At 46.2% G+C, this 70,530-nt stretch overlaps 2 protein-coding genes across 2 annotated transcripts in view; one reads left to right on the top strand and one right to left on the bottom strand.

The window, feature by feature from the left end:
* Positions 1 to 1,959, top strand: part of MRPL52 (mitochondrial ribosomal protein L52) — a 10,078-nt gene extending 8,119 nt beyond the window's left edge. Inside the window, exons 4-5 of the mRNA XM_070954351.1 lie at positions 1,325 to 1,389; positions 1,742 to 1,959. Of these exons, the coding sequence (XP_070810452.1) occupies positions 1,325 to 1,389; positions 1,742 to 1,888 (212 nt within the window). The 3' untranslated portion in view covers positions 1,889 to 1,959. The remainder of the gene's footprint in view (positions 1 to 1,324; positions 1,390 to 1,741) is intronic.
* A 13,807-nt stretch (positions 1,960 to 15,766) lies between these two features.
* Positions 15,767 to 43,781, bottom strand: MMP14 (matrix metallopeptidase 14). Its single transcript, XM_070954792.1, has 9 exons — positions 43,627 to 43,781; positions 31,028 to 31,150; positions 29,366 to 29,673; positions 28,425 to 28,586; positions 27,355 to 27,518; positions 26,213 to 26,351; positions 22,731 to 22,881; positions 21,624 to 21,739; positions 15,767 to 17,115 (listed from the first exon to the last, which is right to left on the bottom strand). Exons 1-9 carry the CDS (start codon positions 43,680 to 43,682, stop codon positions 16,799 to 16,801), a joined length of 1,536 nt encoding a protein of 511 aa, XP_070810893.1. The 5' UTR covers positions 43,683 to 43,781; the 3' UTR covers positions 15,767 to 16,798.
* Positions 43,782 to 70,530: the final 26,749 nt, after the last annotated feature.

Below are 70,530 nucleotides of genomic sequence, written 5' to 3'. Positions count from 1 at the left end.
TAGAATAGAATAGAATAGAATAGAATAGAATAGAATAGAATAGAATAGAATAGAATAGAATAGAATAGAAGAAGAAAAGAGAAGAGAAGAGAAGAGAAGAGAAGAGAAGAGAAGAGAAGAGAATTCAGAAGAGAATACCATAAAATATATAGAATAGAATAGAATAGAATAGAATAGAATAGAATAGAATAGAATAGAATAGAATATAGAATATAGAATATAGAATATAGAATATAGAATATAGAATAGAACAGATGGAATAGAAGGAATAGAATGGAAAATAATAGAATAAATGGAATAGAATATATGGAATGGAATGGAAAATAATTAGAATAGAATATAGAATATGGAATGGATAGAGAACAGAACAGAACAATATAGAAATCGTTATTGGCCAAGTGTGATTGGACACACAAGGAATTTGTCTTTGGTGCATAAGCTCTCATTGTACATGAAAGCTATAAGTGATAAATCATGATCATACGCTGTTTTCCCCAAAATAAGACATCCCCTGATAATAAGCCCAATCGGACTTTTGAGCGCATGGCAATAAGGCCAAGCGCTTATTTCAGGGTTCAAAAAACTATAAGACTGGGTCTTATTTTCAGGGAAACACAGTAGTCATAAAAATACATTCATCCTAAATCATAAGATATCACACTTTGTGATAGTCATAGGATACTAAATAAGCAATCAACATAAATCTTAATAGAATAGAATAGAATAGAATAGAATAGAATAGAATAGAATAGAATAGAATAGAATAGAATAGAATAGAATAGAATAGAATAGAATAGAATATTTTTATTGGCCAAGTGTGATTGGACACACAAGGAATTTGTCTTGGTGCATATGCTCTCAGTGTACATAAAAGAAAAGATACGTTATAAATAGAAACTAAATAAAATAAAATAAAATCATAAAGATACAAGCAACAAAGTTATAGTCATAAGTAGAAAAGGAGATAGGTAATAGGAAAGATGATAAGAATAATGGTAATACAGTCTAACTAAATAGTTTGACAGTGTTGTGGGAATAAGTTGTTTAGCAGAGCGATATATATATGCTCCATTTAGCAAATGTCCAAAATTCGATCATGGGACCGCAGTTTTCGGGCTGCGTTGTAACTCTGGACAGTCGCTAACCAACCGGTCGTAAGTGGAGGACTTCCCTGTCCTTCGGGATTCATTAGGGTTGTTAATTCTGCATTAAGCAAGCTTCACATCTGCCCTCCGAGAACGCCAACCTGTGTCTTCAATAACCATTGTGCCTTTCTTTTGTCCGTCTGTCATTCCCCGCCCCCCTCCCCACTCCGCCCCGGCAGATGGCAGGCCCGCTCCTCCCATGGTAGGCCACCTCCGACGCCAGGAAAAAAACCGGGAGATGGTGGTAAGTACCCTTTCTAGCCACGTGGCAAAAAAATGGGGCGTAACTTACCGTATATTTCGGACTATAAGATGCACCGGAGTATAAGATGCACGAAGATTTCAAAGAGGTAAACAAAAAAAATTTTGCCCTCCCCGGTCCCCAGGAGCACTCTGCAGGCCTCCCAAACCCTCTGCGTGCCCTGTTTTTGCAAAAAATAGGCCCATTTTCACAAAAAACGGGCCCGTTTTTGGCCTCCTAACCCTCCCCGTTTTTTCTTCACAAAAAACGTTTTAAAGGTTAAAAGGGTTGTGTGGGAAGGACATCTCCCCGGGCCTTTGTTTAACGTTCCCTTCTTTGATTTTTGGTCCTTCAGAGGCGCATAGCCCAGCTGTCTTCGGAACTGGACCACGGGATGAAAAAGTGGGAAGCGAAAATGAAAAAGCAGGAAGAAGACCAAGAAGAGAAGCGACGCAAGAGACTTCGGCCCAAAGGAGCCTTACTCCAGCAGCTTCCGAAATAATTGCTCTTTACTCCCTCTGCAATCTCGAGCTTCAACAACAACAAAAAAAAAATTCAATAAATTATGTATAATAAATCTACTGATGTATAAATCTACCTAGGAAGACCGGTTGCAGCAGTGGTGGGTTGCCTCTGGTTCGGACCGGTTCGCAAGAACCGGTAGTAAAACTGGCGGGAGGCCCCGCCCACCACCCCAGATGTCGTCATCGGCAATATGCGCAGAAGCAAGGTGCGCACACGAGCGAAGGGAGTGCTCGTGTGCCATTCTGCTGTGAGCCGGTAGTAAAGGTAAGTAGAACCCACCTCTGGGTTGTAGGTATTGGGTATGGCCAATCTAGAGAAGAGAAGGACTAGTGGGGGACATGATAGCAGTATTGTCAGCGTTTCTTGCAAAAATCAAATCCAGAAGCACACACAGATAGCTGAATCCGCTGGATTCATTAACTTCTTTATATTCCTAATAACAGATTTAGTATATTTACAATGCCAACAGTTGATTCTTCAGCTCAGATCAGCAGGCATGTTCACAAAGTACAGCAGAGAGCTTAACACACATTGGTTTCAGCTTCTCTTTCTCTGCACAGAATCAGAAGCTGCAGACTAAGACAAGCCCTGGCTCCAGCCTGTCTCAGCTCCCAATTGGCTGACTTAGTTGCTATGCCTATTCATTGGCTGACTTTGTTACCATGTCTTCCCACTCGTGAATATTCTGACAAGTATTCCGGTATTTGAGGGGCTGCCACATGACCTGGATGACTGAGAATCTCTACAGACTTTTAGCTGTACAATTTGGGATAAACACCTTTTGAACGGTGTGGGTGTAGGAATGGATTTCCAGAGAGAGAAAAATTGCAGACTACAGGAACCAGGAGCACCATTCAGGTGACCCTGAGGACACAGATAAACCGCCAAGGGCTTTACCGACCAGGGGTGGGTTCTAAATTTTTTTACTACCGGTTCTGTGGGCTTGGCTTATTTTGTGGGCGTGGTTTGATGGTCATGTGACAATTCTTTAGGATTTAGCAGAGGTACTGGTCTACCAGGTTTTTAACTGCTTGCAGAGCTGTACCAATCTACCCATTCGTTCTTGGACCGTCCTGGTCTACCCATTTTGTTTTTCGAGCATCCTGGTCTACCCATTTGTTTTTCAAGCGTCCCGATCTACCCATTTGTTTTTGGAGGCACCGGTCTACCACCACGCTGTCTTTTAACACTGATCAGCCGTAGGGCGGCCCTTTGAAGCCCCGCGGCAAGAGTTTAAACAGTTTTTTCCTTCTAGCCATCAGCTGGGACTCGGGAGGCAGCAAATAGGTTGGGGGCGGGGCCAAATAAAAGGTAACAGTAACGTGGGTGGGGCAGGAGGGCCCAGCTCCCGAACAAAGAGAACCGGTTCGGTGACGTCGTATTGTCACCGCTACCGGCTCGGCCGAACCGGGAGGAACCCACCACTGTTACTGACCCTTTAAAAGGGTGCAAATGACCAGCTGTCTGCAAGGAATATAAATCCTTCCATTCCCCACCAATCCTGTCAGAGCTGAAGAAGCTTCTTGGATGAGAAGCAAAACGTCCTCAAAGAAAAAAACAAGAAAGTCCAATTACCTCCTGAAAAAATTCTCCAACACTGGAGGTTTTTAAGAAAAGATTGGACAATTATTTGTCTGGAATTGTATAGGCCAGTGATAGCGAACCTTTTTGCCATCGCGTGCCAGGAGGAAGGGCGGTGGGGTCATGCACGTACGTGCCCATACTCATAATTTTATGCGCCCTGCCCCTTCACATGAGTGCATGACACACGCCCCCCAGGCCCCTGGCACGTGATGGCCCGGTAGGGCCGTTTTTCTCTCACCTGGCTCCAGACCCTTTCTAGGAGTCTGGGGAGGGCGAAAACACCCCCCCCCCCGGAGGTCCTCCAAAGGCCAAAAACAGGCCATTTGCCAACTTCCGGTGGGACCAGAAGGCCTGTTTTTGCTATCCCCAGCTTCCAGGGCCTCTCTAGGAGTCTGGGGAGGGTGAAAACGGACTTTCCCATTCCCCCAGAAGTCCTCTGAAGGCCGAAAATGGCCTGTTTCTGGCATCCAGAGGACCTCTGGGGGGGGGGAGGCTGTTTTCGCCCTCTCCAGACTCCTAGAGAGTCAGGTGAGAGAGAAAAATGGGCCTTCCCCACCACCACCACCCCGAGGCCGTCTGGAGGCAGGAAACAGCCTGTTTCCCTACTTCTGGTGGGCCCAGAAGGCCCAAAAATCAGCTGGCACACGCTGGAGCTGAGCTCGCGTGCCCACTGATATGGCTACGTGTGCCACCCATGGCACGCATGCCATAGGTTCGCCATCACAGGTATAGGCTCTTCTGCTTGGGCAGGGGTGGGATTCAGCCAGTTCGTACCAGTTCAGGCGAACCAGTTGTGACCTGCGGGTGGGCCTGCCCACCTGCCCCGGCGCTATGCCATCCTGTTTAGCTACGTTTTTTAAAGCTGCGGGCATGTGTGCAAGCACGCACGAGAGAAAAACACATGCGCAGGAGGTGTGCGAGCGAAGCGAGTGTGTGCGCTCACATTTTCGGTGCTGGGGAGCGAACCGGTTGTTAAAATTATATGAAGCCCACTTCTGGGCAGGGGGTTAGGCTAGAAGACCTCCAAGGTCCCTTCCTGCTCTATTCTGATTGATTGATTGATGTTTTTTATACTGGAGAGAACTGGGTGGCCACTGTTTTCTGCTCATTTTCTCCCTCTTTGTTTATAATCCAAGGGTTGGAGGGAAGGGGGGGCAGTCTGCCCTGGCATGTTATCTGCATCTGCAAATCCCTGCGTTAACGAAGGGCCTGCATAGTTTCAACACACACTCGCAACTGTCACACACCTTCCAGAGAGGGTCTTATCTCACAGAAGGCCTTGCTCTCTTGTTTACATTGTCGGGGGAAATATTTGCCCCGTTCATTCCCGAGAGTCGAGGATTGTGGATGTATGTAGGAGCCTCCGATGTTCGGCTTTCACTTTATTTTCCTCGGTGGAGTTGGGGCTCCATGTAGTCCTCGACTTAGAACAATTCATTTAGTGACCGTTCAACGATAACAACGGCACCGAAAAACGGGACTTATGGCCGTTTTTCAGACTTCCAATCATGGTTGCATCCCCAGGGTTGTGTGATCAAAATCTGGAGGCTTGGCAACTGCCTCATACTTATGACGGGTGCAGCGTCCCGGGCTCTTTGGATAAGCAAAGTCAACGGAGAAGTCGGATTTGCTGAACAATAACTGACTTCGCTTAACAACTGTGACAAGGAAAGTTGTAAAATGGAGCAAAATTCACCTGACACGCGTTTCCCCTAGCAACAGGAACGTTGGGCCTCAATTGTGGTCGTACGTCGAGGACTACCTGTACAGCTCCTTTGGGCTCCGAATTCTGGGGCTTTTGAAGTTGCTAGAACCTGTCAGTCAAAAGGCTGAGAAGGACCCAAAGAAGGGGCATTTTGGAAGATCCCCTTTATTCGATCGTAGCGTTTCTCAAAACCCTGTCAACTTTTAAGACGTGTGGACTTAGAATCAGCCAAACTTTCCAGCACAAAAGTGAGAGAATTGGTTATATTTTGATTATTTTTGAATTCCTGCCCTGGAATCCGGTCCTCGCCTTCTGCCATGGATCCTGGCTGCAAGATGAGTTGTGGGCCAGGATGTCTTACAACAACAACAACAACAACAACAACAACAACAACAACAACAACAACAACAACAACAACAACAATAATAATAATAATAATAATAATAATAATAATAATAATAATAATGATGATGATGATGTCGAGGACTTCTACAAGTAAAGCAAACTATGGAAGAAGAAAAACGCAGTTTGAATGATTACATCCAGAAAAGTGAAGAACCAATGATTAAGGAGGTAAATAAAGGAGGCCTTTTAAAGACAACTAAAACAAAAGCAGAATATAAGAAAGAAGTAATTGAGCAGCGAGTTGAAAATTGGAAAAGCAAAGCTCTGCATGGCCAATACTTGAAAAGTATTGAAGGCAAAGCTGACCAGAAACTAACTTGGAACTGGTTAAGATCAGGAGTACTGAAAAAAGAAACAGAAAGCTTTATTTTGGCAGTTCAAGAACAAGCCCTAGCCACAAACTGCATGAAGGCAAAAATTCAACATGTTACCACCAACAGCAAATGCCGCCTCTGCAATGAGAAAGATGAGACAGTCGACCACCTGATCAGTGGGCGCAGCAAAATTTCACAAACTGACTACCTACAACGCCATGACCGTGTTGCTAAGATCATTCACTGGAAATTGTGCCAGAAGTTTGGATTTGAGTACAGCAAAAACCACTGGGAACATCAGGTTGAGAAAGTTTTAGAGAATGAGAAACTCAAGATCTTGTGGGACTTTAGGATTCAGACTGACAGGCACTTGGTCCACAACACACCTGACATAACAATAGTTGAAACGAAAAAAGTATGGTTCATTGACATTGCAATACCTGGTGATGCACGAATTGAAGATAAGCAGCAAGAAAAAATCACAAAGTACCGGGACTTGCAAATTGAAGTTGAGCGACTGTGGAAAAAGAAATCGTGTGTTGTCCTGATTGTAATTGGAGCCCTTGGAGCAATACCCAAAGGGCTACCCCGCTATTTAGAAATTCTAAATTTGCCGGACTTGAACATTTTGACTCTACAAAAAACCACCTTACTCGGAACAGCTGACATCCTCCGACGATACCTTAACAGTTCCTAGGTCCTTGGTTAGGACTCGAGCTGCTGAGCTATTAACCAGCCTCAAAGGCTGGGAATCTCACTAAAGATTATAATAATAATAATAATAATAATAATAATAATAATAATAATAATAATAATAGAGTCAGCCAATTGCTTTCCCCACCAGCTTGCTTCGCCTGGGAGAATCAAAGTTTTCCACAGAAGTTTTTAAAAAGTTTAAAACTCTTTGGCCCGGTGTGGAAGAAAAATCAAGGGAGAGGCCCGAAAAAAATGGGACGCTTTGCCAGAAAAGAAAAGCATCCAGTTGGCCAAAAGGAGGACAGATTTTGGAAACGGCGAGGAGATCCCATCTTGGCTGAAAAAATCAAAATGCAGCCTCAGCCAATTTTGCAGGAATGTTGGGATTCTTTTCTTGCAAAAGACCCGCCTGAGCTCGTTCTTTCCATCCATGGGGGGTCCTTGGAAGGCTCCCACCCCCCCACCACCTCCCACTCTGGCCCTACGGGAACCTCTCCCTGCCAAAACTCAAGTCACAAGACCTTATGAAGGAAAATCGGGAAGACGTGCGCATTCTTCCCAAATCCTAAAGAATCTCTTCGGTTTCTTTTTCCTCTCCCTTCGGTGCAGAAATGACATTTTTTTTTTTCCATCCTGGCTTTCTTCTCGCTGGAAAATTATGCTTTTCACGGTGGGGTGGGGGGTGCATAAAAAAAGAGGTTTTTCTTTGCTTTCTGCAGAGGCGACGGAGAAGGGGAACGTTTGATTTAAATGAATTAAACCCAAAGTGGGTACAAAAATTTTCTGACAGCAATTCACCTAATAGAACAGAAGTTGCCTTCGGAAGTCGTGGGAGCTTCATCCCTGGAGGCTTTCAAGAAGAGATTGGGCTGCCATTTGTCAGAAATGGTTGGGGGGGTTGGACTAGATGACCTCCAAGGACCCTTCCAACTCTGTTAATCTATCTAAAGTTTCCAAGGTTTTTATTTATTTATTTATTTATTTATTTATTTATTTATTTTTCATATTTCTATGCCGCCTACTCTCCGGCTTACACTAATGTAGATAAAAGAAAGGAATCATACAGAGTCGGATATATGAGCTCTAAAGGGCCCTCTCTATTCACATTATTATAAGGGGAAGACGTGCTTAGATACATGAACTCTGAGAGACCCTCTCTATTCACATTATTATAAGAGAGGAAAGTGTTTGTTGGAGATGATATTAACAGTTAAACCTCATTAAGTGGTAATATATTTTCTGATGAGACCTAGATGTCACGAAAGGACCGCCATATGGAAAACATCTGAGTGACCTCACTGTGAATGACACAAAGACCTATATGTTACAAAGAGTTACTTAATCCAATAAACTTACCCAAGGACAGCAGTAACTCGCCCATTAGCAACTCCGAGCACTTAAGGAAAAGTTGTGTGGCTAAGATAATTTTATAAACTAAGATTAATGGTTTAAGTAATTAGATGAACATATTATTCAATGTATGTAACCATATAGGGAAAATCGGATGTATGATCTCATGTTAACCATATATGGAAAATGTATGATCTCACCGAATCCTTGGTCTTAGAAATGTATAAAAACCGTTGTATCAGAGTTCTCTCCTTGTTCAAAGCTTCAGGTACAAAACTGGCTCTGAACCTTGCGCAATAAAACTGTCTCTGGCTGACCCAGGAATGTTGTTTGGCTAACCACGGCGCCATCTCGGTTGAGAAACATCGAATGGCAGCCTAGGTAGGCCTCAAGCGTAGGAAATTCTGGGAGTTGGAAATTTGTGGGAGCTTCATTTCACTGGAGGCTTTCAAGGAGAGATCGGGCTGCCATTTGTCAGAAATGGTTGGGTGGAGGAGGGGTTGGACTAAATGACCTCCAAGGTCCCTTCCAACACTGTTAATCTAAATCTTAAATCGACTCAAAATGCCCTTTCTGCCCTAAATTTCGGCCTCACCTAGGCTGTCCCAAACGGGAGTTCTTCAGCCAGGTTGAATCAACCCTGGTGGCAGCGGCTCAGCACGATGGGCTTTGTGTTGCTCCTTCCTTTTGCAAGGCCCTCCCTGCCAGCTCCTTCCCCCTCCCAACCCTTCTATCTTTGCAATTCCCTTCCTGCCTCCACCGCTCTCAACATCTGGAGCCCCAATGGGCGTTGTTGAGCTTGTTGAATGCAGGAATTCAGGATGCCAAATCGAAGTCAACTTGGCTCCAACGGGAATTTTGCTTCGCTCGTTCTTTCCCCATCCTGCAATTTTTTTTTGGGGGGGGGGTGGAGGTAGAGGAGAGGACGATCTGCGTGGCTGCCCAGCCCTATAGGAACTTAGGGGGAGAGGGATGGTGGGGAAAAAAAAAAAACTTTGCTTTGCCCCTTCGCCGCCCCCCCTTTTGGTTCCCTTTCGATTATTCCCCGTCTTGCTAATTCCATCTGTGTTTTGAACACAATTTTTTTTTTCTCCCCCCTCCTACAGGAGGAGAAGGAGAAGCGGGGGAAAAAAAAAACTTCTGTAATTGATTCCAGATGTGACCACCGCAAGGATGAGATCAGCTCTTGGAGCCTTGGGCCAAGCGCACGAGACCCGCCTGGACGGCCAAAGCCAAGGAGGGCCGAAGTCATACCTCTCGGTGGGAAAGGGCCTCCTTGTTGAGGTTCCACACCCCCAAGGAGGGCCAGCTCAGCACTTCCAGGGGCGATTCTCTCCTTTCCTCCCCACCCCCACATCTTCTTCTCCCCCTTCCCCCCCCCAAATTTCACCCCGGTTGAGCTCCTGGCTGGTCTTGACGCAACCCTTGAGCTCATGCCCCCCCCTTCCCCCTGGCTGGATTATCCCTGAGTCAGTCAAATTGAAGGCGAAATTGTGGTTGCGTCAGCAAAGACAGTGTCTGTGTGCCATGTATCCCTCTCTGCAGATCTGCTTTTCTAAAGATTAAATGATGATGATGATGGGGGGGGGGGGGAGATAGCTAGCTAACTAGATAGAAAGATGATGGATGGATGGATGGATGGATGGATGGATGGATGGATGGATGGATGGATAGATGGATAGAGAGATGAGAGAGAAATAATGGATGGATAGACGATGGATGGACAGAAATTATAGTGGATAGATAACAGAGATGATAGATAGATAGATAGATGATAGATAGATAGATAGATAGATAGATAGATAGATAGATAGATAGATAGATAGATGATAGGTAGGTAGTAGGTAGCTAATAGAGAGATAGGTAGGGACATAGCAGATAGAGAGATAGGTAGAGAGAGAGATAGGTAGGTAGCAGATAGATAGATAGATAGATAGATAGATAGATAGATAGATAGATAGATAGATAGATACGATAGATACGGTAGGATAGGTAGATAGATGTGTAGGTAAGTAGCTGATAGATACATAGATAGATAGATAGATAGATAGATAGATAGATAGGCAGGCAGGCAGGCAGGCAGGCAGGGAGGCAGAATTTCAGACAGATATGATACAGATATATGAAAGAGATGATAGATAGATAGATAGATAGATAGATAGATAGATAGATAGATAGATAGATAGATAGATAGAAGATAGATAGATATTATAGGATAGGTAGAGAGATAGGTAAGTAGCAGATAGATAGATAGATAGATAGATAGATAGATAGATAGATAGATAGATAGATAGATAGATAGATAGATATTATAGGATGGGTAGAGAGAGGTAAGTAGCAGATAGAGAGATAGGTAAGTAGCAGATAGATAGATAGATAGATAGATAGATAGATAGATAGATAGATAGATACGATAGATACGGTAGGATAGGTAGATAGATATGTAGGTAAGTAGCTGATAGATAGATAGATAGATAGATAGATAGATAGATAGATAGATAGATGATAGATAGATAGATATTATAGGATGGGTAGAGAGATAGGTAAGTAGCAGATAGAGAGATAGGTAAGTAGCAGATAGAGAGATAGATAGATAGATAGATAGATAGATAGATAGATAGATAGATATTATAGGATGGGTAAAGAGATAGGTAAGTAGCAGATAGAGAGATAGGTAAGTAGCAGATAGATAGGTAGGTAGGTAGGGATGGATGATGGATGGATAGAGAGACAGAGAGGTAGCTAGATGTAGATGATAGTTAGATAGCAAGAGAGAGAGAGAGAGATAATGATAGCTGATAGATATAGATAGACTGATAGATATGGATGGATGATGGATGGATAGAGATAGCTAGAAAGGTAGCTAGATAGCTAGATGATGCAAGAGAGAGGAGAGAGAGAGAGAGAGAGAAAGAGCGAGAGAGAGACGAAAACACACAAACACAGAACTTCCCAGAATTGTCATGTCACGTTTTGCAAAGCAAAATACCAGGAAAGGCTATTTCAAAATAAACATTACACAATAGGATGGCGGAGGATGGCAATTAACCCATGGGACTGCCATCTCATTCTTACGGAAAAAAATAATAATAGCTTAGTAGCTGTTTGCTAGGTTAGGATCGAGAGCCTTTCAATTCTGAAGAGCAGGAAAAAGGGGAAGGAAGGAATGAGGGAGAGAGGAAGGGAGGGAGGAGGGAGGAAGGAAGCCACGGGGGGGGGGGGGAGGGAGTGAAGGGAAAGGAAGAGGAAAGAGGCAGGGAGGAAAAAAGGAAAGAAAGAGAATGGGAAAGAAGGAAGGGAAGGGAGGAAAAGGAAAGGAAGGAAGCAAGAGAACGGGAAAGAAGGAAGGAAAGGAAAGGAGAAAGGGGAGGGAGGGAAGGAAGGAAAGGAAGGAAGGAGAAAGAAAAGGGGAGAGAAGAAAGAAAGAAAGAAGAAAGGAAGAAGAAGGAAGGGAAGGGAGGAAAAGGAAAGGAAGGAAGGGAAGGAGAAAGGGGAGGGAGGGAAGGAAGGAAGGAAGGAAGGAGGAAAGGAAAGGAAGGAAGCGGAAAGAAGAGGGGAAGAAAAGAAAGAAGGAAGGAAGAAGAAGGAAGGGAAGGGAGGAAAAGGAAAGGAAAGGAGAAAGGGGAGGGAGGGAGGGAAGGAAGGAGGAAATGAAAGGAAGGAAGGGGAAATGAGGGGAAGAGAAGAAAAAGAAAGAAAGAAAAAGGAAGGAAGAGAAAGGGAAAGAAGGAAGGGAAGGGAGGAAAAGGAAAGAAAGGAAGGAAGAGAATGGGAAAGAAGGAAGGAAAGGAAAGGAGAAAGGGGAGGGAGCGAAGGAGGGAAGGAGGAAAGGAAGGAAGGGGAAAGAAGAGGGGAAGAGAAAGAAAAGAAGGAAGAAAGAAGAAGGGAGGGAAGGGAGGGAAAGGAAGGAAGGAAAGGAAAGGAGAAAGGGAGGGAGGGAGGGAAGGAGGAAATGAAAGGAAGGAAGGGGAAAGGAGGGGAAGAGAAGAAAGAGAAAGAAAGAAAGAAAAAGGAAGGAAGAGAAGGGGAAAGAAGGAAGGAAAGGAAAGGAGAAAGGAAAGGGAGGAAGGAGGAAAGGAAACGGAAGGTAAAAGAAGAAGGGAAGGGAAGAAAGAGAGCAAAAAGGAAGAAAGGAAGAGAAGGGGAAAGAAGAAGGGAGGAGGGAGGGAGGAAAAGGAAAAAAGGGAAAACTGAAGGGAAGGGAAGGGAAGGGAGGAAAAGGAAAGAAAGAAGGGAAAGGAAGGAAAGGAAAGGGAGGAGGAGGGAGGGAGGAAAAAGGAAAGGAAGTAAGGAAGAGAAGGGGAAAGGAGAAGAAAGGAAGAAAAAGGAATGAAGCAAGAAGTTCCTGTCCCCAATATAATTTTTGTTATTTTTAATGCCTCCGTCTCAACTTTGGCTCTAAGCTGTGCCAAGAATATTAGTACGCAACATACTTTGGCAAGGATAAGCGATCAGCTCATGTGTTGTTTTTGTTGGTTGTTGTTTTGTGAAATTTGTGCCAATGTATAAACACCCTGCCTCTACCACTCACACACACACACACACCCCAATGAAACACAATAACTCACGCTCTGAATTCAAGCCGGATTTCAGCTGTGTGAAAAATGGGGAAAACTTTTAACCCACAAATTGTAGCTTTGGATTAATGGAAGACACGTCACGCGTGAGACCCTCTGGATATGTCGGACTACAACACCCATCACTCTCCCTGCAGCCACCACTAAGAGGGCACCTTTGATGGCCGTGTTGTCGATTTTGGATGACGAAGGGCGGGTCGGAGGCAATGCTAAAGTATTTTGAGTCTACCATAAAACTCATAAAACTGTTTAGGGAATAATTTTCTCTGAATTCAGGTCTTACTTAATCACAGACCGAGTATAGGAGTTAGTCCTCGGCTTACGACCACAATCGAGCCCAAAATTTACGTCGCCCAGTGAGAAATTTGTGAAGTGACTCTTGCCCCGTTTTACGACTCTTTTTGCCACGTTTCTTAAGCGAATTACTACTGCAGTTATTCAAGTAACACTATTGTGAAGCAAATCCAGTTCCCCCGTTGCTCGCTAGAAGGTCGCAAAAGGGGATCACACGACCCCCGGGGTACCATGACCGTCGTAAGTGCGAGTCAGTGGTCAAGCACCCGAATGTAAATCACGTGACCATGGGAATGCTGCAATGGTCGTTAAGTGCGAAAAGTGGTCATAAGTCACTTTTTTCAGTGCCGTTGTATCTTCAAATGGTCACTAAGCGAACTGTCGTAAGTCGGGGACTGCCTGCAAATTGAATCTCTTTCGATCCTCACATTTTCAATCAAAGAAGGGTCAGCATCCCGTGGCTCCGGAGCCGAATGTGGCTCTTTCATCCGTCTGTTGCAGCTCCGTGTCACCGGTCAGCTCCACAATTGATAGGGCTTTCGGTTAGAAGATGTAGAGGAAAAAGAACGCCGAGCTAGGAGAAGACTCTATGGTGGGGGAACCAGACTTCCGGTCAGCTCCAGAATTGAACGGGGGACTTCTGGTAGGACCTTTGAGTGTTTAAGGTTGTCGACCCCTGTTATAGACAAATAAGAAGGAACCACATTCCAGACAGGGATTGAGGTTCCGTCAGAACGCTGCTTTATACAGCAAGTCCTCGACTTACGACCACAACATTTGAGCCCAATGTTTCTGTCGCTAAGTGAGACGGATGTTAAGTGAATTTTGTCCCTTTTTACGACCTTTCTGGCCATGGTTGTTCAGTGAGTCACTGCAGTTGTTAAGTTAGGAACACGGTTGTTGAGTGAATCCGGCTTCCCCATTTGACTTTGCGGGACACCGTGACCGTCTTAAATATGAATCGGATGCCAAGTGTCCAAATTCCGATTACATGACTGACGGCGATGCTGCAACGGTCATAAGTGTGAAAAAAAAATGGTCCCTTTTTTTCAGTGCCGTGGTAACTTTGAAACTCTTGTAAGTCGAGGACTCTAACTCGTACTATTTTTCCCTCCGAAAGAAAAAAAAAATAAATCACACTTTATACTACTTTTAAAAAAGAGGGGAAAATCCAGCATTTATTATTTTTCTTTTTAAAAAAAAACGTAAAAGGGGAAAAACTAACTTTGCCGTTTCTTAAAAAGTTTTTTTTTTTTTAAAGTAACAAAACAGTTCCAGACAACGTAGGCAGGGGCCAAAAGTAAAATAAATCTTTTAAAACTTCCAGCGTTTCAAGTCCATTTCCACCCAGAAATGGATTGTTTGTGTGGGTTTTTTTTTTTTAATTTATTATTGCTAACGTAAAAAAATGGAATAACAGAACGTATTGTAATGTAACAGCCTACATTACCAGCTGTCGCCATTTGACATTATACATATATATATATAATATATCCCTTTGAAAGAACGGGTGTTTATTATTAATAACAAAATAATAACAATAATAATAAAAAGTTGAACAATAAACAATATTAAGCCCCACCCCCCACCCCACCCAGAAACAATTCGATCGTTAAACACAGTTTAATTCCGTTTGGAGACCCCTTTCGAAAATATTTATATAAATCCACCACCCCCCTGCCCTTATTAAAAATGCTCTGAGCAGGAATTGGGGGTGGGTGGGTTTTAAGGCACCCAGTTCCCGGCCTGCAGGATTTCGACATTCTCCTCCTATGCCTATTCTAATTTCCCCACATCCCATTAATGTGCTATTTTTAATCCCTTGCATTTTTTTTCTTTAAAAAAAAAGGCATTTCTATATAATTAAAATTACATACTTAAAAAAAAATAATAAATCAAGACACAGGATCATAAGGCAGTTTGAGGCAGTTCTCCGGTGCAATTTATCTGTCCCGCTCGACCCTCGTTTTGCAAAAAAAAAAAAAAAAAAAATGCTGCTTTCGGTTCATTTTCGCAGAATCTGGAATGGATTTTAAATCAGGGGATCCCCGACCATGGCCACTTTAAGATGGGTGGACTTCAACTCCCAGAATTCCTCAGGCAGACATGTCCCCAACTGTGGCCATTTTAAGATGGGTGGACTTCAACTCCCAGAATTCCTCAGGCAGACATGTCCCCAACTGTGGCCACTTTAAGATGGGTGGACTTCAATTCCCAGAGTTCCTCAGGCAAACATGCTGGCTGGGGAATTCTGGGAGTTGAAGTCCATAAAGTCTTGAAATAGCTAAGGTTGGGGGCCATTTTAAATGACAATGCCAGTGGACTTCAACTCCCAGAATTCCTCAGGCAGCCACACTGGCTAGAGAATTCTGGGAGTTGAAGTCCGTAAAGTCTTAAAGTAGCTAAGGTTGGGGACCCCTGTTTTAAATTACAATGCCAGTGGACTTCAACTCCCAAAATCCCTCAGTTAGCCATGCTGGCTGGGGAATTCTGGCATTTGAAGTCCGTAAAGTCTTAAAAAGTTGCCAAGGTTGGAGAACCCCTGTTTTAAGGGACAACTGTAAACACCAGGCTAATATTGTCAGCTGGAGAAATTAACACTTCCAGAAGCGGCCCTGCCAACATCTGGATTTGGCGGGTCAACCTGATCACTAGTCAGGTGTCTTCCAGGGAAATGGAGGACTCCGTCCCCAAATTCTCGGCCAAAATGTCCAACAAGCCTTAAAAATTGAGCCCTAACTTGGGGCGGTTGAAAAAAAATCAAGATGGCGGTCAATGATGGCGGCCATCTTGAATTTTTGGATGATCCCGGATCTCAACATCTCGAAGGCACCCGGATGGGACAACTGGTCTTGGCAAACATCTCCTGTAGCCCACATAATCTTGGTCCCTCTCTCCTCCCTCCCTCCCTCCCTCTCTTTCTCTCTCAAACATGCCCCATTTTCCACTATGATCTAGGTACCAATGGTCCATTCATTACACCATGAGGAAAGCTCGGCTGACCCCCCTTCTCACCTGACCCGTTAGGCCCTTTATGATTCTTCGCTGCCCCCTCCCCAAGAAAAGTTGGCATTTGGGACCGACCCTCCAACCGTAGCATCCCACCTTTTTTCCTCCCTGCTGTTTTTGATCGGTAAGACTCCATCGCCGGTCAGCCACAGTTCCTCCTTCCCTCTCGCCCAATGGCAGGAGAAGGTCTCCTTCGGAAACACCGTACTTCCTTTCCAGATCCATGGATCTCTAGAACTGAGCTCTAATAACGCTTCGCCCACCTATGGGCCTACAACCTGCAACTTCCCTACCCATTATGGTTTCTGGTTCGGCAACGTGGATGAGATGATTTTCCATCATTTGCCCTCAGAAGGAAGGACCAGCAAGGTGGCAAGAGAGAGAGACCTAGAGACCAATTTTTAGATTTGAAATTCCAAGGGATGGTCGGGAGAACTAAAAGTGTTTGCGGTATGGACTTCGGGCCACCGGTTTTGCAAGCAAGCGGGAAGGTCATGAGGCGTGTCCGTTCTCTATGAGGTCAACAGATGGGTAGCCATGAGGTTTGGCCTGGCCATAACGCCCCGTAAAGTGGGCTCCTCAACTTTCTGCCTCATCAGATTAATTAAGGGGTGTGCTCAGCACACCCGCTTGCCCAGTGGGGTGAGAATGGATAACGGAAATGTCGTGGGAAGGAAAGAGAGGCTGAGGGAAAGACAGGAAGGAAAGAAGGAGGACCACCGTGGACAAGAAAAGCTCTTGGAGAGAGAACGTGGCTGATGGCTGGCAAGCAGGCGAGCCGGACAAGACATCCGACAGCAAACGGGACGAAGAAGCAGGGAGGAATATGGGGTGCCAGGAGAAAGATGACTCAAAAGGTGGCAACAAAGAGACCGGACCTGAATTGTGACAGGCAGGTAGACAGGGTGGAAAGCAGGTGAGACCTGTCCTCCTGAAACATCTCGAAAGGTCGGTCACACCTTGTCCAGCAGTGACCGCTGGCAATAGAGCAACCGTTTGGGCGTGCCGTAACGCTTGAAGATCAGAATGGCGACTCCCACGGCACAGATGGTGAGGAGCAGCAGGACGGGGATCGCCACTGCGGCGGCGTTCAGCCCACGTTCCTCAGCATTGTCCACCTCAATGATGATGACTTCTTCTCCCTCGCGACGGTCATCGGTGGTGCATCCCATCCAGTCTCGCAGCACTGACTTGGGGTATCCCGGTTCAACCTTGAGTTTCTCATTGTTAAACTTCCAATAACGGTCTCCCTTGTAAAAGTAGGTGAAGGCTGTCGAGGGGAAACAAGAAAGAACAGACATGGGAGCGTAAGAACATGGTGGTACATTAAATGAGAAATTGTTCTGACCCAGCTCCCCAAACACGACAAACCCTCTGAAGTTAACTCAAAGATTCCTTTATTAGAAGTGCCGGCAGCCCGGGCAAAAAGTTTCTCTCTCACCTCAGGCTAACAAGTCCGTCCGGCAGGGACATAAATAGTTGTCTGCCATATTTATTCATCTGTGCCCCCTGCCTTTTATCCCCAGAGCTAGGGTGGGGCTTCGCTAGCAGCAATGGCTCTTCCGTCCGAGGACCGGACCATAGATTTCCACTGCTCTCCTCTCCTTTCCCTTCTGCGCATCCGTGCATCAGTCACTGGACCCAGCTGTTCCTCCTCTTCCTTATCAGCCACCTCCAGACCTTGGGGCTGTTGATTCTCCATCTGAGGACAGTCCGGGCTCCGCCTATCTCTCTCTCTCTCTCTCTCTCTCTCTCTCTCTCTCTCTCTCTCTCTCTCTCTCTCTCTCTCCCAGCTCCATTCCCTCTTCCTCTCAGGTTGCCTTGATGCTGGCCCTGACTCCTATGGCTCCTCCTCCTCCTCTAATTCGGCTGTTGGAGGGGCTGGCGGCCGACAGGCCACAACGGAAATGCTAAAGGCAATTTTAATATATGGGATGGTGTGTGGTTTTTCCTTTAAATCAGACGTGGGGAGCTATGGACCTTTTATGATTTGTGGACTTCACAAGTTGAAGTTCACAAATCAGAAAGGGGCCATAGTTCCCCATTTCTACTTTAAATTTCAGGATTTGTGAGGAGAATTTTTGGGAATTAAATACAGGTAGTCCTCGATTTACAACCACCTCTCATTTAATGACCGTTCGAAGTTAACGACTTTAAAAAAAGTGGTTTAGGACCGTTTTTTCACACTTATGACCGTTGCCACATCCCCGTGGTCATGTGATCAAAATTTGGACACTACTGGTTCATATTTATGATGGTTGCAGCATCCCGGGGTCACGCGATCCCCTTTTGCGACCTTCTGACAAGTAAAGTCAATGAGGGAAACCAGATTCACTTAACAATCGTGTTCCTCACTTAACAACGGCGGTGGTTCGCTTAACACCTGCGACAAGAAAGGTCGTAAAATGGGGCAGAGCTCATTTAACAACTCTCACACTTAGGAAATTTTGGGCTCAACTTTGGTCGTAAGTCGAGGCCGACCTGTGAACGAAATCCAGAACCCAAAATTTATTTTCAGGTATCTTTTTAAAAATAAAAAAAACTATGAGAGCAATCTTACATTCTGTGGCTAAAACAAATGTTCCAAATTTGGCATTATTAGAAAAACATTTATTTTGTCGAACCGAGACAGTGTTTTGTTTTTTTTCAATGGGAATTCAATTAAATTTAAAGGAGTGGTGTGGTAGCATAGAGGTGGAGTTCTCGCCTCACAATCAGGAGGCTATGAGTTCGATCCTAAGTAGAGGCAGATATTTTTTCTCTCTGGGCACACTGAGAATATATCTGCTGAACAAAAAACTCCACGCTGGCGACAGGAAAGGCATCCGGCCATTAAAACACTCCGCTAGCTCCATTCAGTTGCCCAGACTCCACTCCGCAAGGGATTATGGTTAAAGGATGATGACGAATTCAATTAAACTTAAAAAAATCACCTTGCTTCATTCCTATCAGTTAATCTGAATGCCAAAAAAAAAAAAAAATGTGGACACCTCATTTGCATCTCATGAATGAAATCTGCAGGGATATATATTTTGGCTGGACAAAAAAGGAAGAATGGATTGTTTAATGCATATTTTAAGCAAGACTTCCGCATTTCGGTTAGGAAGAAGGACTCCGTCTTCCAAATAAGGAAAATGATTAAGATAAACATAAGTCAGCCCATGTATGAATAATCATTACTAATAAGACATCAGTGAATCGTTTTATGCAGGCGCATTAAGAGAGACACCAGAAATTTTTCGTCATGGTGGAAATGACTCTTAGCCACTCATCTGTGTTCCTTATCGGGAAATGTCAAACTGGAGAGGAATTAAATATGAGTTTGAGGTTCTTAAAAGCATCTTCACAGAAGGCTCGTTCAATTCCCCTCAGGAAAAAAAGGGAATTAATGGGAAGCCAATTGGATTTCATCGTTTGATTTAAGGCCATTCAAAGGCAAAACTGAATCCAATTGAATTGTATTTTAAATCCATTTCATTTCGATTTTTCCTCCGGGTTCTGCTCATTTCCGGAGGGGACCTTCCCCTGACCCATCACACCAGTTAGAAACAGTGGTGGGATTGAAATAACTTAACAACTGGTTCTCTGCCCTAATGACCGGCTGGGTGGGCGTGGCCAGGGAATGTGACAGGCAGCACTCGGCCTCCTGCACCCCCCCTGGGAGCAAAAACGGGCTACGTGGGGGACGCACTGCCCCCCCTCCGCATCCTGTTTCGGGCCTAGTAGGCCTCCCTGCAGCCTCCTGAGAGCAGAAATGGGCTGTGGGGTGGGGCACCGCACCCCCCATGCCCCGTTTTCGGCCTAGTAGGCCTCCCTGCACTTATCTGAGACTCAAAATGGGGTGCGTGGGGACTCCTGGGTGGGGAGGGGAGGGGCCAGCCAACAATTTAACAACCAGTTCACTCAAACCGGCCCAAACCGGCTGAATCCCACCACTGGTTAGAAACCATGTGCAGCCTTGGCTTGGAAGCAGAAATGAACTGGAACCGGTGAATTCAAACTATGAAGAAGGGAAGCCGAGGCTAAACAAATCAGAGTTTCCTGATAATACGAGCTGTTAGACAGTGGAACAGCTTGCCACCTGAAATAATGGGTTCACCATCTCTTCAAACAGAGGCAGTGAAGCTGCACCGATCAAGGATTTTGACTAGATGAATCTCTAAAGCTCCTTCTAATTCAAAGGTCCTAGGAAAAAACTATGTTGCTGTCTTAAGGCATTCTCCGAAGTCATTCGGCTTCTTAACAGGAAGGATAGGCAAGGAATACCTTCTGCAATTATGAGGAGAACTATTATTCGACTAGAAACAATGTGGATTAAAATCTTGATTTGTCACTGGCGAAATTTGGAGTAGACATTCCTTTGCAGTCAAACCTACCTCACAGGTAGGGCGGTATACAAATCAAATAAATAAAAATAAAATAAATAAAAATACAGGGGTGTTGTTGGGATTCTTCATGGCAGGCTAAATTGGTTTCTTGTGTGGAATAATCCCAGGTATTGAAACCAATCTACCCTACCCTTCAGAGCCTCGGTATTTCTCAACCTCATCGATTTTAAGATGCATGAACTTCAACTTCCAGAATTCTGACACACCCAATCAACCTTCCCCAAGTAGCCATGTTGGTTTGTCCAACACATGCTCTCATCACATTTATGGAGATGATGGTTGTCAGGTCATGGTTGTCCCAAAGGTGCTTTTTTCCAAAGGCAACCGGACTTGGTTTTTCCTTGAAGACGTTTTGCTTCTCATCCTAAGAAACTTCTTGTTGTGGTCTGCCAGCAGCCTGCGTAGCTAGTGAGGAGGCTGGGGAGGAACATGGGCCAGTCCTGGAGTCTGGGAAAGACTCGGATGAGGGCTCTGCGTCGGAGGCAGTGACGGGGCCAGGGCCATCTGGGAGTGATGCACGGACTCAGGAGCCTCCAGGGTTGGACAGCAGAGCTAGTGCGCGCATGCGCAGAGCTGCCAGAAGTCAAGAACAGCTAAAACTAAAGGGACAACTCAGGAGTAAGGCCTGGAGATAATTGGCCCCTCTCATAAGGCTTAAAAGAGAAGCAAAGGCCTATGGGCCCTTTGCAGGAAAGCAACATTGTTAATTCTGTTCCCAGTCAGCATCTCTGTTTGATTCTGGACTCCGTGTGGCTTTGCCAAGTAGGTCTTTGGCAGCGTGTCAAAGGAGATAAAAGGTTGGTGATTATCCCGAAGGACATCTCCCAAAGGACTTTTTGCAACTAATTAGGACTCAGTTGTGAATGAAAGTAATTCACAGCTGTTGCAATAAAAGAGGTTTTTGGGACTACTCGTGTGTCTTAATGATTCAGTAAGCCTAGGTCATAACACTTCTTCAGATCTGACTGAATGGTTGTTAGCGCTCTATTCTGAGAGTTGTTGAGGCTACTTGGAGGTGTATCGGGGGTATTCTACACCCATTTGCACTATTCAAGTGACCCTGAGGGCACGGATACACCTCCAAATGACCTCAACAACTCACAGCGAGAATGCTAACTACCAGATGACTGCAAGGAATATAAATCTTTCCATCCTCCACCATTCAGTCAAAAGCTTCTTGGATGAATAGAAAAAGTGCTTTTGGGACATGCTCTTATCACCCATCCAACATGGCGGATGGGAGTTTTTACTTTCAACCGTAGGGGGCCACTTTGCAAAAAAAAAAAAAAAAATAGTAGATAGTGGGAACGCTTTCGATGGTAGAAAAACAGTTTCTTTTTGAGCACTCTTGCTTAATTTTCTCCACATTCTTTCTTTTTTTGTATCTTACCTTCGTCACTGCCCATAAATGCACCTCGGGGTGAGTCAGGAATTCCCCCCCAAACATCAATGTTTTTAGGGTAATCAGCGTCGACAGATCGGGTCTCCTCATTGAAGCGGTAATACCTGCATCGCGAAAAGAGAACGTTGAGATCCATCGAACGAAAAAGAGGCCGATTTAAGGGAGGGTTGGACTAGAAGACCTCGAGGGTCCCTTCTGACTCTTACGATTCTATGATGGGAACTGGGTGTGAAGTTGACACCCAACTTCATTAAAAACCTTCAGGAAGGCTGCAATGTCAACCGTTAAATCTTGGGCGACCTTCTGACAAGCAACGTCAAATGGGGAAGGTCGATTCATTTATCCCAAAGATGCTTTTTCTAGATTCTAGATCAGAGGTGGTATTCAGCCAGTTCGGAGAAACCGGTAGCTTCGATGATCAGTTGGCCCCACCCACCCGCCCCCACTCTATCCTGTGCTTTATTTCCTGCTTTGTAGCTCATCTCAACTGTGCAGCACAGCTGATTTTCCCCCTCCTCACTGTGCTACTTACCGTTGCTGACTTGGAAGATAAGCAGCTGAGCTTCTAAATGTTCCATTTTCAGCGCTGCGCGCAAGCAACTTAAGCACACATGCGCGCCCACCGAACCGGTTGTTAAACCAGCAGTGGTGGGTTGCCCTTGGTTTGGACCGGTTCTATAGAACCGGTAGTAAAACCGGTGGGAGGCTCCGCCCATTGACCCAGATGTCATCAGAAGCGATCTGCGCTTGCGCAGAACAGCCCGCAAGTGAGCAAAGTGAGCACATGCGCGTGGGCACGATGCAAACCGGTAGTAAAGATAAGTAGAACCCACCCCTGGGCAAAATCCCACCACTGTCCTAGATTCATTCAACAACTACTAACTTAACAATTACAACGATACACAACCACCGCAAGAAAGCAAATCCATGTAAAATGGAGCAAACTGTCTTGCTTAACAACTGTCCCGCTTAGCGACAGAAATTCTAAGCTCAATTGCAGCCGTAAATCAAGGACTACATGCCTTAACACTCTGGGATATAATTCCCTTCTCCAGCTAAACAGAAGCGGAGACGATAAACATTGGGCCAACTCACTTATTTCCCCGGAAAAAGTATGTTTTTCCACTCGGCATCCAGAAAAGGGCAGCGTCGATCCGATCCGTGGGGAGCCTCCTTCCTAACTCCTTGATATGTTTCGGGTATCCCGGCTCCAAGTTGGCTTCGTTGAAAACCCAATGTTTGTCCCCTGCAAGGAGAGAGTCGGTCAACTAAGCCGTGCTAAGTATCTCCGGTCTTTGTTTGAGAAACATTCAAAACTGTTGGGTTAGTCTAGTCTAGTGAAAAGAAGGACTAGGGGACACATGATAGTAGCATTCTGGTATTTGAGGGGCTGCCACAAAGAAGGGGGGCTCAGCTTATTCTCCAAAGCATCTGAAGGTAGGCAAGAAACAATGGATGGAAGCTAATCAAGGAGAGAAGCAACCTGGAATTAAGGAGAAACTTCCCAACAGTGAGGACAATTAACCAGTGGGGAAAGAAAGAGAGAAAGAAAGAAAGAAAGAAAGAAAGAAAGAAAGAAAGAAAGAAAGAAAGAAAGAAAGAAAGAAAGAAAGAAAGAAAGAAAGAAAGAAGAAGGAAGGAACAAAGGAAGAAGGAAGGAACAAAGGAAGAAGGAAAGAAGGAAAGAAGGAAGTGGAATGAAGGAAGAGGAAAAGAAAGAAAGAGGGAGGGAGGGAGGAAGGAAGGAAAAGAGAGAAAGAAAGAAAGAAAGAGGAAGGAAGGAAGGAAGGGAGAGGGAGGATGAAGGAAGAGGGAAAGAAAGAAAGAAAGAAAGAAAGAAAGAAAGAAAGAAAGAAAGAAAGAAAGAGGAAGGAAGGAACAAAGGAAGAAGGAAGGAACAAAGGAAGAAGGAAAGAAGGAAAGAAGGAAGTGGAATGAAGGAAGAGGAAAAGAAAGAAAGAGGGAGGGAGGGAGGAAGGAAGGAAAAGAGAGAAAGAAAGAAAGAAAGAGGAAGGAAGGAAGGAAGGGAGAGGGAGGATGAAGGAAGAGGGAAAGAAAGAAAGAAAGAAAGAAAGAAAGAAAGAAAGAAAGAAAGAGGAAGGAAGGAACAAAGGAAGAAGGAAGGAACAAAGGAAGAAGGAAAGAAGGAAAGAAGGAAGTGGAATGAAGGAAGAGGAAAAGAAAGAAAGAGGGAGGGAGGGAGGAAGGAAGGAAAAGAGAGAAAGAAAGAAAGAAAGAGGAAGGAAGGAAGGAAGGGAGAGGGAGGATGAAGGAAGAGGGAAAGAAAGAAAGAAAGAAAGAAAGAAAGAAAGAAAGAAAGAAAGAAAGAAAGAAAGAAAGAAAGAAAGAAAGAAGAGAAGCAACCTGGAATTAAGGAGAAACTTCCTAACAGTGAAGACAATTAACCAGTGGAACAACTTGCCACCAAAAGTTGTGGATGCTCCCAACACTGGAGGTTTTTAAAAAGAGACTGGAAAACCACTTGTCTAGAATGATATAAGGTCTCTGTCTTCAGCAGGGGGTTGGACTAGAAGACCTCCAAGGTCCCTTCCAACTCTGTTATAATGTTCGGTTCGGTTCGATTCAGTTGATCCTCTGATTCATTTAACGCCAAATTGAAAAAATGAATAACTGAAGCCCCGTGTCCGAGTTGTATATCACTGGTGGCTTCAGGTAGTTCTGATGCAAACAGAATCATGAATGGACAGACAATTTCTTTGTTTGTGCCAATAAACTTGGGAATGAGAACTGGCTTGTTAGCTTCTCAAATCAAATAGCTTTAGTGCAGTTAAAATGTGTTTAAATATTAGTAGCTCGGGTTGGTAGTCAGGCTGTTGGTTTGAGCTCCGAGCTTGGCACTTGGGTTGCAAACGTATCGTCACCATTTGAGGAGACATCGTCAGTCTGTTCTGAATTGGGCTCGTCTGTCAATAGACGAGCCCAGCTCAAAACGCACTGACGGTGTCTCCTCGAATGGTGACAAAACGTTTGCAACCCAAATGCCAAGCTCGGAGCTCAAACCAACAGCATAACTTTATTGCAGTCATTAACCAGTAGAGTTTAGGCTTCTTGTCGTTTCTAATTTTCTCTTTGGGTTTATAAAGAATCCAGGTGGAGACTGGATTAAAATCTGAGTCACACCAATGTGGTACAAAGACACGTTACATTAAAGAACAGAGGGTTTTGAGCGATCCTGCACCATTCTGAATTTCAATGTTACTCTAACGTTGTGTTCTCCAAAGAAGTCTTCTCTAGAGGGCTTCTCTAGAGGGCTTGGATTACAGTTCCCATACTCCCCAGCTGGTGCAACCCGCAGCTACAGGAGCGGGAGGCGTGGAGATGGGATATCCAGAGACATTAGGAAGATACCAATTTGGGAATCGCTTTTTCACTGAAATGTACCAACCAAACCACAAATGTAACTTAGTCTCTCTGTACTCAATTTACAACCCATTCGTTTAGGGACCGAAGTTACAACGGCAATGAAAAAAGTGACTGATGACCGTTTTTCACACTTACGACCATTGCAGTATCCCCCACGGACACATGATCAAAATTCAGATGCTTGGCAACTGGCTCATATTTACGACGTTTGCAGAGTCCTGAAGTCACATGCTCCCCTTTTGTGACGAACCCAAGTCAATGGGGAAGCCAGATACCCTTAACAGCCACGTTGCTAACTGAACAACAGCAGGGATTCACGTAACAACTGTGGCAAGAAAGGCCATAAAATGGGGCAAAACTCACAATGCAACTGTCTCACTTAGCAGCAAAAGTCGGAGGATTAATTATGGTCATGTTGTGGCCTGCAAGCAGAGCTGCCAGCAGATTCAGACAGTAAGGAGGTTAGGGAGGAACATGGGCCAGTCCTGGAGTCTGGGGAAGGCTCTGATGAGGGCTCTGCATAGGAGGCAGAGAGGGGGCCAGGGCCGGATGCCAGTTATCAGCTGCCTTCGGAGTCAGACATCAGTGAGGCAGATGAACAGATGGAGCCTGTTCCCATTGTGCGCATGCGCAGAGTTACCAGACGAAGGGAATAGCTAAAGAACAAGGGTCGACTTGGGAGTAAAGCCATAGGTGGACGGTGAATGGCCCCTCCCAGAGGGAATAAAAGAGGAGCGAAAGGGGAGTGGAGTTTGCAGGAGACAATTACTTCGCTTAATTGGTTCGTGGCTCCTTGCCAAGTTTTGAAGATATCGGCCCGGCAGCTCTCCAAGCCAGATAAGGTCTGTGACTGTAAATTCTCCCTTGAAAGACTTTGCTGGATGTGAATGAGAAGAATTCACAGTAACTTAATAAAAAAAGGCTTTTTGTCAGAACAAGGAGTCTGCTTCATGCTCTTGGGAAGCCTAGGTCAGAACAGGTCATAAGTTGAGGACTGTCTATATGTTTTGCCGATGATTTACAACTGATAGGCAGTTCACTAAAATTCACATTTTAGGCTCGGTTTGCAAAAACCAGGAGACCATGTAGAGAACGGGAAGAGATTTAAATTTGTTCCTTCACGCTCTGTAATCTTGCTAGCTCTTCTCGATCAAAAGTCGAGCCATTCAGACCCAAAACGTAAGTCCACTAACCTTTGAAAAAGACAAATTTCCCATCTTTCCTCTCGTAGGCCGTGTTGATCGACGCAGGAAGACCGACCCAGAACTGACCAATCGGGAGGGGGTATCCGTCGATCACGCGGTTATTACGTACTCGCCAAAACCATTTATCCTGAAAAAACGTGAAATTTTTCATTCCATCAGTCATGTTATGCAAATGAATAGAAACCTCATTTCCGTGGGAAAGTCAAATCTAGGCATCTTCATGTCTAAAAATCATTAAATACAGATACCATAAATCAGGGATTAGGTGCTTGGTGGTACCATACAACATACGACCATAATTCCAGGCTCAATTATGGTCTTAAATCGAGGTCCACCTGTAATCCAGATCTAGTTGAATGTAATCTTTTCTAATTAGAGTAGGGGTCAGCAACCTTAAAAACTCAAGGAGCCACAAAGGTCCTAGCCGGAAGCCCCCGTTCAATTCTGGAGCCGACCGGAAGTCCCATTCCCCCATCATAGTCTCCTCCTAGCATGGCGTCCTTTTTCCTCTGCTGACCGGAAGTCCGGTTCCCCACCATAGAGTCTCCTCCTAGCACGGCATCCTTTTTCCTCTACCTTTCCTTACCGAAAGCCCTATCAATTGTGGAGCCAACCAGCAACAGGGAGCCGCAGCAGAGGGATGAAAGAGCCACATGCGGCTCCAGAGCCGCAGGTTGCTGACCCCTGAATTAAAGAAACATGGGGTACTCAGCAACCCATCAGTGGTTAATTTAATGGAAATGTGTGCTGAGTTTCTGGCAATATATCTATATCTATATCTATATATCTATATATCTATATCTATATCTATATCTATATCTATATCTATATCTATATATCTATATCTATATCTATATCTATATCTATATCTATATCTATATCTATATCTATATCTATATCTATATCTATATCTATATCTCTATATCTCTATATCTATATCTATATCTATATCTATATCTATATCTATATCTATATCTATATCTATATCTATATCTATCTATCTATCTATCTATCTATTCAAATGCAGGATTCAGGTTGTAGAATTCTGCCCCACGCAGAATGACAGAATTGGTCCAAAATCTAAAACGTCTGTCTCCCACCCAATTGCTAAATTTCTCCAAACATCTCACCTTGAAGACAAACATTTCACCCCGGAGTACCGCAATCGTGTCAAACCGTCCGTCGCAGATGTTGGGGCCGTAAGTCGGGTTCTTGGGGGGCCTGTGAGGGTTTCGGGGTTTTGGAGTAGTCCGAGGGATCGGGGGAGGTTTGGTGGGATGGCCGCCTTCAGATCCTGAAGAGAAGGAAGGAACAGAGTTGGTCTGAATCTTCACCTGAATTCCAAAATCTAAGATGGCCGACGGGGTAGAAGCTTCTCTAAGTGGTTTTCCTCCCCAGGGACAATCTCCCATCTCCACAACCAGCAGCTGAGGACGACGGGAGTTGAATCCAACTCAGGATGGGTTCTGGAGTGAAGAACACTTCTCCAGGAGTTGAGGAACACAACTAAGAAGAGTCAAAGCGACCTCTAGAAAGGAAGAGAATCAAACCTCCCCATTCTGGATGTATTTGAATGACCAAGAACAAAAAGCTATGTTTTAAAATGGTGTTTGGGGAAGAAGAGAGAAAAATCTATGAAGGATCTAGTCGTTATACACCAATCAAGGAGAGAAGCAACCTAGAACTAAGGAGAAATTTCCTGACAGTTACAACAATTAACCAGTGGAACAGCTTGCCACCAGAAGTTGGGAATGCTCCAACACTGGAAGTTTTTAAGAAGAGATTGGACAACCATTTGTCTGAAATGGTATAGGGCAGTGATGGTGAACCTATGACACATGTGCCATAGGTGGCACGCAGTGCCCTCTCTGTGGGCACGTGAGCTGTCGCCCCAGTTCAGCTCTGCCGCGCATGCGTGGGGGCAGGGTGGACACATGTGGGAGGGTCACGCGCGCATACGTGGGAGTGGGGCACATACAGGGGGGTCATGCACGCGTGCACGGGGGGCAGGGTGTGTGTGGGGGCCCACGCACACATGCGCGGGGGGCGAGCGTGCATTGCATTTTGTGGGTTCAGGTGCATGCTTTGGGCACTCCGTCCAGAAAAGATTAGCCATCACTGGTATAGGGTTTCCTGCCTCAGCAAGGGATTGGACTAGAAGACGTCCAAGGTCCTTCCCTACTCAGTTATTCTGTTATACCATAGAGCTGTTGTATCCCCCGCCGGTCATCTTCTGGCAGCTCGAAGTTCTCCGTGTCCATCCACTGGTAGAAAGGGGCCATGATAGCAGAAGGGTCGTTCGAGTGCTCTAACCCCAGTGCGTGACCCAACTCGTGGACGGCGACCAGGAAGATGTCATTTCCTGTAAGGCAGAAGGGCAGGAAATGAACTCAGGGCCAAGGACGCTGTCGAAAATTCCTACCTCATCCTCCAGCTGTTGCAACTTCCCTCAACCTGGAGGAACCGCAGGAAGAGAGTGATTGATTCACAGAAGACAATCCGGACTAGGTAGCTCAGCAAAAAAAAAAAATCAGCTCAAGGCAGAAATCCGTGTTTCTGAGGCGGTAGTTCCACCACAGCTGAAGGACCTCAGGTAAGAGCCGAGGTGGCGCAGTGGTTAGAGTGCAGCACTGCAGGCTACTTCAGCTGACTGCTAGCTGCAGTTCAGCAGTTCAAATCTCACCGGCTCCAGGTTGACTCAGCCTTCCATCCTTCCGAGGTCGGTAAAATGAGGACCCAGATTGTTGGAGGCAATATACTGACTCTGTGAACCGCTTAGAGAGGGCTATAAAAGCACTGTGAAGCGGTATAGAAGTCTTAAGTGCTATTGCTATTGGGGACATGGAGCATGGAGCCTCTTCTACGGGCAGCCTTCCCACTTCTGACCTCAAAAACTTCTCACCACTGTCTAGGGGGAACCGAGAACACGAACGAGGAAGTCTAGAGAAGTGGAAAAGAGAAGCAACGTTCTGCCGTGCCCCAAGCGAGTGAGTAGTAGATGGGATTAACCACAGATGGATCACCATCCGTGAGTCACTCGCATAATCACTCTGGCCTTCCGGGTTCCTCCAAGGGTCACAGTCTCCATCCCCCACCTCGGAACATCCTCCATCAAAGGTTGCCCCATAATCCCGCCCTCACCACTGAGGTCATCGTTGCGAGAGGTCCAGGGCTCAGCCGCATCGAAGTGAGTGTCGCCGCCAATGTGGGGCCCCGGGAAGTAGGCGTGGGCCAAGAAGCCGCCTTCGCCATCGAACGGGGTGCTATCCCCGTGGAAGCCGTCGGCGAAGAAGATCATGATGTCCGCCTGCGGTTCACGACCCTCCCGCACGGACGAGTAGGGCACCTCGCGGAAACGCAGCGGCGTCACCGACTGCCAGACGCGGAAGGCCCGTCGGATGGCGGCAAAGGTGGCCTGTTCGCCAACCTTGGGTGTGTAGTTCTGGATGCTGCAATAGAGGCAAAACAATGAAGACCTAGAACCCATGGTTGAATTCATACCACAGTTTTACATCTCTAACCAGGATCTACAAACTGGGTTTGCTTCACACAACACCTTAATGCAGAGGTCTTCAAACACGGCAACTTTAAGACTTGTGGACTTCAACTCCCAGAATTCTCCAGCCAGCGTAGCCAGCATAGAATTCTGGGAGTTGAAGTCCACAAGTCTTAAAGCTGCCAAGTTTGAAGACCTCTACCTTAATGGGAAGACAACTTATCTACTGCCAAGACCCTTCACAAGCCACAACATTGTGTTCCATAACCTAATGTTATCTAGGTGTCTCGGGACTTCGGCTGCCAGAATTGTCAACTAGCACCCCATAAATTCATAGAAAGGAAGCGGTTTTAGAGATCCTCTAGTCTAACCCTCTGCTCAAGGCAGAAATCCGTGTTTCCGAAATTGTGGTTCCACCATAGCTGAAGGACCTCAAGCTAGCAAAGCTGCTGTGATGTGTTGGATAGATTAACCCGTTCACTTGTCTCTCCCAACCTCAATTTTTTTCGTCTCTCAATGATAAATCAAGGGCTCCTATTCTCAGCTTTATTAATCGATATTAATCGATCTTATTTGGATATCTTTGATTGTTGCTTTTAACATCTCCAGAAGTTAATGAGGAAGGTACAGGAAATCTTCCAGGGAATTTGAGAATCTGGACTTATAACAGTAAGATTTAGTGCATTGTTTTACTTTAAGATGGGTGGACTTCAACTCCCAGAATTCCTCAGCCAGGAAGTTCAACCTCAGCAACTTTAAGATGGGTGGACTTCAACTCCCAGAATTCCCCAGTTAGAAAGTCCAACCTAGGCAACTTTAAGATGGGTGGACTTCAACTTCCAGAATTCTCCAGTCAGAAAGTCCAACCTCGGCAACTTTAAGATAGGTGGACTTCAACTCCCAGAATTCCCCAGTTAGAAAGTCCAACCTAAGCAACTTTAAGATGGGTGGACTTCAACTCCCAGAATTCCATAGCCAGGAAGTTCAACCTCAGCAAGTTTAAGATGGGGAGGACTTCAACTCCCAGAATTCCCCAGCCAGCACGGGAATTCTGGGAGTTGAAGTCCACCCATCTTAAAGTCACCCAGGGTTGAGGAACACTTTTATTTTCTTTAAAGGCTTCTAGTCCTCATGTTTGTGCCAAAATATGTTAAAAATCACCCTGGTGTTTGGGATAGGAGGGAACTGAAGTTTCCGGAGCGACAAGATTTCAAATGAATTCTAGTTCCCCACCCTGTTTTCTAGCTTCCTTCTTTCCTGGCCCTTTATGCAGAATTTAACAAAAACAACAATCGCTTGCGTCTTACCAGAAACTAAGATCCATCTGCTGCCATTTGAAACCCTGGATCGCGTAGCGCCTGCGCCTCACGTTGGCTTTAATTTCCGCTCCAAATTTATCCGGGACGCCACAACGAGGCCTCTTCATAGCCCTTAGAAGGAGAGAGAACGCAGAAAATTAAAAGTTTGCAGGGAGTGGCTTCTGGGTTCCCAAAAAGTTCTTTTGCATCCCTCCGAAAGCGGTGTTCCCCGTTTAAGAGGGGGCAGAAATTGTGGCAGTCCCCACATCTTCAGAAGGGAGAAAATGGAGGCGACGTGTCTGGTGGCAGTACATAGCCAACCTGGTCAGTTTGGTCTCGTGGTTAAGGCTAAAATCCGGGAGATGGTGAGTTCCAGTTTCCACCTTAGATACGAAAGCCTCCTGGGTGACTTTAGGCCAGTCTCCAGGGGATGGTGAATTCTAGTCTTGTCTTAGGCATGAATGCCAGCTGGTCAATCACCAGGAGACAGTGAGTTCTAGCCTCATCTTAGGTATGAATGCTGGCTGAGTGACTTTGGGCCAATCACCAGGAGACAGTGAATTCTAGTCTCCTCTTAGGCATGAACGCTGGCTGAGTGACTTTGGGCCAATCACCAGGAGACAGTGAATTCTAGTCTCCTCTAAGGCATGAACCCTGGCTGAGTGACTTTGGGCCAATCACCAGGAGACAGTGAGTTCTAGCCTCATCTGAGGTATGAACCCTGGCTGAGTGACTTTGGGCCAATCACCAGGAGACAGTGAGTTCTAGCCTCATCTTAGGCATGAACCCTGCCTGAGTGACTTTGGGCCAATCACCAGGAGACAGTGAATTCTAGTCTCCTCTTAGGCATGAATGCTGGCTGAGTGACTTTGGGCCAATCACCAGGAGACAGTGAATTCTAGTCTCCTCTTAGGCATGAACCCTGGCTGAGTGACTTTGGGCCAATCACCAGGAGATGGTAAGTTCTAGTCTCCTCTTAGACATGAACACTGGCTGAGTGACTTTGGGCCAATCACCAGGAGACAGTGAGTCCTCTTAGGCATGAATGCTGGCTGAGTGACTTTGGGCCAATCACCAGGAGACAGTGAGTTCTAGTGTCCTCTTAGACATGAACGCTGGCTGAGTGACTTTGGGCCAATCACCAGGAGATGGTGAGTTCTAGTATCTCCTTAGGTATGAGTGCCAGCTGGACGACCTTGGTCAATCACCAGGAGTATGTTGAGTTCTAGTCTCACCTTAGGCACAAACACTGTCTGGGTGATGGGCCAATCACCAGGAGACAGTGAGTTCTACCCTCATCTTAGGTATGAATGCTGGCTGAGTGACTTTGGGCCAATCACCAGGAGACAGGGAATTCTAGTCTCCTCTTAGGCATGAACCCTGGCTGAGTGACTTTGGGCCAATCACCAGGAGACAGTGAATTCTAGTCTCCTCTTAGGCATGAACCCCGGCTAAGTGACTTTGGGCCAATCACCAGAAGACAGTGAGTTCTTGTCTCCTCTTAGACATGAACGCTGGCTGAGTGACTTTGGGCCAATCACCAGAAGATGGTGAGTTCTAGTATCTCCTTAGGTATGAGTGCCAGCTGGACGACCTTGGTCAATCACCAGGAGTATGTTGAGTTCTAGTCTCACCTTAGGCACAAACACTGTCTGGGTGATGGGCCAATCACCAGGAGACAGTGAGTTCTACCCTCATCTTAGGTATGAATGCTGGCTGAGTGACTTTGGGCCAATCACCAGGAGACAGGGAATTCTAGTCTCCTCTTAGGCATGAACGCTGGCTGAGTGACTTTGGGCCAATCACCAGGAGACAGGGAATTCTAGTCTCCTCTTAGGCATGAACCCTGGCTGAGTGACTTTGGGCCAATCACCAGGAGACAGTGAATTCTAGTCTCCTCTTAGGCATGAACCCCGGCTGAGTGACTTTGGGCCAATCACCAGAAGACAGTGAGTTCTTGTCTCCTCTTAGACATGAACGCTGGCTGAGTGACTTTGGGCCAATCACCAGAAGATGGTGAGTTCTAGTATCTCCTTAGGTATGAGTGCCAGCTGGACGACCTTGGTCAATCACCAGGAGTATGTTGAGTTCTAGTCTCACCTTAGGCACAAACACTGTCTGGGTGATGGGCCAATCACCAGGAGACAGTGAGTTCTACCCTCATCTTAGGTATGAACGTTGGCTGAGTGATCTTGGGCCAATCACTAGGACACAGTGAGTTCTAGTCTCACCTTGGGCACAAACACTGTCTGGGTGACTTTGGGCCAATCACCAGGAGACGGTGAGTTCTAGTCTCCTTAGGCATGAATGCCAGCAGGGTGACTTTCGTCAATCACTAGGAGATGGTGAGTTCTAGTCTCACATGAGGCACAAACATTGTCTGGGTAACTTTGGGCCAATCACCAGGAGATGGTGAGTTCCCGTTCTACCTTAGATACGAAAGCCCACTTGGTGACTTTGGGCCAATCACCAGGTGACGGTGAGTTCTAGTCTCTCCTTAGGCATGAATGCCAGCAGGGTGACTTTGACCCAGTCCGTCTCTCTCAGCCAAACCCACCTCTCAGGAATGTCGTTGTGGGGAAAATAGGAAGAGGAAAGTATGTTGGATACTTTCGGCGCCTACTATTTGCAAAAGTAATGAAGGCGGGATACAAACAAGGGTCATATCTAAGCTGGCATTCGGTTGGGAAAGCAGCCAGGTAGATTCCCCAAGACTGAAGGCCACCTGGGCAAGTGGAACAAAAAAGATCTTGGAATATCGTTCCCGTTATCGGACGTCAGGGACAGAGGTGGTATTCAGCCGGTTCAGACCGGTTCAGGAGAACCGGTTGCGGGAATCACGGGTCGGCCCGCCCCTGCCCACTCGCCCCTGCCCACTCGCCCCTGCCCACTCGCCCTTGCCCACTCGCCCCTGCCCACTCGCCCCAGCTCTATGCCATCCTATTTAAGCACGCATTTGAGGAGGGGCTCATGCGCGGAAATTCCAAGCCAAGCACATGTGCAGAAGTCCGGTGGGGGCGAACCGGTGGGGCGAACCGGTGGTAACAAAATGTGAAACCCATCGCTGGTCAAGGAACACCATCGCTGTTGCCTCTGGAGTCATGGATGACTCTCAAACCCACAAGCTGATTAATTCCTAGCTCACCAGAAGGCTTTTAATGGATGCCTTGGCCTAAATTAAGAAACTGGAAGTACTCTGGGCTCCAACGAAACCCATGCTTTAGCTGCAGAAATACGACTCTTTTTCCTACTCATAAGCAGGGGTAAAATCCAGCAGGTTCTGACAGGTTCTGAAGAACTGGTAGCGGAAATTTTGAGCAGTTCGGAGAACTGGTAGTGGAATTTTTGAGTAGTTCAGAGAACCAGCAAATGCCACCTCTGGCTGGCCCCAGAGTGGGATGGGAATGGAGATTTTGCAATATCCTTCCCCAGGAGTGGGGAGGGAATGGGGATTTTGCAATATCCTTCCCCAGGAGTGGGGAGGGAATGGAGATTTTGCAGTATCCTTCCCCTGGAGTGGGAAGGGAATGGGGATTTTGCAGTATCCTTCCCCTGGAGCGGGGTGGGAATGGAGATTTTGCAGTATCCTTCCCCTGGAGTGAGGAGGGAATGGGGATTTTGCAGTATCCTCCCCCTGGAGTGGGGAGGGAATGGGGATTTTGCAGTATCCTTCCCCTGGAGTGGGGAGGGAATGGAGATTTTGCAGTATCCTTCCCCTGGAGAGGGGTTGGAATGGAGATTTTGCAATATCTTTCCCCAGGAGTGGGGAGGGAATCGGGATTTTGCAATATCCTTCCCCTGGAGTGGGGAGGGAATGGAGATTTTGCAATATCCTTCCCCTGGAGTGGGGAGGGAATGGGGATTTTGCAGTATCCTTCCCCTGGAGTGGGGAGGGAATGGGGATTTTGCAGTATCCTTCCCCTGGAGTGGGGAGGGAATGGGGATTTTGCAGTATCCTTCCCCAGGAGTGGGGAGGGAATGGGGATTTTGCAGTATCCTTCCCCTGGAGTGGGGTGGGAAATGGAGATTTTGCAGTATCCTTCCCCCTGCCACGCCCACCAAGTCACACCACGCCCGCCAAACCACGCCCACAGAACCGGTAGTAAAAAAAATTTGAATTTCACCACTGCCCATAAGCCAATGGTGGTCTAATTGAGACGGTAGGCTGTGGAATAGATTTTTGGGGGGGGGAGTGGGGTTAGGTCTGAAGTGGGGAACCAGGATGCAGTTACAAGCATAAGTTGGTTGATGGACAGACAGATCTATAAAGTAAGATTTCTCAGGCTTAGCAAATTTAAGAAGGAAGAAGGGAGGAGGAGAAGGAGGAGATGGATGGAAGGCGAAAGAAAAGAAAGAAGGAATGGAAGAAGAGAAGGAGGAAAGACGAAGGAAGGAAGGAAGGAAGGAAGGAAAAGAAAGAAAAGAAAGAAATAGCAATAGCACTTATATACTGCTTTATCGTGATTTTCCAGGCCTCTCTAAGCAGTTTACAGAGTCAGCCTATTGCCCCCAACAATCTGGGTCCTCATTTTACCGACCTCGGAAAGATGGAAGGCTGAGTCAACCTGGAGCCTGGCGAGATTTGAACTGCCGAACTGCAGCTAGCAGTCAGCTGAAGTAGCCTGCAGTGCTGCACTCTAAGCACTGCGCCACCTCGGGAAAGAAAAGGAGGGAGCGAGGGAGAGAGAGAGAGAGAGAGAGAGAGAAAGAGAGAGAGAGAGAGAGAAGGAAGGAAGGAAGGAAGGAAGGAAGGAAGGAAGGAAGGAAAGAAAGAAAGAAAGAAAGAAAGAAAGAAAGAAAGAAAGAAAGAAAGAAAGAAAGAAAGAAAGATAGATGAATTAATTAGAATTAGAATTAGAATTAGAATTAGAATTAGAATTAGAATTAGAATTAGAATTAGAATTAGAATTAGAATTAGAATTAGACTTTTTTATTGGCCAAGTGTGATTGGACACACAAGGAATTTGTCGGTGCATATGTTCTCAATGTACATAAAAGAAAAGAAAGAAGGAAGGGAGGAAGGAAGGAAGGAAGGAAGGAAGGAAGGGAATCACTTCCATATTGTTCCCAAAGAAAATTGCATAGATTTTCTTCAGGAACTCAGAGCAATGGGGGAAAAAAAATGCATAATTTATCCTGGATAAATTCCATTGATCGTATACCAACCCTCTCAAAATTTCTTGGTCTTTTTTTTCCTGCATCTCCTAATTCCCATTTCAGGTTTCGTCTTTTCTCTCACGCTGGAATATTTTTTTTTTATAGCGTGAAATGCCAGAAGCTGTATAAACGTAGCGACGTCTCTATTCTTCCCTGAACTCTTTGTCTCGGTCTGCGTCTATTTCTAACCTCTCGTTCTTCCTAAAGTACCATGGACGCAAATAGAACCACAGATAAATAATGACCTAACCGATTTCTAAACAGATACATAACCACAGAGTAAAGTTCCCAAATGAAGCTTTTCCAAACTACTAGGTAGAAACCTACTTACAACCTGCAGTTTGATGCTGATCGGCTCGAGGTTGACTCAGCCTTCCATCCTTCCTTCCGAGGTGGGTAAAATGAGGACCCAGATTGCTGGAGGCAATACGCTGACAGCTTAGAGAGGGCTGTGAAGCCATGTGCGGCGGTATATAAGTCTAAGACAGAGGTCTGCAGCCTTAAACACTCAAAAGAGCCATTTGGACCCGTTTCCCACAGAAAAGAAAACACCGGGAGCCACAAAACCCTTCCCGCGCCTGACGATTTCTTGAGGGGCCACAAAACGAGCGTTATGTAGTTGAATTAAACGTTCTGTTTTCTTCTGAAACTTTTCTTTTCTTGGATTTATCCCTGGTCGGCCTACCGGGAGTTGAAAAGCTCAATAAATCGTGTGCCGGTGGGTGTCGCACATTGGCGGTTGTGACGTATATTTTGAGCGACAGGGAGTTGCAGCGGAGGGGTGAAAAAGCCGCATGCGGTTCCGGAGCTGCAGGTTGCTGACCCAAGGGTGGGTTCTAAATTTTTTTACTACCGGTTCTGTGGGCGTGGCTTATTTTGTGGGTGTGGCTTGGAGGTCATGTGACTAGGTGGGCGTGGCTAGCTGGTCAGAGTCATTTCTGGAAGGTCCTCGCACTTACGACCAGTCCGCACACTTACGACCCGACTCATTTGTTTGCTTTTAACACTGATCAACTGTAGGACGGCCCTTTGAAGCCCCGCGGCAAGAGTTTAAACAGTTTTTTTTCCCTCTAGTCATCAGCTGGGACTCAGGAGGCAGGAATAGATTGGGGGTGGGACCAAATAAAAGGTAAGAATAACGTGGGTGGGGAGATGGGGGGCTGGGAGGGCGGGGGGAGGAGAACCGGTTCGGTGACATCATATCGTCACCGCTACTGGCTCGGCCGAACCGGACCGAACCGGGAGGAACCCACCACCGTGCTGACTCCTGGTCTAAGAGCTAGTGCTATTTCTAAAGGAAAAATGGTATATGTTATCAGCAATTGCCTGTTCTGACTGACTGACTGACTGACTGACTGAGAGACGGCAAAATGAAGATAGCTAGTGAGAGATATAGACAAATAGCAAAATGGAGATAGATCGACGGATGGATGGATGGATGGATGGATGGATGATAGATGGTTGGATGTGTTGTACTCCACCAGCAGCCTGCGGAGCTGGCAGCAGAATCAGACAGTGAGGAGGCTGGGGTGGACCATGGGCCAGTCTTGGAGTCAAGGGAAGGCCCAGATGAGGCTCTGAGTCAGAGGCAGAGATGGGGCGACACACGGATTCTGGAGCCTCCAGAGGCGGACAGCAGAGAGGCAGAGGAACAGGACGAGCCTGTTCCTAGTGTACGTATACGAAGAGCTGCCAGAAGGCAAGAGCAGCTAAAGCAAAAAGGACGACTTGGGAGTAAGGCCAGGAGATGATTGGCCCTTCCCATAAGCCTTAAAAGAGCAGCAACAGCTCTCAGGCTCTTTGTAGGAAAGCAACGTTGCTATATCTGTTTTGAGTCAGCGTCTCTTGTTTCTGAATTTTGTGGGGCTTTGCCAAGAAAGGCCTTTGGCAGGGTGCCAAAGAAGATAAATAGGTTTGTGATAAGTCCAAAGGACTTTTTATGAAGGACTTGTTTTGGAATTAATTTGGACTAAGCTGAGAATGAAGTAATTCTCAGCTGTTCTAATAAAACGTATTTGTTTAGGACTGATTGTGTCTGTTAAATAACTACTTGGGCCTAGGTCACAACAGGATGGATGGATGGATGGATGGATGGATGGATGGATGGATGGATGGAAAGAGAGGGGGGGTAGTAAAATGGAAATAGACAAACAGATAGCCAAATAGAAAGACAGACAGACAGACAGACAGACAGACAAATAGCAAAATGGTGAGAGAGAGATGGATAAATGGGTTGACAGATAGGTGGGTGGGTGGATGGATGGAGAGGTGAGGAGAAGGAAAGAGAGAGAGAAGGAAGGAAGGAAGGAAGGAAGGAAGGAAGGAAGGAAGGAAGGAAGGAAGGAAGGTTCAAACAGCAAAATAGAGAGATATAGATAAGTAAACTGGAAAAATAGATAGACAGAGATAGAGAAATGGAGAGAGATAGACACCAAAATGGAGAGAGGAGAGAGAGGGGGAGAGAGAGAGAGAGAGAGAACAAAATGGAGATACAGATAAGACAGACAAACAACCATACTGAATAGTACCTAACCCATAAGTTCTTCACATTGGCAACTTAACTTGTCTGGGAGTTTAAAACCCAGATATCTTTAAATTGCTAACGCCGAAAAAGATCACCTAACGTGAAAGAAGAATTCTGTGCGATCCAAAACTTTGCATCAAATGGTTTTTAAAAAAATAAATAAATAAACCGCTTTCATTCTTCATCACGGATATTTCTTTTTTCTCTTCGATTAACAAAATGGCCACCACTCTGACAGCCAGCCTACACAGCAACGAAGCTTCCCAGCGACAGTCACCTCTTCTGCCCGCCCCCCCCAACGCCGTTGAGTAATCCCAAGCCATCGTCGCCTGTCTGAAGCTGCTCCCAGATTTATTTCCAATTCCCCCTCTCTTCTTTGCCAACTTCTTGTGGTGTGGAGTCCCACTGGTCAACGCTAACCTCACCAGACACTAGTTGCTTTGTAGGCTTGCCAAGGGCCAACCTCAACACAGGATGCCCTGCAGCCACGCTGCCCACTCGCCAAGGCTGGGACTTTCGCATCTGGTTCCCCTCCCTCGACGCACACAACCGCAACCTTGTACTTCCCCCCCCAAGTGACATCATCCGAGGTGGTTTTGTAAGATCTGTTGCTGACTGCCAGCGATGTGGGAAGCCTTGGATAACGTCTTAGAAAAAAAAAAAAAAAGATGAGTTCTGGGTTTTTCCAGCAAGGACATTTCTCTAGATCGGATCTAAGCCACGATGGATCGCTGGCTTTCCGATTCACACCTCTCTCCAAACCAGCATCGGTTTTCCTTTCACAAGAGGTTCCCAAAAGTAGGCCATCTTAACTCATTCTTGAGGAAATTTAACAGTTTATTTATTTATTTATTTATTTATTTATTTATTTATTTATTTATTTGTTAGACTTCTATACTGCTTCAAAGTGCTTCACAGCCCTCTCTAAGCGGTTTACAAAGTTAGCATATAGCATATTGCCCCCAACAATCTGGGTCCTCATTTTACCCACCTCGGAAGGATGGAAGGCTGAGTCAACCTTGAGCCGGTGAGATTTGATCCGCTGATCTGCTGAACTAGCAGTCAGCTGAAGTAGCTGCAGTACTGCACTCTAACCTCGCGCCACCTCGGCTCATATTTACCATGTTTCCCTGAAAATAAGCCCTCCCCGGATAATAAGCCTTCCCTGAAAATAAGCCCTCCCCAGAGAATAAGCCCTCCCCCAAAAATAAGCCCTCCCCTGAAAACAAGCCCTCCCCGGATAATAAGCCCTCCTCTGAAAATAAGCCCTCTCCTGGATAATAAGCCCTCCCCAAAAATAAGCCCTCCCCAAAAATAAGCCCTCCCCATATAATAAGCCCTCCCCAAAAATAAGCCCTCCCCAGAGAATAAGCCCTCCCCAGATAATAAGGCCTCCCCTGAAAATAAATCCTCTCCTAGATAATAAGCCCCCCCTAAAAATAAGCGCTCCCAAGATAAGCCCTCCTCCAAAAATAAGCCCTCCCCTGGATAATAAGCCCTCCCCTGAAAATAAGCCCTCTCCTGGATAATAAACTCTCCTCTGAAAATAAGCCCTCCCCTGGATAATAAGCCCTCCCCTGAAAATAAGCCCTCCCTGGATAATAAGCCCTCCCCTGAAAATAAGCCCTCCTCGGATAATAAGCCCTCCCCTGAAAAGAAGCTCTCCCCAGATAATAAGCCCTCCTCTGAAAATAAGCCCTCCCCTGGATAATAAGCCCTCCCTGGATAATAAGCCCTCCCCTGAAAATAAGCCCTCCTCAGATAATAAGCCCTCCCCTGAAAAGAAGCCGTCCCCCGATAATAAGCCCTCCTCTGAAAATAAGCCCTCCCCCCAAAATAAGCCCTCCTCGGATAATAAGCCCCCTCCCGGATAATAAGCCCTCCCCCGAAAATAAGCCCTCCTCGGAGATAATAAACCCTCCCCCGAAAATAAACCCTCCTCAGAGACAGAGCTGGAAATCAGGTAAAACGACAAGAGGATCCCCGTCTTGCTCCACACGCCCTACAAGGCCAAGCGCTTATTTCAGGATCCAAAAAAATATAAAATATGGTCTTATTCTCGGGGAAACACAGTAACAGTTTAACAGATTAACAGAGTTGGAAGGGACCTTGCAGGTCATCTAGTCCAACCCCCTGCCCAAGCAGGAGACCCTACATCTGCCTCTACCTAGGATCGAACTCACAACCTCCTGATTGTGAGGCCAGAGCTGGAGTGGGGTTTGCGGAGTGGAGGAGGAGGAAGAAGAGGAGGAGGAGGAGGACTGATGGATCCTTGGTGTCCTCTGAGCTTGGTGGTTTTCTCACAGACGTTTCATGACCCAACTATATAACATCATCAGTGCTAGGTAACAAATTAAGTAACATCATCAGGAGCACTGATGATGTTACCTGGTTTGGATCATGAAACTTCTGCAAGAAAACAAGGAAACTCAGGGAGCACCAAAGATTCCATAGTCCTCCTCTTCCTCCTCCTCCTCCTCCTCCTCCTCTAACACTGATGATGTTACCTAACTGGGTCATGAAACGTCTGCAAGAAAATCACCAAGCTCAGAGAGCACCAAGGTCCCCACGGTCCCCCTCTTTCCTTCCCCCTCCTCTTCCCTCCTCCTCATTCTCCTCTCTCTCCTTCTAGCACTGATGATATTCCCTAGTTGGGTCACGAAACGTCCGCAAAAAAAAAAAACCTACCAAGGTCAGAGAGCACCAAGGAACTCCTCGTTTCAACCCCGAGCTACAAATAATTTTCCTTTATCGGCAACTCACTCTTGGTCACCCGACTTAAAGTCGGTGCCGTTAGTTGCCAGTTCCGAAGTTGGGGAGGCACCCATTTCTACAACCCCGAAAGATGCTTTCCTCTCTGTACTCAACACACAGAGGAAAATAATTTGCATTCGGGACCTGTGGTGGCACAGTGGTTAGAATGCAGTATTGCAGGCTACTTCCGCTGACTGCCAGCAGTTCGATTCTGACTGGCTCAAGATTGACTAAGCCTTCCATCCTTCCGAGCTCAGTAAAACGAGGACCCAGATCGTTGGGGGCAATAGGCTGACACTGTAAACCACTTAGAGAGAGCTGTAAAGCACTATATAAGTCTAAAAGCTATTGCTATTGTAGGCTAACTCTGCCTACTGCTAGCAGTTCGATCCTGACCAGCTCAAGGCTGACTCAGCTTTCCATCCTTCTGAGGTTGGTAAAACGATGACCCAGATTGTTGGGGGCAACATGCTGACTCTGTAAACTTAGAGACAGTTGTAAAACACTATATAAGTCTAAAAGCTATTGCTATTGTAGGCTAACTCTGCCTACTGCTAGGAGTTCGATCCTGACCGGCTCAAGGCTGACTCAGCTCTCCATCCTTCTGAGGTTGGTAAAACGATGACCCAGATTGTTGGGGGCAAGATGCTGACTCTGTAAACTACTTAGATAGAGCTGTAAAGCAGTATATAAGTCTAAGTGCTATTGCTATTGCAGGCTAACTCTGCCTATTGCTAGCAGTTCGATCCTGACTGGCTCAAGGTTGACTCAGCTTTCCATCCTTCTGAGGTCGGTAAAACGATGACCCAGATTGTTGGGGGCAAGATGCTGACTCTGTAAACTTAGAGACAGTTGTAAAATACTATATAAGTCTAAAAGCTATTGCTATTGTTGGCTAACTCTGCCTACTGCTAGCAGTTCGATCCTGACGGGCTCAAGGCTGACTCAGCTCTCCATCCTTCTGAGGTTGGTAAAACGATGACCCAGATTGTTGGGGGCAAGATGCTGACTCTGTAAACTACTTAGACAGAGCTGTAAAGCAGTATATAAGTCTAAGTGCTATTGCTATTGCAGGCTAACTCTGCCTATTGCTAGCAGTTCGATCCTGACTGGCTCAAGGTTGACTCAGCTTTCCATCCTTCTGAGGTCGGTAAAACGATGACCCAGATTGTTGGGGGCAAGATGCTGACTCTGTAAACTTAGAGACAGTTGTAAAATACTATATAAGTCTAAAAGCTATTGCTATTGTTGGCTAACTCTGCCTACTGCTAGCAGTTCGATCCTGACGGGCTCAAGGCTGACTCAGCTCTCCATCCTTCTGAGGTTGGTAAAACGATGACCCAGATTGTTGGGGGCAAGATGCTGACTCTGTAAACTACTTAGATAGAGCTGTAAAGCAGTATATAAGTCTAAGTGCTATTGCTATTGCAGGCTAACTCTGCCTACTGCCAGCAGTTCGATCCTAACCGGCTCAAGGTTGACTCAGCTTTCCATCCTTCTGAGGTTGGTAAAACGATGACCCAGATTGTTGGGGGCAACATGCTGACTCTGTAAACTTAGAGACAGTTGTAAAACACTATATAAGTCTAAAAGCTATTGCTATTGTAGGCTAACTCTGCCTACTGCTAGCAGTTCGATTCTGACCGGCTCAAGGCTGACTCATCTCTCCATCCTTCTGAGGTCAGTAAAACGATGACCCAGATTGTTGGGGACAAGATGCTGACTCTGTAAACTACTTAGATAGAGCTGTAAAGCAGTATATAAGTCTAAGTGTTATTGCTATTGCAGGCTAACTCTGCCTATTGCTAGCAGTTCGATCCTAACCGGCTCAAGGTTGACTCAGCTTTCCATCCTTCCGAGGTCGGTAAAACGAGGACCCGGATTGTTGGGGACAAGAGGCTGACTCTGTAAACCGCTTAGAGAGTGGTTTAAGAGAAAGATAAATTATCTTGATTTCGGTCAAGGCCTACAGCCGCGTCTACAAAATCATACAATGTTTCGGTCTTTCCTTCCTTCAGCACCCCGTGACACGTAATCCGTTAACAATCTCCCAATTCATCATGGGTTTTTTTATTTTTCCCCTCAGAGTTCAAAAAGTAAATTTTGTAAGAAGAGAAGCTGGTGAAAGGTGAATGACTCCGAGTGCAGGAAACGAAAAACAAGGCCCACTCACTTCATAGTCTCCCCGTCAGCTGTGCCTGTCACTCGAAGTCCGTAGAATCGTTGCATGGCAGCGATGGCGGCCGACACCGACTGGGGAGAACGCTGGGTATGGGTGCGAAGGTTGCCCGGGGGCAAATACCCATATTGTTGCAGCCAGGCCTGGTGGGAAAATCAAAACAGGAGCATGAAAAAAAACTGAAACTCAAAGCTGATCGAAGTGTAAAACTCAAGGATATCAAAACTGCATGTCACGAAAGCAATTTAGAAAGTCCTCGGTTTAGGACCGGCGGCTGAGCGACCATTTAAAGTTACGACGGACCCCAGAAAAGCTATGTACGAACCAGATTTGAGGTTCCGAGTTCTGTCCCCCACTCCCCCACCCCCGTTCCAGCAGTCATCTGACCCGTATTTTAAGTGCTCGGCAAATGTCCTGCAGTTACAACGGTGATCTAGGACATTTTGCAAAAAAAACAAAACAAAACACCCCACTCCATAGCCAACGATCATTTCGCTTAATGACCGGCACAAATAAAGTGTCATAAAATGGGTCACTGTCCCATGAGGGGCCCCCACTCAACGGCTGTCACAACCTATGACCCAAATCGCAGGCTCAGTTACGGTCATAAGTCGAGGACTGCTTGCAGATAAACGAAAACTATTTTGGTTCAGTAGTTAAAGGTCCAGATTAAAAAGCAGGACTTTATTGAGCTATTGAACTATGAATGGTTGGTATCACCTCTTAATTCCCATTTAATCTAATCAGTGATTGACGACAAATTAGTTTAATCTGATGAGGAACCTCTACAAAGAACTGAAATTATTTAAATCTTTCTCCCCTGCTCCCACCCTGGTTCATTTCTGCCAATGGTGGAGTGGAGTGGAGTGGAGTGGAGTGGAGTGGAGTGGAGTGGAGTAGAGTAAAGGGAGTGGAGTAGAATAGAATAGAATAGAATAGAATAGAATAGAATAGAATAGAATAGAATAGAATAGAATAGAATATTGGAGTGGAGTGGAGTGGAGTGGAGTGGAGTGGAGTAAAGGGAGTGGAGTGGAGTGGAGTGGAATGGAATGGAATGGAATGGAATGGAATGGAATGGAATAGAATAGAATAGAATAGAATAGAATAGAATAGAATAGAATAGAATAGAATAGAATAGAATATTGGAGTGGAGTGGAGTGGAGTGGAGTAGAGTAAAGGGAGTGGAGTGGAATGGAATGGAATGGAATGGAATAGAATGGAATGGAATAGAATAGAATAGAATAGAATAGAATGGAATGGAATGGAATGGAATGGAATGGAATGGAATGGAATGGAATAGAATAGAATAGAATAGAATAGAATAGAATAGAATAGAATAGAATAGAATATTGGAGTGGAGTGGAGTGGAGTGGAGTGGAGTGGAATGGAATGGAATGGAATGTAATTAGAATAGAATAGAATAGAATAGAATAGAATAGAATAGAATAGAATAGAATAGAATATTGGAGTGGAGTGGAGTGGAGTGGAGTGGAGTGGAGTGGAGTGGAGTGGAGTGGAGTGGAGTATTATATTATTGTTGTTATTATTATTATTTATACATTTTCTCTTTACATACATATTGTAAGTGCTCTGCGAACAGCGTGTTGTCTGGCTTAATTTGCTTACATAATACTATTTTTCCAGTTTCTAGTTTCTACCTTAGTACCTTAGTTTCTTTCTTACTAGAAACTTACTAGAAACTTAGTTAGCAGCCCTTTTTAACGCTGGATGTCCACAGCAGCTGTCCAGGGCTGCTGACCATCTGTGCCGACTCTGAGGGTTGGAGTCGGAGTTCAAACAGTTTAATCAGACGCGAGCCACAGAATTATAGGCTTCCAAAAAAAAAAAAAAAAAAAGTTCAGCAAAGCTTATTTTTTTTCTGCCCTCCCAAACCAAGGTCCAAAAAAAAAAAATCAATGCCCCAACTTCCCCCGACACTCACAAATGAACCGAAACTGACGGCTGCACCCAAATTGCGATTGTGTTTTTGCATGCCGGCTGGGGGAATTTGGAGAGTGGGAAGTCCACCCATCTGAAAGCCATTGAGATTGACAAACCCTGCAGCCGAAGAAGAAGGGGTGAATTCCAGGATTGTGTTAAGGGTGTGACGGGCGCGTGGCAGGGTCCGAGAACGACAACGCGAACCCTGTTTCCTGCCCTGTTACGCAAAAGTTCAGAAAATTTCTTCCCCTGTGCACTTTCGCAGGCTCCCGAGGAGGAAGCAACTGATCACACAAATCAGACTTCGACGTACACACTTGCTTCCACGCAGTACCATCACATATGCAGCTGAAGCAGGGGTCAGCAACCCGCAGCTCTGGAGCCGCATGTGGCTCTTTCATCCCTCTGCTGTGGCTCCCTGTTGCTGGTCGGCTCCACGATTGATAGGGCTTTCGGTTAGGACAAATGGAGGAGAAAGGATGCCGTGCTAGGAGGAGACTCTATGGTGGGGGAACCGGACTTCCGGTCGGCTCTAGAATTGAACGGGGCTTCCAGTTAGGACCTTTGTGGCTCTTTGAGTGTTTAACGTTGCCGACCCCTGAGCTAAAGTGTCCTTCGATTGCAACTCAACTCCTGCTAATTTTGTGACTGTATCCGTGTCGTTTTCTTGCAATCACCCAGAAGCCATTTTCCAGAAAACCTTTTTGATTTATCAGTCTTGCTTCCATCCATCTATGGATCTCCGAGTGGTCTCCCACCCAAATAGCAATCAGATCTGGCCGTGTTGAACTTCTAAACCAGTTAGATGCTACCACTTGGAAGATACAGACAAGCAGACATGCTGGGTGGAGATTTAAAAGATTTAAAAGACTAAAAAAAAAATGGATCTAAATACATACTTTGATACAGACGATTTTGAAGATCAATATTCAGACGAAGTCGGGAATTTTTCTTTTTAGGATTAAAGGGGAAAAAAAGCCACAGAAGGTTATTTGAATCTAAGATTACCGGGCGAGATTATTACATAGATGGAGATTAAAAAAAAAAAATTGACACCAGCATTACGGAGGAGCGGATGGTGAAGTTGACAATTATGCATTCATTCTTTGAAATGGATAAATTCAACTTCCCAGATCAGAAAAACAAAGACAATATCTGCATTTATGGGTGACTAGGAGCCTCTATAGGGACGCGGTGGCTCAGTGGCTAAGACGCTGAGCTTGTCGATCGAAAGGTCGGCAGTTCAGCGGTTCGAATCCCTAGTGCCGCGTAATGGGGTGAGCTCCCGTTCCTTGTCCCAACTTCTGCCAATCGAGCAGTTCGAAAGCACGTAAAAAATGCAAGTAGAAAAATAGGGACCACCTGGGAAGGTAACAGCGTTCCGTGCGCCTTTGGCGTTGAGTCATGCCAGCCACATGACCACAGAGACGACGTCGTACAGCGCTGGCTCTTTGGCTTTGAAACAGAGATGAGCACCGCCCCCTAGAGTTGAGAACGACTAGCACATATCTGCGAGGAAACCTTTACCTTTACCTTTAGAAGTGGGTTTCAGCAGGTTCTGACCAGTTCTGGAGAACCGGTAGCGGAAATTTTGAGTAGTTCGGAGAACCGGTAGTAAAAATTCTGACTGGCCCCACCCCCATCAATTCTCTGCCTCCCAAGGCCCAGCTGATTGGGAGGAAATGGGGATTTTGCAGTATCCTTCCCCTGGATTGGGGAGGGAATGGAGATTTTACAGTATCTTTCCTCTGCCACGCCCACCAAGCTATGCCACGCCCACAGAACCGGTAGTAATCAAAACCCACCACTGCCTCTAATGGACTTTTTTTGCGTAACAATAAATAAATACATGAATTTGAGATTTGATCGCTCCAAAGGACAGATTACAGACAAAAGTGTAATGCGGGTAGTCCTCAATTTATGACCATTCATTTAGTGCAGGGGTGGCATTCACTTACTTTCCCTACCAGTTCGCAAATGTGAGCGCACACGCCACTTCCGCGCATGCGCACAGCCGCCAAAATGTGTCTAAATAGGACGGCATACAACCAGGTCGGGTGGGTGGGTCCATCTGCGATTTCTACTACCGGTTCGCTTGAACCGGCCCGAACTGGCTGAATACCACCTCTGATTTCGTGACCGCTCAAATTACAACAGCACTTTAAAAAGTGACACGACAGTTTTTTCGCACTTATGACCATTTCAGGATTCCCACAGTCACGTGATCAAAAGTTGGACGCTTGGCAAGTGGCATGTATTTAGGACGGTTGCAATGTCCCAGGGTCACGTGATCTCTTTTTGCGACCTTAACAGTAACAGAGATGGATACCTGTACTAGGGATTCGAACCGCCGAACTGCCAACCTTTCTGATCGACAAGCTCAGGGCCTTAGCCACTGAGCCACCTAGTCAGGCCACCTTCTGACAAGCAAAGTCCATGGGGAAGCCCAATTCACTTAACGGCCGTGTGACTAACTTAACAACGGCAGGGATTGGCCGAACAATTACAGCAAAAAAGGTCGTAAAAAGGGGGGCAAAACTCACTTAAACAACTTGCTTAGCTGTGGATATTTTTGGGCTCGGTCGTGGTCGTAAGTCGAGGATGACCTGTTCATTGTAATTTTAGACCGAGAGAGGTTAAAATATATTTATAAATATGCTTTGAAAAAACCTGGAAGTCTGAGGTAACTTTTCTCTTTCTTTTCTCTTTTTTTTCAACTTTCTTTCTCTTCTTGCCTTCTCTGTTGTTGTTGTTTTTTCTTTTTAGTTCTGTTGTGACCCAGGCCCAAGTAGTTATTACCAGACACAATCAGTCCTAAACAAACATATTTTATTAGAACAGCTGGGAATTACTTCATTCTCAGCTTAGTCCAAATTAATTCCAAAACAAATCCTTCATAAACAGTCCTTCGGACTCATCACAAACCTCTTTATCTTCTTTGGCACCCTGCCAAAGGCCTTTCTTGACAAAGCCCCACAAAATTCAGAAACAAAAGACGCCAACTCAAAACAGATGTAGCAACGTTGCTTTCCTACAAAGAGCCCGAGAGCTGTTGCTGCTCTTTTAAGGCTTATGGGAAGGGCCAATCATCTCCTGGCCTTACTCCCAAGTCGTCCTTTTTGCTTTAACTGCTCTTGCCTTCTGGCAGCTCTTCGTATGTGTACACTAGAAACAGGCTCCTCCTGTTCCTCTGCCTCTCTGCTATCCGCCTTTGGAAGCTCCGGACTCCGCACCTTGCTCCCAGATGGCCCTGGCCCCATCTCTGCCTCCGACGCAGAGCCCTCCTCCGAGCCCTCCCCAGCCTCCAGGACTGGTCCATGTTCCTCCCCAGCCTTCTCACTGTCCGACTCCACTGCCAGCTCTGCAGGCTGCTGGCGGACCACAACAAGTTCTTTACTTTATTTATTTATTTAGATTTTAAGGTAGTCCTAGTTTTTTATCGTCTTGTTGGAAAACTTTTAAGAAAAAATTATAGAGAACAGGCAGACAGGCATGGGAGTGACATTTCTTTCTGGATACTCAAGTCTGGCATTACAGTTAATCCGCTGTCTAATCCAGCCATCTCTTCGTGTTTCCACCTCCACCTGGCTCTTGGAAACGCTGCCTTCCCTCCGTCCGCACCCATGATTATCTATCCCTGCTGATGCATCATCGCGCACAAACACACAAACACATACACACTGCCAAGTCACTTCTTCTCTCTCCCCCTCCCCCTTTTCTTAATCTCAACGGTGATTCACCTCACGTCCGTGGCAATGTTTTCCGGACTGCATGACTCTATGGAGGAGAGGCCCAAAGTGAAACCTTGGGTCTGTTTTGTTCTGTTCTGTTCTTTCTATTCTATGCTATTCTGTTATTCTATTCTATTCCGTTATTGTCTTCTATTCTGTTATTCCATTCTGTTATTCTATTCTATTGTTATTCTATTCTATTCTATTCTATTCTATTCTATTCTGTAGTTCTATATTGTTATTTTATTCTGTTCTGTTCTGTTCTTTCTATTTTATTCCATTCCATTCCATATTTTCTATTCTATTCTATTCTATTCTATTCTATTCTATTCTATTCTATTCTATTCTATTCTATTCCATTCTATTCCATTCCATTCCATTCCATTCCATATTTTCTATTCTATTCTATTCTATTCTATTCTATTCTATTCTATTCTATTCCATTCCATTCCATTCCATATTTTCTTTTCTATTCTATTCTATTCTATTCTATTCCATTCCATTCCATTCCATTCCATTCCATTCCATTCCATATTTTCTATTCTATTCTATTCTATTCTATTCTATTCTATTCTATTCTATTCTATTCTATTCTATTCCATTCCATTCCATTCCATTCCATTCCATTCCATATTTTCTATTCTATTCTATTCTATTCTATTCTATTCTATTCTATTCTATTCTATTCTATTCTATTCCATTCCATTCCATTCCATTCCATTCCATTCCATTCCATTCCATATTTTCTATTCTATTCTATTCTATTCTATTCTATTCTATTCTATTCTATTCTATTCTATTCTATTCTATTCTATTCTATTCTATTCCATTCCATTCCATATTTTCTATTCTATTCTATTCTATTCTATTCTATTCTATTCTATTCTATTCTATTCTATTCTATTCTATCCCAATGAAAAGAAGGACTTGGGGGGGGGGGGAGAACGTAGTTCCAATATTTGAGGGGCTGCCACAAAGAAGAGGGAGTCAACCTAGCAGGATTTCCTGTTTTCTAGCGAATATAAACCGCGCGGCACAGCTGTTCCCCCTGACCCTTGCTGTTCTACTTACCTAGTGAAGTCTTCTTTTTCCACGCAATGCACCGTGTATGCACATGCAGCATGCTTTTAGCATGTGCTGTGCATGCACATGTGCAGCGTGCTTTTGGCACGCACCACACATGCGTGTGCACCATTCACATTTGGCGCACACTATGCATGCACGGGCAGAGATCCGGTGGTGATCCGCGGAGGATTTCACCACCGTTCTATATTCTATATTTCTATTTTCTATATTACATGATATTCTTCTGGGAGTTGGAGTCCACACATCTTACAATGGCTAAGATTAGAGAAAACAGAGTGTCCTTGACCTTGGACCACAATTGGGCCCAAAATTTCTGTTGTGAAGTGTGACGTTGTTTTGCCCCATTTTACGACCTTCCTTACCGCCATTCTTAAGCGAATCCCTTGCGGTCGATAAGTTAGTCTCCCGGTCGTTAAGCGAATCTGGCTTCCCCGTTGTGAGAAGGTCGCAAAATGGGGATCCCGTGAACCTTGGGAGGCAGCAGCGGTCATATGTATGAACCAGTAGTGGGTTCCACTTACCTTCACTACCGGTTCAGAACGGCGAGCACACGTGTATATGTGCTTGCTTCGCTCGAGCGCAGCACTTCTGCGCGTGCGCAGAGCATCCGTGATGACGTCTGGGCGGGTGGGCAGAGCCTCCCACTGCCGCCACTACGGGTTCGCCCGAACCGGGGCGAACTGGTAGAAACCCACCACAGGTATGGACCAGTTACCAAGTAGCTGAATTTTGATCCCGTGATCACGGTGATGACGTTGTGGTCTGCCAGCAGCCTGCGGAGCTGGCTGCAGAGTCGGACAGTGAGGAGTCTGGGGAAGAACATGAGCCAGTCCTGGAGTCTGGGGAAGGCTCGGACGAGAGCTCTGGGTCGGAGGCAGAGAAAGGGCCGTCTGGGAGATACGTGCTGCCTCCGGAGCCTCCCAAGTCGGACCTCAGCGAGGCAGAAGATCAGGGGGAGCCTGTTCCCAGTGCGTGCATGAGCAGAGCTGCCAGAAGGCAAGAACAGCTAAAACAAAAGGGACGACTCGGGAGTAAGGCCTGGAGATGATTGCCCCCCCCCCCATAAGTCTTAAAAGGCAAAGGCACGTGGGCCCTTTGCAGGAAGCAACGTTTGTTCATTCGGTTCAGCTTAAAGCCTGAAGCTCTGTTTGGTTCTGGACTCTGCGTGGCTTTGCCAGTTAGGTCTTTGGCAGCGTGTCAAGGGATATCTCCCGAAGGACTCTTTACAACTAATTGAGACTCATCTGTGAATGAACAGAATTCACAGCTGTTGCAATAAATAGAGGTTTTTTGGGACTACTCGTGTGTTTTACTGACTCAGGAAGCCCAGGTCAGAACAGATGGTGCCAAGGTCGTAACTGTGGACAGCGGTCCTAAGTCACATTTTTTTCCGTGCCGTTGTGACTTGTGGTCACTAAGCGAACCGTTGTCCGTCAAAGGACTACCTTATGGTAGGTTTAGTTCGAAGCCTTTTGCTTTCTGGCTCCCTCTCAGCCTCTCCTTGCGTAATGTAGGTGATGCAAAGGGACTGATGGAGAGAAGCTGGAATCCATGAAGTCAACAGCCAGGGATTAACCGTCAAGGAGAGGGAACTGCAGAGGATTAAAGTTAATCTCTGCCCGATCCAAGGAATCCGCGTATTTCCCTATCAAACGGCCTTCTACAGGCCCCACCTGGATCCATCCCAGAGTCGAGACGCTGCCTTTTTTTTTTTTTGTCTCCTTCTGCTAATCAAAGGTAGACTGCCACTGCTGGTGGAGGCTCCGCTTCACGGAGAAATAGAATAGAATAACAGAGTTGGAAGGCACCTTGGAGGTCTTCTAGTCCAACCCTCTGCTTAGGCAGGAAACCCTACACCACTTCAGACAAATGGTTATCCAACCTCTTCTTCAAAACTTCCAGTGTTGGAGCATTCGCAACTTCTGGAGGCAAGTTGTTCCACTGGTTAATGGTTCTCACGGTCGGGAAATTTCTCCTTAGTTCGAAGTTGCTTCTCTCCTTGATTAGTTTCCACCCATTGCTTCTTGTCCTGCCCTCACGTGCTTTGGAGAATAGCTTGACTCCCTCTTCTTTGGGGCAGCCCCTCAAATATTGGAAGACTGCTATCATGTCTCCCCAGTCCTTCTTTTCATCAAAATAGACATAATCAGTTCCTGCAACCGTTCTTCATATGTTTTAGCCTCCAGTCCCCTAATCCTCTTTGTTGCTCTTCTCTGCACTCTTTCTAGAGTCTCCGCATCTTTTTTACATCGTGGCGACCAAAACTGGATGCAGGATTCCTATTGTGGCCTTACCAAGGCATCATAAAGTGGTATTAACACTTTTAACGTGATCTTGATTCTATCCTTCTGTTTATGCAGCCTAGAACTGTGTTGGCTTTTTTTGGCACATGGCTGGCTCCTATTTAAATGGTTGTCCACTAGGACTCCAAGATCCCTCTCACAGTTGCTACTATTGAGCAAGGTACCGGATCTTTTAAATTCAAGGACCGCCTTACAATCCCGACCGGCGGTAGATTATGAAAAGGGAGTAGGGAGAATGGCGCTTAAAACTTGGGGCAATTTACCCTGACTTCACACTTACCCTGTGGTTGTGGTTAAGGCGTGAAGTCCTTAAAAAATAAAAGAATTCTCATATCCAGACTGCAATGTTCCACAGGGTGGCTAGATGGCAGCACAGAGCTATCATCTTGTTTGTCTCTCTCTCTCTGCTGCCAACTTGTGGTCATTTTGAAAATTAAACCTGAGATCTGGTCATCCTATTATACGTATAGGAAGTCCTTGATTTGCAACAATTCCTTTAGTGATCGTTCGAATGGTACTAAAAAAACCCTGACCTATAACTGTTTTTCACACTTACGACCGTTGCGGCCATCCCCGTGGTCCCGTGATCAAAATTAGAACGCTTGGCACCTGGTCCATATTTACGACGGTTGTAGTGTCCATGTGGTTCCCTTTCGCGACCGTCTGACAAGCAAAGTCAAGGGGGAAGTCTGATTCACTTAATGGCCGTCTTCCTAACTTAGCAACTGCAGTGATTCATATAACAACTGTGGCAAGAAAGGTCATCCCATGGGGAAGAACCCGATTAATAGCCATCTCTCTTAGCGACAGAAGTGTTGGATTCAATCACGGTCGTAAGTTGAGGACTCCCTGTAACCGTCAAATGACTAATGTTGCCTGGAATTTCGGTCCTAAATTGTGATGGTCATAAGTTAAGGCACCACATGACCGGATTCAATTTTATGATTGTGAAGCGAGCCACTCTGATCTTTAAGTGAAACCGGCATATTCAACGGACATTTTTTTGCCCCTTTCTGCCAAAAATTCAGCAGAAAAACCATCGCAAATTTCAGTCAGATGACTGCAGGAGTCTGCAACCGGTCCTAAATCTGAGTCAGATGCCAAGCCCTGAAATGTGATCATGTGCCCGCAGGGTGTGTGTGTGTGTGTGTGTGAGAGAGAGAGAGAGAGAGAGAGACAGATAGACAGACAGACAGACAGACAGAAAGAGAAAGAGAGAAAGAGAGAGAAAAAGAGGAAGAGAGAAAGAGGAAGACAGAGAAAAAGATGAGAGAAAGAGAGAAAAAGAGCAAGGTGGAAGAGAGAATAAGAGAAAGAGAGAGAAAGAGTGGAAGAGAGAGAGAGACAGAGAGAGAAAGAGGAAGAGAGAGAAAAAGATGAGAGAAAGAGAGAAACAGAGTGAGATGGAAGAGAGAATGAGAAAGAGAGAGAAAGAGTGGAAGAGAGAGAGAGAGAGAAAGAAGAGAGAGAAAAAGATGAGAGAAAGAGAGAGAAAGAGAAACAGAGCGAGGTGAAAGAGAGAATGAGAGAGAAAGAGTGGAAGAGAGAGAAAAAAGGAAGAGAGAAAAAGATGAGGGAAAGAGAGAGAAAGAGAGAAACAGAGCGAGGTGGAAGAGAGAATGAGAGGAAGAGAGAAAGAGTGGAAGAGAGATGAGAAAGAGAAAGAGAGAGAAAGTGAAAGAGGAAGAGGGAGGGAGAGAGAGAGAGGAAGAGGACGAGAGAAAATGAAAAAGAGAGAGAGAGAAAGAAAAAGAGAGGAAGAGAGAGATTAAGAAAGAGAGAGAGAGAAAGAGAGAGAGAGAAAGAGGAGAGAGAGAGAAAATGAGAAAGAGAGAAAGAGAGAGAAAGAAAGAAAAAGAGGGGAAGAGAGATGAGAAAGAGAGAGAGAAAGAGAGAGAGAGGAAGAGGATGAGATAGAGAGAAAAAATGAGAAAGAGAGAGAGAGAAAGAGAGAGAGGAAGAGAAAGAGTGAGTGAGAGCTATAACTTGAAGGATAGGCCGTCAACTGCAAGTCACTTTTTCTGAACTCCATCCTAACGCCTAACATCCTCACAGTTGTAACCTGAGGACTACCGTAAAAGAGGGTCATCGTAAGTCCAAACAGGATCCCATCCCAGATTATTCAGACGCGCTCTGGTTTCCCCGCCTGGCACTGGGGGTGGGGGGGGGGTGGAAGGGGGAACGTAGCGGGAGCGCCAAGAATTCCTGGCCAGCGGGCATTTTCTAAAGATGCGTGGGTGCTGCCGAGGAACCAAAGTTAAATAAGAGGCCCAGCTTCCAAAAAACCTGTAAGCTTCTGAATTTCGAAGCAGAGCCAGCCCCCAGCCCCAGCCTTTCCCCCTCCCCGTTTCTTCCTTGGCTTTGAAAGAGAGCCGAACGGACACTATCCGGGATTTGGGGTTTAATCCTGGCCAATTCGTCTTCAGATTCCTTCCGTGGCCTTCAAGCTCTTGGCGAAACTCTTTATCTCTTGGCTTTCTGTCGGCAGGATTTATTGGCAATCATCCCGAATTTTTAAGCAGGCTGAATCGTGGCCTCACCTAGAAGGGGGCGGCAGCAATTTATTTGCAATTATCCGAATTTTTAAGCCCAATTTTTAAGGGGGTTTAATCTTGGCCTCATCTAAGATGGCAAGGGGGAGCGTTACATCCCAGCAGATAAGCAGCATCTGTTGTTCTTCGTGAACCAAAAATCAAAACTTATCGATAGGTCAACGATGAACCGGTGGAACAGCCTGCCACCAGAAAGTCATGGGTGCTCCATAACTGGAGTTTTCTTTAAGAAGAGACTGGACCGTCACTGGTCTGAAATGGTGTAGGGTCTCCTGTTTGAGCAGCGGGGTGGACTAGAGGTCTCTGAGAGAGAGGGAGAGGAATAGAAAGAGAAAGAGAGAGGGGGAGAGAAAGAAAGAGAGAGGAAGAGGAAGGGAGGCAGATGAGAAAGAGAGAGGGAGAAAGAGAGAGAAAGAAAGAGGGAGAGGAAGAGGAAGAGAGAGAGAGAGATGAGAGAGGGAGAGAGAGGAAGAGGAAGAGAGAAAGATAAGGAAGAGAGGGAGAGGAAGAGAGGAAGAAGAAGAGGGAGAAAGGTGAGAAAGAGAGCGAGGGAGAGAAAGAGAGAGGGAGTGGGAGAGGAAGAGAAAGGTGAGAAAGAGAGAGGGGGAGAGAGAGAGGGGGGGGGAAGAGAGAAAGATAAGGAAGAGAGGGAGTGAAAGAGAGGAAGAAGAAGAGGGAGAAAGGTGAGAAAGAGAGCGAGGGAGAGAAAGAGAGAGGAAGAGGGAGAGGAAGAGAAAGGGGAGAAAGAGAGAGGGGAGAGGGAGAGGGAGAGGAAGAGAGAAAGATAAGAAAGAGTGGGAGAGGAAGAGAGAGGAAGAGGGAGAGAAAGAGAGAGAAAGATGAGAAAAAGAGAGAAAGGAAGAGAGAGAAAGGAAGAGCGAGAGAGAGAGAGAGATGAGAAAGAGAGAGAACAAGTCGTAAAATGGGGCAAAACTCCCTTAACAAACTGTCTCGCTTAGCGAACGGAAACTTTGGGCTCAGTTATGGCTCTACGTCACAGGCCCTTCCAGCTCTATTTTTGATCGATCAATATTTTTAGGTCAGCGGTAAGCTGTACGTGTGTGGGGTTTATTAAAAGCCAAAATATATTTTGGGGTTGTTGTTTTTTTTTTTTTTTTTTTTTAGGAAAAACAACCCTTTGTGGAGACTCTGGAAAGAGTGCGGAGAAGAGCAACGAAGATGATGAGGGGACGGGAGGCTAAAACATACGACGAACGGTTGCAGGAACTGATTACGTCGATTTTGATGAAAAGAAGGATTGGGGGAGACATGATAGCAGTCTTCCAATATTTGAGGGGCTGCCCCAAAGAAGAGGGAGTCAAGCTATTCTCCAAAGCACCTGAGGGTAGAACAAGAAGCAATGGGTGGAAACTAATCGAGGAGAGAAGCAACGTAGAACTAAGGAGAAACTTCCTAACAGTGAGACAATTAACCAGTGGAACTGCTTGCCACCAGAAGTTCTTAAATGCTCCATCACTGGAGGTTTTTAAGAAGAGATTGGACAGCCAAATGTCTGGAAAGGTACTATAGGATCACTTGCTTCTGCAGGGGGTTGGACTAGAAGACCTCCGAGGTCCCTTCCCATACTGTGGTTCTTTTTCTATCTCGGTTTCGGTTCCCAGCTTCCCAAAGTACGAGACGAGATTTTTCTCACTCTGCAACCAACGCCTTTACCTTTTGGAATAGAAGTTGCGTCCCTTTCTAGATCGGGACTCCCTACACACGGTCACTCATGCCCTCGTCACCTCTCGTCTGGACTATTGTAACGCTCTCTACATGGGGCTCCCCTTGAGGTGCACGCGGAGGCTCCAACTGGCGCAGAGTGCGGCCGCGCGGGTGGTGATGGGAGCAACGTGGAGCTCCCATGTAACACCTCTCCTGCGCGAGCTGCACTGGCTTCCGGTGGTCTTCCGGGTGCGCTTCAAGGTTTTGGTTACCACCTTTAAAGCGCTTCATGGCTTAGGACCTGGTTATCTACGGGACCGCCTGCTACCACCAATAGCCTCCCACCGACCAGTACGCTCCCATAGAGAGGGGCTCCTCCGGGTGCCATCGGCCAAACAATGTCGACTGGCGGCCCCCAGGGGGAGAGCCTTCTCTGTGGGGGCACCTACGATCTGGAACGAGCTCCCCCCGGAGATACGGAGGATCCCGGATCTTCGCACCTTCCGTCGCGCGCTTAAAACGTTTTTATTTCATCAAGCGGGCCTGGCCTAAATCTTCTCCTTTTTTAAATTTAAATTTTAGACACAAATTTTAATCTGTTTAAATTATGGGGTATTTTAAAATTCAGCCTAAATTATTTAATTTGTTTTAATCTATTTTAAATTTCATATCTCCGTGTTTTATCCTCTGGCTGTTCACCGCCCTGAGTCCTTCGGGAGAAGGACGGTATAGAAATTTAATAAAATAAAAAATAAATAAAGAGAATAACAGAGTGGGAAGGGACCTTGGAGGTCATCTAGTCCGACCCCCTGCTCAGGCAGGAAACCCTACACCACTTCAGACAAGTGGTTAGCCAACATCTTCTTCAAAACTTCCAGTGTTGGAGCATTCGCAACTTCTGGAGGCACGGAACAATTTTACGGAGCGTGGTTTCAAAAGACACCTTGCTGTACAGGTAATCCTCCAGTTACGACCGTTCGTTTAGTGACCGTTCCAATTTACAATAGCCCTGGAAAAAAGGGAACCGTTTTTCCACACTTAAGACCGTTGCAGCATCCCGATGGTCACGGGATCGTAATTTGGATTGCTTTAAGCAAATGACTCATATTTATGACGGTTGCAGCGTCCCAGGGTTACGGTACGTGATCCCATGGGGTGACCTTCTGACAGGCAAAGTCAGTAGGGAAACCGGCTTCCCTTAACGGCCGTGTTCCTAACTTAATAACCGCAGCGACTCACTTAAGAACGGTGGCCAGAAAAGTCGTAAAACGGGGGCAAAACTCCCTTAACGACTGTCTCCCTTAGCAAGAGAAATCTTTGGGCTCCGTTGTGGCTGTAAGTGGAGGACTTCCTGTATTGGATGGCACCTACCGGGAGTCCTCAACTTACGACAGTTCGTTTAGTGACCGAATTTTATCACAGCACTGAAAAAAGTGACTTATGACCATTATTCACACTTAACAACTATTGCAGCATCCCCACGGTCCCATGATCAAAATCCGGATGCTTGGCAACCAACCGCCTCGTATTTATGACCGTTGCCATGTCTCCCCTTTCGCGACCTTCTCTGCCGAGCCAAGACAACGGGGAAAGCCGGATTCGCTGAACGACCGTGTTCCCAACTGAACGACCGCAGCGATTCGCTTAGGAATGGCAGCAAGAGCAGGGGCCCCAAGCTCACTCAGCGACTGCCTCGTTCAGTGACAAGGAACGTCGGGCTCCTTTGTGGTCGTAAGTCGAGGACTACGTCTATGGGACTAATCAAACTCTCTGACCCAGAAAAAACACACAAAAATGCAGAGGGAACGAAGGATTCAAACAACCCCAAGAGGTCGGCAGGGTTTCAGCAGCCTCAGTGGTGTGTGTGTGTGTGTGTTTGTGCGTGTCACACACAATGACATCATTCTTCCGTTTTTTGTGCTCTGGCCAGCTCGCCAACGGTTGGGTATAAAAAAAGCTTTTGGCCCCTTCCAGCCAGCCACCCACCCACCCACCTGGGTCCCTGGCGGAAACCCTAAAATAAAGATTGGCCTGTGTGTCATCACACACACACACACCGAGTCCCCAAAATATCCTCTGGGAAAGAAACACAATGCAAAAGTCTCGCCCACACTAGGCCGGGTCTCCGGGTCCATCGTCCGACCAGGGCCAAATTCTCCACCACCCATCTCCGATATTCGGACTAGACTAGAAGAATGTCTGGCTAAGTCGCCGAGCGCGTCGATCAGAAATTCGTCGATTCGTCGATTCAGGGATTCGAACCAACCGTTCTGGCGGTTCGAATCCCTAGTATAGGTCTCCTGCGAGAGCAGAGGGTTGGACTAGATGACCTCCGAGGTGCTTCCCTTCCAACTCTTGTTACTGTTCACCTCCCTTTCCGACTCTCTCGTTATTTTCTGCTGAGCCCTCCGCCCGAGATTCCCTTCTCCACAAGGCCCTGCTTTGTCTCTCCCCTCTTCCAAATAGCCTCCTTCCTGGCCTTCTCTGAAGGTTGACTCATGAGGTCATTTTTCTTTTCTCCGTGCCCGGCTTTGGCCGGGAGGTCACCACCCCAAGCCCCCTTTTTCCTCTCCGTGGGATGTCTGGCCCCTTCCTTTCGGCTTGGCTCCAGGCCTGTTGGGACCACTTCCGGCCTCGCCTTTTTCTCCTCCTCCTTCCCCCCATCCCCAGCTCAGTTGTAAAATTCACTAGCAACACCCCTACCCCCCCGCCACGCAAAATAATCCTAATTTCTAATCCTAATGCCCTTCCTTTTCCTGGCTTTTGGTTTTCTCTTTCTTTCCGGTGCGCCCACCGTCGGTTTCTAAAGTTGCATCAAGTTATCACTTCTCCTCACAGTCGTTTCGGTTCTTATATAAGGGGGGGCTTGACTACGTTTCCCCACCCCCCCCCACCCCCGGATGCCTTTGATCTCCCGGCCAAGCCACCCACCCAGCTCGCTTCCCATGTCTTTGTTCCTCGAAGACCGGGCAAAAAAGGGGAAGGGGGGGGAATCGTCTGTCTGGCTTTTCTCCAATCCCTTCCCTTTGAAAGAGAGAGAGAGAGAGGGAGAGACAGAGAGGAAGGAAGAGAGAAAGAGAGAGGGAGGGAGGGAGAAGGAGAAAGAGAGGAGGAAAGAGAGAAAGAGAGAGGGAGGGAGGGAGAGGGAGAGGGAGAGGAGGAAAGAGAGAAAGAGAGAGGGAGGGAGGGAGAAGGAGAAAGAGAGGAGGAAAGAGAGAAAGAGAGAGGGAGGGAGGGAGAGGGAGAAGAGAGAGAGGAACAGGATGAGAAAGAGAGGAAGAGAGAAAGGAAGAGGGAGAAAGAAAGAGAGGAACAGAATGAGGAAGAGAGGAAGAGAGTGAGACAGAGAGAGAGAAAAAGAGAGGGAGGGAGGGAGAAGGAGAAAGAAGAGGAGAGAGAGAAAGAGAGAGGGAGGGAGGGAGAGCGAGAGAGAGAAGAACAGGATGAGAAAGAGAGGAAGAGAGAGAGGAAGAGGGAGAAAGAAAGAGAGGAACAGGATGAGAAAGAGGAAGAGAGTGAGACAGAGAGTGAGACAGAGAGAGAGAAAGAGAGAGGGAGGGAGGGAGGAAGAGGGAGAAAGAGAGAGGGGGGAACAGGATGAGAAAGAGAGGGAGACAGAGAGAGAGAAGAAGAGGGAGAGAGAGAAAGAAGAAGAAAGGAAGAGAGAGGAAGAGAGAGAGAGGAAGAGAGAGAGAGGAAGAAAGAGAGAGAGGAAAAGGAAGAGAGAGAGGAAGAAGGAGCAAGAGAGGAAGAGGAATAGAGAGAGAGAGAGAGGAAGAAAGAGAAAGAAAGAAAGAGAAAGAGAGGAAGAGGAAGAGAGGGAGAGAGAAGAGAGAGAGAGAGGAAGAAAGAGAAAAAGGAAGAAAGAGCACAGAGAGAGAGAAAGAGAGAGAGAGACCCAAACAGGCAGACAGTCAGACCAACCGGCTGGGGTCATTTTTAATTCTTTCAAGCTGCGGCTTCAAACCTCAGAGCAAAACTTTTTTTTCCCCAGTAGCCGAAAAACATGAAAATTTGGAACAAGACAAGGGGAAAAAAAATAATAAAGAGAAGTGAAAGAGAGAAACTGCGGACAACAGCAGCCTTCCCACTGTTCCCAATTTTTATTTATTTTTATTTTTTTTTCATTTTTTAAAAAAATGTAAAATAACAAACAGTCCTCCGGAAAGCACCCAAACAACTCTTAAGTCCTTCAAGGAACTGTTGTGTAATCAAGAGAAACGTGATTTGAGACAAAGAGGCAAGGATGGAGGGAACACAAGGCTATTTATGACTAAGTGAGGGAAATGAGGAATCGGTCTATTGACTTAAGTGATTTATTTGTCAGATCAACGGAAGGTTTTTCGAAAGAGAAGATGGGACAAGCGTTTGGACAAGCATACCAGAAGGTGTCCTGCCTCGGATAAGAGGGGGTGGAGTAGAAGACCTCCAAGGTCCCTTTTCCAGCTCTGGGATTCTATGCCTCACAAATGAGACACTGGGCATCTTCCCACACGTTGCGAAACAATGCAGAGAAACCATACATAAGCCAGGAAAGTGTAAACACCTACAGTAGTTGTGACCAAAAAATAGGATTTCACACGCGGCCCTTTGTCCATTAATTAACTTGGTTTGTGGAATAAGCCACACCCAGACAATAAGGACAAACCGTCATCCTAGGCCCGTGATGGCGAACCTGTGGCACGCGTGCCACCTCTGTGGGCACGCAAGTGTTGCCCTAGCTCAGCTCCAGTGCGCATGCACACGCCAGCCAGCTGATTTTCGGGCCTTCTGGGCCCACTGGAAGTTTGGAAACAGGTCATTTCCGGCCTCCGAAGGGCCTCCGGGGCCCCACTGGAAGTTTGGAAACAGGTCATTTCCGGCCTCCGAAGGGCCTCCGGGCGTGTGGGGAAGGCCGTTTTCACCCTCCCCAGGCTCCAAGAAAGCTTCTGGAGCCTGGGGAGGATGAAAAACGGGCCTACCGGGCCATCACATGCCAAAAGCAGGGGTCGCGCTGGAGGGGGGGTCGCATGTGCATGCATGGGGGGTGGGACACATTGAATTATGGGTGTGGGCACGCACATGCGTGACCCCCCATGTTCCCCCCGCTTTTGGCACACGACGGCAAAAAGGTTGGCCATCACTGTCCTAGGCCCACTTGGTGACTGTGATTTAGAGATTTGTGGTGGTTGATGGAAATGGTTTGTTTTATTGTTTTGTTTTATTAGATTTATATACCGCCCTACTCCTCGAAGGACTCAGGGCGGTGAACAGGCACAAAATAAAATACATAAATACAAAATTTAAAAGCAGAAATAAAACCAGATTAAACAATTTAGCCCGAGAGAAATTTAAAACATCCCAATAATTTAAAAACAGATTTAAAATTTTCGATTTCAAAGAAAAGGGGAAAACGGTTAGGCCAGGCCAGCTTGCTGGAATAGGAAGGTCTTAAGAGCGCGGCGGAAAGTGCGCAGATCCGGGATCCTCCGTATCTCCGGGGGGGGAGCTCGTTCCAGATAGTGGGCGCCCCCACAGAGAAGGCCCTCCCCATGGGGACCGCCAGTCGACACTGTTTGGCCGACGGCACCCGGAGGAGCCCCTCTCTATGAAAGCGTACCGGCCGGTGGGAGGCTATTTGTGGTAGTAGGCGGTCCTGTAAGTAGCCAGGTCCTAAGCCATGGAGCGCTCTAAAGGTGGTAACCAAAACCTTGAAGCGCACCCGGAAGACCACCGGGAGCCAGTGCAGCTCGCGCAGGAGAGGTGTTACATGGGAGCACCAATGTCGCTCCCATAACCACCCGCACGGCCTATTCACTCTGGCTTGCTGGCGTTTGTGAGGCGTTTGTGAGGCGCGGAGCACAATGTTCACACCCAAGTTTAAAACGGTTTAAATGGAAAGACACCCCTGCTCCCCAATAAAAGACGTTATCGTATCAGCAATCCCAACTTCTTGATTTGATTTAAATGAGCTAAATCATTTCTGATTGTCTCTTTGTCTGTCCTGAATTGCAGTGCTCACACGAGAAAACGTTAAACCGTTTCCTCACTATTACTCATGCCCATTTTTTTTCCCCCTTACAGTGGATATTTTTTTCTCGAATTAGAAGGGAAGAGATTCACACCGCTATGTTGTCATCTTGTGAATGGGGAGGGAGGGAGGGAGGAAGGGAAGGAAGGAAAAAGAAAGAGAAAGGAAAGAAGGGAAAGAAAGAAAGAAAAAAGGAAGGAAGGAAGGAAAGGAAGGAAGGAAGGAAGGAAGGAAGGAAGGAAGGAAGAAGAAAGAAAGGGGCCTGGTGGCTCAGCAGACAGATAGCATTGTGATTAACACCAGCTGTCTGCAATTAAAGTAAGTTCAAATCTCACCAGGCTCAAGGTTTGACTCAGCCTTCCATCCTTTCTAAGGTAAGTAAATTGAGGACCCCAGTTTGTGGGGGCAATAAGCTGACTTTGTATAAATATACAAAAAGGATGAAGGCTATTGCTTAGCGCATTGTAAGCCGCCCTGAGTCTCCGGAGAAGGGCGGCATATAAATCAAATTAAAAAAAAAAAAGAAGAAGGAAAGGAAGGAAGGAAGAGGAAGGGAGGAAGAGGAAGGGAGGAAGGAAGGAAAGAAGGAAAGGAAGGGAGGAAGAAAGATGGGAGGGAGGGAGGAAGGAAGGGAAGGAAGGAAGAAGAAAGAGAAAGAAAGAAAGAAAAAGAAAGAAAGAAGAAAGAAGAAGAGAAGAAAAGAAAGAAAGAAAGGAAGAGGGAGGGGAGGGGAGGAAAGAAGGAAAGGAAGGAAGGAAGGAAGAGGGAGGGAGGAAAGAAAGGAAGGAAGGGAAGGGAGAAAGGGAGGGAGGAAGGAAGGAAGAAAGAAAGAAAGAGAAAGAAAGAAAGAAAGAAAGAAAGAAAGAAAGAAAGAAAGAAAGAAAAGAAGAAAAAGAAAGTTAGTTTAAGAGTAGCTCACTCAACTTCCCCTCATGTCCTACAGTCCGGGAGAGTAGGACTCCAAATCCCATCTTTCTCAAGGCAGATCAAACCCAGTTAGTGGCCCCGCGGAGCTGTGGAACATGGGATAATTCTCCGCTATTCACTGGCCCAGGAAAAGAACAAGAATCACAAGGGAGGAATGGATGCCGGGGGACCCTGAGAGCAAAAGAGGAAGACGGAAAAGAGGATGGCTAATTTTTCCCACTCCAGGAGCCATTTGCAAAAATAAAAAAATCCTATAGAATACACCCATAAATGCAGGATGGGACAGGACAGGGCAGGGCAGGGCAGGACAGGACAGAGCAGGGCAGGGCAGGACGATAGAGAAGAAGAAAGGAAAAGAAAGGAAGATAAAAGGAGAGGGAAGGGGAGGAGAGAAAAGGAGAGGAGAGGAAGATAGAAACAGGAAAAAGGGAAAAGAAAGGAAAGGAAAGGAAAGGAAGAGGAAAGGAAAGGAAAAGGAAAGGAAAGGAAAGGAAAGGAAAGGAAAGGAAAGGAAAGGAAAGGAAAGGAAGATAGAAAAAGAAAAGGAGAGGAGAGGAAGACAGAAAAAGGAAAGAAAGAAAAAGGAAAGGAAAGGAAAGGAAAGGAAAGGAAAGGAAAGGGAAAGGAAAGGAGGAAAGGAAGACAGAAAGAGGGAAGGAAGATAGAAAAAAGGAAGGGAAAGGAAAGGAGAGGAAGATAGAAAAAGGAAAGGGAGACAGAAAAAGGAGAGGAGAGGAAGATAGAAGGAAAAAATAAAGGAAAGGAAAGAAAGATAGAAAAATAAAAGGAGAGGAGAGGAAGATAAAAAAGGAAAGATAGATAGAAAAAGGAAAGGAAAGGAGGAAAGGAAGACAGAAAAAGGAGAGGAAGATAGAAAAAGGGAAGGAAGATAGAAAAAGGGAAGGAGAAGGAAAGGAGAGGAAGATAGAAAAAGGAAAGGGAGACAGAAAAAGGAGAGGAGAGGAAGATAGAAACAGGAAAAAATAAAGGAAAGGAAAGGAAGATAGAAAAATAAAAGGAGAGGAGAGGAAGATAGAAAAAGGAGAGGAAGATAGAAAAAGAGAAGGAAAAGGAAAGGAGAGGAAGATAGAAAAAGGGAAGGAAAAGGAAAGGAGAGGAGGATAGAAAAAGGAACGGGAGACAGAAAAAGGAGAGGAGAGGAAGATAGAAAAAGGAAAAGAAGATAGAAAAAAGAATGGAAAAGAGGATAGAAAAAGGAAAGGAGAGGAAAGGAAAAATCATCTGACATCATGTTAGAGAGAGATGGGGAGGGAGGGGGTGGGCTGGAAAGGAAAGAGGGAAAAAAAACCCTGAAAAGAGAAAAGAAATTCGGGCCATGCGAATCCAATCTTGAGCCGGTCCGTGCAAATGAGGTTGGCCGCAGAAGGAGTGCAAGGACAGGCACATGCCTTGGCCTGGAAACAGCCCTCCTCCATCCAGCTGCAGAACTCATCCAAGAAGAGGGAGGAACAAAGGATAGTAAAAAAAAAAAAAAAAAGAAGATGAAGGGAGGAGTAAACGAGCAAACCAGCTGTAAAGAGAAATCAAGGGGTGCAAAAAGGTGAGGGGGAAGCTTGGCAGAGAGAAGAGGCAGGAAAATGGGGAGAGAAATGGTGGAATGTGTGCCCCACTGCTTAAGGAAAAGTGGAGGGGAAGCTAATCAGGAGAAGAGGAAGATAGAAAAGAAGAAAGAAAAAGAAAATAGAAGAAAGGAGAGGAGAGGAGAGGAGAGGAGAGGAGAGGAAAGGGAAAGGAAAGGAAAGGAAAGGAAAGGAAAGGAAAGGAAAGGAAAGGAAAGGAAAGGAAAGGAAAGGAAAAAGAGAGGAACATAGAAGGGGAGGGGAGGGGGAGGAAGGGAAGGGAAGAGAAGGGAAGGGAAGATAGAAAAGAAAGAAAGAAAAAGAAACAAAGGTAGAAGAGAAGGGAAGCTAGAAAAGAAGAAACGAAAAAGAAGAAAGATAGAAAAGAAAGGGAAAGAAAGGGAAAGCAGATGGGGAAGGGAAGGAGACAGAAAAGAAGAGAGGAAAGGAAAGGAAGAAGGAAAACAAGGAAAGGAAGACAGGAAAGAAGAAAGGGAACGGAACGGAAGATAGAAAAGAAGAAAGGAAAAGTAAACAGACAAAAGGAAAGGAAGATAGAAAAGAAGAAAAGAAAAATAAACAGAGGAAGGGAAGGGGTGGGAAGGGTAGATAGAAAAGAAGAAAGGAAAGGAAGAAGGAACACAGGAAAGGAAGGTAAGAAAGAAGGAGGGAAGGGAAGATGGAAAAGAAGAAAGGAAAAGGAAATAGAAGAAGGGAAAGGCAACAGATAGAAAAGAAGAAAGGAAGACAGAAGGGAAGATGGAAAAGAAGAAAGGAAAAGGAAATAGAAGAAAGGAAAGGCAAAAGATAGAAAAGAAGAAAGGAAGATAGAAGGGAAGGGAAGATAGAACAGAAGAAAAAAAATGGAGGAAAGGAAGAGAAGGGTAAGATAGACCGAAAAGAAGAAAGGAAAGGAAGAAGGAAACATAACAAGAAAAAGAAGAAAGGAAAGGAAGTTTGAAACAAAGAAAGAAAGAAAGAAAGAAAGAAAGAAGAAGAAAGAAAGAAAGAAAGAAAGAAAGAAAGAAAAGAAGAAAGGAAATGGAGAAGGAAACATAATAAGAAAAGAAGAAAGGAAAGGAAGTTTGAAACGAAGAAAGAAAGAAAAAAAGAAAAGAAGAAAGGAAAGGGAGAAGGAAACATAACAAGAAAAGAAGAAAGGAAAGGAAGTTTGAACGAAGAATGAAAGAAAGAAAGAAAAGAAGAAAGGAAAGGGAGAAGGAAACATAACAAGAAAAGAAGAAAGGAAAGGAAAAAATAAAATAAAAAAAATAAAAAGGAAGAAGGAAACGTAACAAGAAAAGAAGAAAGAAAGAAAGATAGATAGAAAGGAAGAAAGGAAAGGAAGAAGGAAACAAAACAAGGAAAGAAGAAAAGAAAGGAAGAATGAAGTCTAAAACCCACCCGGGAGCCCAGAGATCCGTGCAGGGACACGAGCAACCCTCCCCTGCTGTCCCTCCCTCCCTCCCTCTCCCTCTCCCTCTCCCTCCCGCGAGCCCCGTCGGCCGGGCTCGTCCGGTGCCAAGCCAACCGAGGCGGGGTGGGCACCGTCTGGCCAGGAGCCAGGACTCACCTCGGGGCTGAACTGCTGGGCAGCGGCGGGGAGAGTGTAGGACGCCCAGGCGATGGGCGAGCAGCAGCTGGAGGAGCCACATCGCCCGCTTGCTTTGCTCCCGAAGGAAAAGAAGGAAGGAAGAAAAGAAAAAAAAGAAAGAAAAGAAAGAAAAGAAAGAAAGAAAGAAAGGAGAGCGAAGGAACTGCTGCTGCTGCTGGAAGAGTTTTTTTCTCTCTCTCTCTCTCTCTCTTTTTTTTTTCTTTCTCTCTTTCTTTCTCTCTCTTTTCTTTCTTTCTTTCTTTCTTTCTCTCTTTCTTTCTCTCTCTCTCTTGCCCGCGCCGCCTCTTGGCCCCGCCGCTCCTGGATCGCTGAGCCGGCCCTTCTGGAGCCCGATTCGCCTCGGGGTCTGGCTCCAATTAGAGGGCGGGCGGAGGAAGGGCAAGCGGCCGGGAGGAGGAGAGAAAGGAGGGAAGGAGGGAGGAATGGAGGGAGGGAAGAGAAGAAGGGCAAGGCCAGGCCGGTCGGGAGGGGAGGAAGGAGAGAAAGGGGAAGGGAGAAGGGAGGGAAGGGAGAAAAGGAGAGGAAGGAGGGGAAGGAGAGAGAGGGAGGAAGGAAGGAGAAGAAGGAGGAAGGGAGGCAAAAAGGAGAAGGAGGAGGGAAGGAGGGCAAGGCCAGGCCGGTCGGGAGGGGAGGAAGGAGAGAAAGGGGAAGGGAGAAGGGGGAAGGGAGGGAAGGGAGAAAAAGAGGGAAGGAGGGGAAGGAGAAAGGGGGGAGGAAGGAAAAGAAGGAGGAAGGGAGGCAAAAAGGAGAAGGAGGAGGGAAGGAGGGCAAGGCCAGGCCGGTCGGGAGGGGAGGAAGGAGAGAAAGGGGAAGGGAGAAGGGGGAAGGGGGGAAGGGAGAAAAAGAGGGAAGGAGGGGAAGGAGAGAGGGGGAGGAAGGAAAAGAAGGAGGAAGGGAGGCAAAAAGGAGAAGGAGGAGGGAAGGAGGGCAAGGCCAGGCCGGGTCGGGGAGGGGAGGAAGGAGAGAAAGGGGAAGGGAGAAGGGGGAAGGGGGGAAGGGAGAAAAAGAGGGAAGGAGGGGAAGGAGAGAGGGGGAGGAAGGAAAAGAAGGAGGAAGGGAGGCAAAAAGGAGAAGGAGGAGGGAAGGAGGGCAAGGCCAGGCCGGGTCGGGAGGGGAGGAAGGAGAGAAAGGGGAAGGGAGAAGGGGGAAGGGAGGGAAGGGAGAAAAAGAGGGAAGGAGGGGAAGGAGAAAGGGGGAGGAAGGAAAAGAAGGAGGAAGGGAGGCAAAAAAGGAGAAGGAGGAGGGAAGGAGGGCAAGGCCAGGCCGGTCGGGAGGGGAGGAAGGAGAGAAAGGGGAAGGGAGAAGGGGGAAGGGGGAAGGGAGAAAAAGAGGGAAGGAGGGGAAGGAGAGAGGGGGAGGAAGGAAAAGAAGGAGGAAGGGAGGCAAAAAGGAGAAGGAGGAGGGAGGGAAGTAAGAGAAGAAAGGCGAGGCAGGCCGGTCAGGAGGGGAGGAAGGAAAGAAAGGGGAAGGGAGGTGGAAGAGAGGGAAAGAGAAAAAGAAAGAGAGGGGCAGGAAGGAAAAGAAGGAGGGAGGGAAGGAGAGGAAGCGAGAGGGGGGAAGGGGAATAAGGAAAAGAGAGAGGAAAGGCAGAAGGAAAAGAGGAAGAAAAAAAAAGAAAGAGAGGGAGGGAGGGAGGGAAGGAAAAAGGAAGGAGGAGGAGGAAAGGAAGGTGAAGCCAAGCCGGTCTGGAGGGGAGGGAGGAGAGAAAGAGGAAGGGAGGAAAAGAAGGAGGGAGGGAAGGAAAAAGAGAGAGGGGCGGGAAGGAAAAGAAGTAGGCAAAGGAAGGAAAAGAGGGAGGATAAGAGAGAGGGGAAGGAAGGAAAAGGAGGAGGGAAGGAGGGGGAGGAGAGAGGGGGAGGAAAGAAAAGAAGGAGGAAGGGAGGCAAAAAGGAGGAGAAGGAGGGCAAGGCCAAGCCGGTTGGGAGGGGAGAAAAGAGAGAAAGGGGAAGGGAGAAGGTAAGGGAGAAAAAGAAAGAGAGGGGAAGGAAGGAAGGAAGGAAGGAAGGAAGGAAGGAAGGAAGGAAGGAAGGAAGGAGGGAGGGAGGGAGGGAGGAAGGAAAAAATAGAGAGGGAGGGAGGAGGAAAAGAAGGAAAAGAAGGAAGGGCAGAAGGAAAAAGGAAGGAAAAAGGAAGGAAGAGGAAGAGGAAGGGAGGCAAAGGGGAGGAGGGAAGAAAAGAAGAAGAAGAAGAAGAAGAAGAAGAAGAAGAAGAAGAAGAAGAAGAAGAAGAAGAAGAGAAGAAGAAGAAGAGGAGGAGGAGGAGGAGGAGGAGGAGGAGGAGGAGGAGGAGGAGGAGGGAGGGAGGGAGGGAGGGAGGGAGGGAAAGAAAGACTGGGAGGAAAAGAGGATAAGAGAGAAGGAGGAAGGAAGAAAAAGAGAGAGGAAGAGGGAGGAGGAAGAGAGAAGAACAAAAGAAGGAGGAGCACACATTCCTTCCTTTTCAACCCCACACAAGCGTTTACTTGGGAGTAAATCCTGCTTACTCCTGGAAGCCTTACTTAGAGCTTGTGCAATGAGAATAAATATACATTTTCTCACCCACCCACCCCCGTCCTGCTCTGCCTTGAATTTTAGGTAGGTAGTAACTCCCTTCCGGGCAGGCCCCAAAAAACCACAACTGGAAATGAAACCTCCGTCACTCGATGAGTCGCACCCAACCTTACAACTTCTTTGGCTGCTGCTGCTGCCACTAAGTGAATCCCACCGATTTTCCGCACCTCATGCGGTCGTTAAGCAGATCCAGTTTCCTCCCTTCCTTGATTTGGCTCGTCGAAAGCCAGCTGGGAAGGTGACGCAGGGGGAAAAATCACGTGACAAGTAATTCTTTTCAGGGCAGTCATCACTTCCAACGGTCCTTAAGCGAACAAGTCGTAAGTGGAGGACTACCTGTAACATAAGATGGGGAAGGGGAGATAAAAATAACCAGTTTACCCACATTTCTGTGCACACAAAAAAGGGGATAAGAAATCTTTTTTTTTAGTGAAAATAAGGAATATGGGTAGTCCTCGATTTATGACCGATATTGCCGATGCTAAGCAAGAGAGTTGTGGATTTTGCCCCATTTTACGACCTTTCTTGCCACAGTCGTTAAGTGAATCACTGCAGATGTTTAAAAAAATTTAAATTTTTTATTGAAATTTATTATAATACAATACCGTACAATCAGTCAGACAGTGTTATTTTTCTACACAGGTTAGATTGATTCTTCTTTTACTTTTCATCATAATATAACGTAATTTACATATGCATCTCAAGATTTATATTAACTTTTTTCTATTCTTTATTCTATTATCAATCCACCTGTACCAATCATCCCACACCGTATAATATTGAGTCTTCTTTCTCATTTAATTCTAACGTTAATTTGTTCATTTCAGCACATTCTAGAACCTTCTAAATAATATGTTCCTCTGGTGGTGTGTCCTTTCCTTTCCAATATTGGGCGTAGGCTATTCTTGCTGCAGTGAGTATATGTATGATTAGATA

This window comes from Pituophis catenifer, unplaced genomic scaffold (assembly GCF_029215685.1).
Source record: "Pituophis catenifer annectens isolate HBS135680 unplaced genomic scaffold, rPitCat1.0.hap2 SCAF_15, whole genome shotgun sequence".
NCBI classification, from domain to species: domain Eukaryota; kingdom Metazoa; phylum Chordata; class Lepidosauria; order Squamata; family Colubridae; genus Pituophis; species Pituophis catenifer.
The sequence above is the reverse complement of the archived record's forward strand: the minus strand, read 5'-3'. Positions and strand labels throughout refer to the sequence as shown.

What these genes read in the sequence shown, in the direction of transcription:
- MMP14 (XM_070954792.1), bottom strand. Translation starts at nt 43,682, where the DNA reads ATGCAACGATTCTACGGACTTCGAGTGACAGGCACAGCTGACGGGGAG. An exon ending in GCTGACGGGGAGACTATGAA is followed by an intron (nt 31,151 to 43,626) that starts GTGAGTGGGCCT and finishes TCTCCTTCTAAG; the next exon opens with GGCTATGAAGAGGCCTCGTT. An exon ending in GAAATTTGTCTTTTTCAAAG is followed by an intron (nt 22,882 to 26,212) that starts GTTAGTGGACTT and finishes CTCTCCTTGCAG; the next exon opens with GGGACAAACATTGGGTTTTC.